The sequence below is a fragment of the Trifolium pratense genome, linkage group LG5 (genome assembly GCF_020283565.1).
Source record: "Trifolium pratense cultivar HEN17-A07 linkage group LG5, ARS_RC_1.1, whole genome shotgun sequence".
Taxonomy (NCBI): domain Eukaryota; kingdom Viridiplantae; phylum Streptophyta; class Magnoliopsida; order Fabales; family Fabaceae; genus Trifolium; species Trifolium pratense.
In genome coordinates, this window is record NC_060063.1 from 22,450,549 (window position 1) to 22,522,637 (window position 72,089).

At 34.1% G+C, this 72,089-nt stretch overlaps 3 protein-coding genes across 7 annotated transcripts; all 3 read left to right on the top strand.

The window, feature by feature from the left end:
• The first annotated feature begins 11,136 nt into the window (after window positions 1-11,136).
• Window positions 11,137-18,505, top strand: LOC123884899 (polypyrimidine tract-binding protein homolog 1-like). 5 transcript variants are annotated; one of them, XM_045934122.1, is made up of 9 exons: window positions 11,137-11,347; window positions 11,480-11,535; window positions 11,864-11,914; window positions 12,555-12,642; window positions 13,412-13,469; window positions 13,546-13,652; window positions 13,728-13,808; window positions 14,207-14,319; window positions 14,528-18,505. In XM_045934122.1, exons 3-9 carry the CDS (start codon window positions 11,876-11,878, stop codon window positions 14,969-14,971), a joined length of 930 nt encoding a protein of 309 aa, XP_045790078.1. In that variant the 5' UTR covers window positions 11,137-11,347; window positions 11,480-11,535; window positions 11,864-11,875; the 3' UTR covers window positions 14,972-18,505. The 5 variants fall into 5 exon arrangements, with proteins under 5 accessions (XP_045790078.1, XP_045790079.1, XP_045790080.1 ...); XM_045934123.1 differs by lacking the exon at window positions 11,480-11,535; XM_045934124.1 differs by lacking the exons at window positions 11,480-11,535; window positions 11,864-11,914 and having other exon boundaries at window positions 13,546-13,650; window positions 13,727-13,808.
• Window positions 18,506-25,225: 6,720 nt separating this feature from the next.
• LOC123884900 lies at window positions 25,226-27,893 on the top strand. Its single transcript, XM_045934128.1, has 4 exons — window positions 25,226-25,700; window positions 26,365-27,074; window positions 27,322-27,431; window positions 27,756-27,893. Exons 2-4 carry the CDS (start codon window positions 26,858-26,860, stop codon window positions 27,786-27,788), a joined length of 360 nt encoding a protein of 119 aa, XP_045790084.1. The 5' UTR covers window positions 25,226-25,700; window positions 26,365-26,857; the 3' UTR covers window positions 27,789-27,893.
• Window positions 27,894-54,145: 26,252 nt separating this feature from the next.
• Window positions 54,146-62,230, top strand: LOC123886256. The gene is made up of 5 exons (XM_045935588.1): window positions 54,146-54,190; window positions 55,733-55,958; window positions 57,158-57,294; window positions 61,737-61,842; window positions 61,977-62,230. The coding sequence occupies exons 1-5, from the start codon at window positions 54,146-54,148 to the stop codon at window positions 62,057-62,059; spliced, it is 597 nt and encodes a 198-aa protein (XP_045791544.1). The 3' UTR covers window positions 62,060-62,230.
• Window positions 62,231-72,089: the final 9,859 nt, after the last annotated feature.

A 72,089-nucleotide genomic window follows, 5' to 3' on the forward strand; every position in this document is an offset into this window, starting at 1 on the left:
AGATATGTCAATTTAAAATGGTTTTTCCCCAATGACGCTTGTTCTCCATTATACTCTGTTGGGTCATCATGAGGGGGCAGCCGGGGGATCATCCACATTGGGTTTAAGAACAACTCTACAAGTAAGTTGGACACCACACTATAACCCAAAACCTTAAGGTGTTAGGTTTATGGGTCATCTCACTTATAAAGTGTTCAACCTCCACTTTTCTAAGCAATGTGGGACTTAACCACTCACACTTGCCACAACATACTCTATAATAATTTTGTAAATTAATATACAAATTTAATGAAATGATATTTTTTTTGGTATTAATCTTCTGATTCTTAGAAGAATGAGATTTTAGTAATCCAGAGTTTGATTGTAAAGTAAGTAAAACTGACCAAGAATTATTTCCACCATTGATCGAAATCGAATTCTCTAGAACGATTCATCGTAGAGAGAGCACATTAACCCCACTTAAGCCCAATTATTTGGTGTAAATGATATTTCTTGTCGCATACATGTTGAAATTCAGGTGAGTGATTTAATTTCTGATGTTTAAAAATAGCTTAAACAAATGATATATAAGAAACACGACCCATTTATTCAATATCTTAAAATTGAAATATGATGTTAAAGTCTCTCTCGGGTGATAATTTTGTGTAATTATTTTCATATATATATATATATATATATATATATATATATATATATATATATAAATGTCCCCACAAACATAAAATAAAAACAATGATATTATACTAAGCCACTAGTTTTTCGATTGAATCATAAAATTATATGCAAGTGCTCTGAATGATGCCACAGGCGGCTGCATGGTGCAAGTGACTTGAAGAAGTGATCATGTGGGAATTAGAAAAACAAATGAACAAAAAAAATCAATGTATAAACAAATTAGAGGATGTCTTTGTGGACTTATGGCATAACTTTGAAAATGATAATGACTAGCAATAAAAAATGGAGGGAGAAATGAAAGTGATAGGAATTAGGATTAAATATATATTTTTATTAAATATTTCAATAAGATAATACTTATAGGTCATGTATAAGAAATATACTCCATCTAGTCCTATATATACAAAAAACTTTACTTTTTAGATTCATTAAAAAACTAATGTATCTAAAGTAGATTATTGTCTAGATACATCAATTCTATAATAGATATGTTTTTATATATAGGAAAACTTTTTTTATATATAGAATCAGATAGAGTATAGATTAATAGATATGTTCTATCAGTGCATCCAATGCACCTAAGTAGTAACCATAGCCATTTTTTAGATTACAACCGATCATATATGACCCTTACACGCACACACTCACAGAAATATTGTTATGCCACGAAGTTATTGGTGAACCAATTTAATTTAATTATTTTTTTTAAGGCATAGAGATGTTGAAATTGAATATTTATTAAATAATGAGTGATGTATATTTATGCGATCCATTCAGAAACATAAATAGATTGTTATTGGAGTTTATTTGAAATCTCATATTGCTTAGATTCCCGGACTATTGAGTGTATAAATATGTGAGGGAAACCTCACCCTATGAAAGTTAGTTTTTGGGGTTGAGATCCAATCATATTTAACATAGATAACTCTATTGTGCATGCCTTTTAGTATCTCACTTTTCCGGTTATGTATACACTGGCGGAACTAGGGTGGGGCTGGGGTGGGCCGCGGCCACCCCCAGAAAAATAGGAAATTACTAATATACCCTTGATTTTATTATAAAATAAACAATTATACTAGATATATATTTAGTTACGCGTCCAATGCAAAATGTAAGTGCTAGCCTAGTGGCTTGTAGCATGCCATGACATACTTAGGTTGTGAGTTCAAATCCTGCAAAGCATGTTTTTTAACATTTTGTTCTTTTTTTCTTCTCTTTTCTTCGGTTTGTTCGATTTTCTTTTCCTTTTTCTTTTAAAAAAACAATTTTAATATCCATATGCATATATCAATACAAAAAGAAGAATAATCTATATAATTTTTTTCCAAGCTTCCAAAAATTATATAGATATATCAATATAAAAAAAGCACAATTTCTATATAAAAGAAGTACAATTTCTATCTTTTTTTCAAAAAATATTTATTTAGAGTTACACAATTAAATTTTTTAATGACCAAATTTGTGCTTATTACGACTTAATTTTTTGTATGAAATATAAATTTTTGCTTAGAGTTTAATGGGGACTAATGGGATGATTTGGTAGAATAAACGGGTACTATTAATGTAAAATAATTTTATATTATCAGTGCAAATTTTATTTTTTCTTTAATTTATACATTATAAATTTTTTCTCGGCCCACCCCAACTTTTTTTGCCAGTTCCGCCACGGTATGTATATTTGATTTTACAACAAAGAGAGTCAAAAATAATTTCAGTCATATAAAGTTCCCTTTTAAACTTGCAAACAAAACGTGAGAGTAAAAAGTAAATATTGTTATGCCATGAAGTTGTTGTGTAAATACGTGAGTTTTAGTGAAATTTGATACTCGTCTAAGACAACAACAAAACTTGGAGAAGGGATAAAGAAGATTAAATATAAAACGTTTTCTAAGATAAAGATGAGTCCATGGGATTAGGAAGACTTTGGTGATTATAGTGATGATATCGAGTTATTAATTAAGCGGAGTAAGTCACTCTATATATATATATATATATATATATATATATATATATATATATATATATATATATATATATATATTTATGGAGTTTGAAAATCATTACTTGGCAACTATCCATGTTACCATCAGTGGCAAATATTGTCACGTTGACTGACCCCCGAACCAGATTAAACTGGTGGTGTAAAACAAAAAAAAAAAAAATAGTGTCATGTGGAAGTTTTTTTTTCTTTATAAATGAATGAATTCCTCAGTATACATTGTATTTGGATATAAAGTATAAACCGATCACGATTACACATTGTTGTCGCTGATAGGTTTTTTTATTGGGGGCTTTGGGTCTAAATTAGCAAGGTGCACCTTTTGAGTTGGACAAAAATACCCTTTCTTTTTTTTAAAAAAAAAAAAAAAACATATTGGCGCTGATCCAGTGTCGCGCGCCTACCGCAGGACCACCGTTACAGACCGTTGATTTCCATCAGACGGCCAAGAGATGATCTCATCATGGCTGTCGGATCAATCAGACATTCCAGATCATCCATCTCCATGATAAGCCAGCGCGTGCACCACACTAGATCTGCGCCTGGAGAGAGAAAATTTCATTTTAAAAAGCAGGACACGTGTCAAATGCTGGGTGGTTGGCGTGTTTTTTTTTTCATTTAATACTTTAAACTCAATTATTTCGTTGTAAATTAATTTTTTATTTTTTTATTTTTATACCAAAATTCATAATTTTTTTTTGTCTACAAATAGAGACTTGGTTCGTTTGATTTGGACACAAAAAAAAAACTCAATTTTTCACTACCTTTAATTATCTTTATATAATACTGTGAAACCATTTAGCTGGTAGAATGGTTTCACAGTATAACTCTCTGAAACCATTTTACTGGTAGAATGGTTTCAGTGAGTAATTTCTTAATTGTTTGCTTCTGAAACCATTCTGAAACCATTTAGCTGGTACAATGGTTTCAAAGCGTTGTACTTTGAAACCATTTCACTGATAGAATGGTTTCAGGGGAGTTGATTTTTAATTGTTTGCTTCTGAAACCATTTTACTGCTAGAATGGTTTCACAGTATAACTCTCTGAAACCATTCTTCTAGCTAAATGGTTTCAGAAGCAAACAATAGTTTTTAATTACCGTTTTATCTCATTTAATTAACGAAAAATAGTTTCAGGTCTCAAAAAATTTCATAAAATATACCAAAAGTTCCAGAATATTATCTAATATTTTATTAGAAACAAATAAAAAAACAATTGGTTTCAGAGTACAAATCTATGAAATTATTATTATTATTTGTTAAATAGTTTTAAATAATCAGCGGAATTTGTGAAAATAATTTCATGACTTGAACTAGGGAGAGTGAGGTACACAAGAGGGTTCTAAATAATTCATAGTACTTTACATAAAATTTTGGAAATTTTTTATGGAATTATAATATTTTTAATTACCTTTTTACTCATTTAATTAACTAAAAATAGTTTCGGGTCTCCAAAAATTTCATACAATATACCAAAATTTCCAGAATATTATCTACTATTTTATTATGAAAAAATAAAAAAAAAATAGAGCCTCCCTGAGGCCGCACGCGCCCCCACGCTCCGCCGGTGAGAGTGGGCGTGGGCGACGCGCACTGTTCATCGTCCCTCCCACCCGTTTTACGCAGAAACGGGTCGTGCGACCCGGTTTTTTACCCGGTTCGATCTCCCTCAATACTCAACGAAACTCGACGTTCCTTATATGGATTTTGATCGTTTTTCAATTTTACAAAGGTTTCCGGTATTAGTTTTTGAAATCGGTGTTCGATTCGCACGTAAAATGAGGTCGAAATTTGGAAGAAATTTAAAAAATGTAATAGTTGTTGTTGTTGCATGGGGGGCGCGAGAAGACATGGGGGCGCGCTATTTTATGATGCAAATTACATACATGCCCCAGTTGCTCTATTGTTTAAAAAAAAAAAATGGGTATTTTTGTCCAACTCAAAAGGTGCACCTTGCTAACTTAGACCTAACTAGGGTCTAAGTTAGAAAACCCCTTTTTTATTTATTTACAATGAGCTGAAGATCGATCCCAGAACCTTTAACATACTATTCAAACTCCAATTTAAATAGACTGACCCAAAATAAATCCTCTCAACTTTTTTTTTTCCTCAATTTTTATATCTCAACCATCAATCAATTTTTTTCGATTTCTTTTAAATTTAAATATTATTTTATATTTATAATTCAATAGTCTATTATCCACGATATTTTCTCAATTTTCTTTTTCACTTGAAAGAATCATTTCTCAGACTGACCATATCAACAAACATATCACCTTTCGTACCCCAACACAAAAAGTTGTCTATTATATTTTAGGCCTGAGCATCGGTCGGTTTCGGTCGGGTTCGGGCCGAAAATCACTAAATCGATAAAAACCGCAACAATTTAATTTGGACCCAATTCCGACCGTCTATATCTTCGATTTGTTCGGGTTCGGGTCATACGGGTGACGGGTTGAACGGGTCGGTTATTACGGGTTATATCGAAACTTTGTTTACATCTAAAACTCATCCATTCTCCAAAAATTCCTAATTTTCGAATAGTTTAATACCTCATACAGAATGCAACAAAAGATAGACGAAGTAAATTAAAAAAAAAAAGAGGATTAGATGTAGTTACTTTCTTTCAATATGTAGATCTAAAGACAATAAAATATCAAGTAGAAGAGACGTAGAAATTAAAATAGATCTAGAATATATATATATTAGAATATTTTTCCCACATTCTTCATCACCATATTATTAATTATAAGCTTTGTAAAATATAACATTTTTATCTTATATCAAAGATGGATAAAAATAACAAAGAGTATATGAGATTGAGAGGGAGAGAAGGAAAAAAATTAATTTGCATCTAATGATTGAGAGGGAGAGATAGAATTTTAGAGACCCGCACCCGCCCGTATGCAACCGTTCATGCCCGGTTTTTCGCAATTTGTTGACCTGAGACCCGACCCGCACCCGACCGAATGCTTCAATATGTTGTCGGTTATATCGATTTCGAGTCGGGTCTCGGGTTCATGCTCACCCCTAGTGTCACATGTCGATACCAAATATGTGAATTTGTAATGACATTTTTTTGACTTTGATTTTGTCCCAAAATAAATGATCTATACAACTTCCAAAGTCATTTTTTTTCCAATCTTACCCTTTATGTAGCCCCTGTTTATGTGTGGCATACTCAACCAATTTAATCATTACTACTAGTAATGAAAAAGGTAAGGATAATTTAGTAATTGTACAACTTCCTCTCCTTTATTTATGCATTTTTCTTAAAGTGTGTGAAATGATCAAATAAGTCATTTTTCTCTATTGGCAAGCCAAAGCTACTAGTTGTATTATTCAAAGTTGAGTTCATTAAATCAAGAAATTTTGAGTTTAAGTGATTAACGGATTCATTCTAAGAAGAATTGTTTGGGAGAATTTGGGTTCAATTTCTGGTGATAACAATTTTTGACCAGACATTACTTACTTCGTAGTCGAACTCTGGATTAACGAGACTTGTTCCCTTAAAAACTAGAGGTTAATAAACAAAATTGAGTTGATTAAATTGTCAAATTGATGTTTTTATTTCTTTTTTTTTATTGATGTTTTTATTTCTAATACTAACTAAATCGAGATGACTTAATTAATCTCATACACCAACTTATATCGATCAAATTCAACTTAGGGTCTGTTTGGCCTGACTTTTTTCCTCTTCCTTATACAAACAATATATGCAATTTTTATATATTATTATAAGTTTGTCAAGGTAATTTATGATAAAATAGCTTATAAAATTATAATTTTTACTAGTATGAACTAATAAAATAAATTCATAAAACTTAATTTATACTAATGCATAAGCTATTTGCATAATCTTAAAAAAAAAAAAAAAAATAGGCAAAAGGGACCCTTAGTAGTATATATTTACTAGTAGCATACGATCCAAAAAATAGTTTCCGTTGGGACTTGGTTTTAATTTTAAGAGAAGAGAAGAGAGAGAAACTCAATAGTGAGACACGCGATCTTGATCAATTAACTTGAAATCTTGCTGCTGCAAAACTTCCCACAATTCCTCTTTGATGTTTTGCACACATGGTTGCTTGCTCATTGATGATCTTTAAGATTCTTTAGTGGATGCATGAGAGTACTCATCATTGAGAATGATTAAAACTTTTATTCCTTGTGCATAAGCTTCTTTGAAAAACTTATGGACCATCATTCTCAAACGTTGTCATCTTGAGAAGCTTTAGTAAGATGATACTTTGAGTAGGTTTTGAAGATCCTCAATGAATGCATCATTTCCATTGATGTTAATTGTAGTAGTAAATCCTCAAGGCTTATAACTCAAAAACTCATTGTAAGCCTTGTCACATAATATCAATATATTCTTGAGTAGCTTGTGATGTAGGTTTTTCCATCCTGATTCTTCAACTATGATCCTCAAATTCTTCCTTGATTATTCAATACTTGTTGTGAACCTTGTAGTGATGAGGAAGACAATTAAACATGAAGCTCACTTCCTTGCTTGATTCTTCGATGAATCTTTTTATGATTCAAAACAACAGTCTTTAAAAATCTTCTTGATGCGTGTGATCTACTGTTGTAATTATATGATGATACTCCAATTTCTTTCATTGTTTGAGTATATAAATGCACTTGTTGATGTGAGTGGCCTCTAGCTCATCCATTTGCTAATATCTATCTTTCAACAAAAACTCAAGTGCAAACATCAGTAGATCACCATTCATAAAACTTAACATTTATTCCATAAGGTTTGTTGTCATTAAAACACTAAAATGGATTTTGCCTCAACACAAATTTAATACCCATTCCTGACATCTGATCAAGGAGCCCCTGAAATTCACTCAAGTGATCTGAAATAGAAGTCCCCTCCTTATACTTCAAACTTATGAAGCTATTCAACAAGAACAATTTATTATTCCCTGATTTAGAGGCATACAAGGACTCTAACTTCTCCCACAAAGTTTTTGCATGTGTCTCATTAGCAATATGATTATAAATATTATCTTCAACATATTGCCGAATAAAACCACATACCTGTAGATGTTCAAACTCCCATTCTTCATCAGACATAGAATTCGGCTTTGCGGAACTAAATACCGGTAAGTGCAATTTCTTCACAAATAACAAGTCTTTCATCTTGCCCTTCCACAAATGGTAATTAGAACCATTCAACAATACCATCTTTATATTTGTATTTGACTCCATCTTTCAAACAAGTAAAATTGCCCTTAACCAAGAGCTCTGGTACCACTCTGATGGTGAATTAGCACAATAATAATAATAACGAGCAATACGCAGCGGAAATAAAATTCCCCAAACTTGTAAGAACCTTGAGGATCAACAACAAATAATATGGCAGACAATAAAGCAAAATAAAGACACCGGAATTTTAACGTGGAAAACCCTCGATGTGAGAGTAAAAAACCACGGGTCGTCCAGACCAATAATTTGAGGAACCAATAATAAAACGAGAACTTAAATTTGAGAAAAAGAATTCGTAGTAGTATTGAAATTTTCCCCTGTCTTATATTATAAATAAATAAAAAAATTCATACTTATTAAGAAAAGTAAAATAGAATAATTTAAAAATGAATTTTTGTGTTTTACTTGAAATAAGTTTCATGGGAAAAAGAGTTTACAAACACGTTTATACCCGTGATTTGAGTCCTTTTATTCAAAGAATTTTGTACACATGGCATGTCCAAAAAGTTTCTCTTCTCATATGGCTTTGACAATTAATTCACATAATTCACATGAGAAACCAAAAATTCAAATTCTACATAGACAATTGATAATTTATAGCTGTACCATTAATACTAATAATATGCAAAATTAGACGTTATTAAAAAACATTCTATAATGAAATAGGCGATGCAACATTCTATTAATAGTTGTACAAAAAATTCACATCGTTAAGGAATATTCTTTATATTGCAAACATTAATTTTATTATATTTATTGTACCGTAAAAATATCCAAAGCGATGTTTTATATTGGATTTAATCATTTATTATATTTTATTTGCAGATGTATAGAAAGACTATGAAAGGAATGAATTAAAACCAAGTTGGTTGCGATAGAACTTGACGGGATTAATGATATTCTTTTCTTAGAGTGGATTAAATTTATTTGATTAGTTTAAGATTATTTTCTGTATTAATTTTTTATTTATTTAGAGAAGACCAATAATTTGTACCAAAAAAGAAAAAGAAAAGAGAAGACCAATAATAAAGAGGAGGAAGAGAATTGTTCAAAAAAAAGGGAGGAAAATAGTACAATTATTTTGAGACATTTATACGGGATTTTAAGACATTCTCATATTTTTTATTAATTTTCCTATTTTTTTTATCTATTTTATTTGTTATATTTTTTATCGTGGTTATATACTTTTATTTTAAGACATTTATACGAGATTTTATACTTTTACTCATATATTAATACATAGACCTATTTTTTTTTTTTGTATTTTTATGTGGCCTGTGTTCTTTTTATTTTATTATTTATATATGATCTATTTTCTTATTTATGCGAGAATTTTGCACATGTATTATTTGGGGATATATATGCACATGGCGGTCGAACTATTAATTATCAGAGAATTCTCCCCCTAAGAACAAGATGGTAAATACCAAAAAGTATATATTTTTGATAAACGAATACCAAAAAAATATATTATTATAGGAACCGTATGTTTGTTCATATATTAATACAGAGACATATTTTTTATTTATAATATATACTAGGTTCTATATTTATTTTATTCGGAGGATATTGATGTGAAATTTTTTTTGAAGAAGTATTGATGTGAAAATTAACTAATATAAGATATATTATGATAATTTCTTTGGGGTATTTTTGTTTCATATTTATTTTACTATCGAATTTAACTTTTTTTTTGTTTGTTTGGTTTTTTTTAAAAAAAAGTTTACACACGAGTCTATATTTTTACATTGAGATTTACACGGGATTTATATTTATATTAATATATTAATACGATATCCTATGTTTTATTTTTTTACTAATACCGGATCTTTTTTTTTTAATGTTTATAAATTTCCATTCTTTTTATTTGAAAATTTTAATATTAAAATGTTATTTTTGTAGTCTCATTTTACCCGTGCTTGGCACGGGTCCGGATACTAGTAATATATAATGTCAAGTTTCCTTCATCCAAATTCTATCATTGAGCAGCTTGATTTGCATTCCAACGATACATAATCTCAATATCGCGATATGTGGAAACTAATAATAATTTAGGAACATACAATAATTAAATGTAATATATACACGAGTGACCCATTAGCTCAGTTGGTTAGAGCGTCGTGCTAATAACGCGAAGGTCGCAGCATGGGCCAATGATTATTATTTTTGATTAAAAAAAAACACGTGTGTCACATGTCGATACCAAATACGTGAATTTGTAATGACATTTTTTTTACTTTGATTTTTTTTCCCAATTTTACCCTTTATGTGAGCCTCTGTATATGTGTGGCATACTCAACCAATTGAATCATTACTACTAGTAATGAAAAAGGTAAGACAATTTAGTAATTGTACAATTTCCTCTCCTTTATTTATGTATTTTAAATAAGTGTGTGAAATGATTAAATAAGTCATTTTTCTCTATTGGCAAGCCAAAGCCACTAGTTGTATTATTCAAAGTTGAGTTCATTAAATCAAGAAATTTTGAGTTTAAGTGATTAACGGATTCATTCTAAGAAGAATTGTTTGGGAGAATTCGAGTTCAATTTCTGGTGATAACAATTTTTGACCAGATATTACTTACTTCGTAATCGAACTCTGGATTAACGAGACTTGTTCCCTTAAAAACTAGAGGTTAATAAACAAAATTTAGTTGATTAAATTGTCAAATTGATGTTTTTATTTCTTTTTTTTTATTGAAGTTTTTATTTTTTTTATTGATGTTTTTATTTCTAATACTAACTAAATTGAGATGACTTAATTAATCTCAGACACCAACTTATATCGATCAAATTCAACTTAAGGTCCGTTTGACCTGACTTTTTTCCTCTTATTTAGAGCTTATACAAACAATATATGCAATTTTTATATATTATTATAAGTTTTTCAAAGTAATTTATGATAAAATAGCTTATAAAATTATAATTTTGACTTGTATGAACAAATAAAATAAATTCATAAAACTTAATTTACAATGCATAAACTATTTGCATAAACTTAAGAAAAAAAAATTAGGCAAAAGGGACCCTTAGTAGTATATATTTAGAGGTGTGTTATTCAATCACAAATTTTGAGACACAAAATTAACACAACTCTCTTTTCACTCACAAGCACGCAAAATGAGATATACAAAAAATATTTAAAAAATCAAAAAAATATATTTATTGTATTTTTATCAAATAAATGTGTATACATAACATTTTCCATATATTTACTAGTAGCATTCGATCCAAAAAATAGTTTCCGTTGGGACTTGGTTTTAATTTTAAGAGTAGAGAAGAGAGAGAAACTCAATAGTTTCCAATTCACCGCCTCTCTCAAGCTCCTCTCCCCACCGTCACACTCAGCTCCTCTCCACCGTGACGGACAGGATTCAATGAATCAACTTGCCACCGTCACGAATCACGAAAGAAATCGCTCAATCTCTCACCGCTTGTGAAGAAATCAGACGAATTTAATTTTGGTGAAGTCATTATCCCTTTTCCCCTTTTCTTTTTCTATCAATTCTTGGTAATTTGAAAAATCAATTATCAATTCTTCGAACATGGATGTTTACCCTATTTTTTTGCTGTGTATTTTCTTGTTCAAATGTTAGGTTTTTGGCAACAGCTTTGGGTGTTTGTAGTTCCAAAAGTTCATCTTGTTTCTTGGGTACGTACGAGCACAAATTTGTTTGGTTTGTTTGTAGTTTCAAAAAACCAAAAATTAAGAGAAAATAAGATGGCCATGTTATAATAATCTAGCAAAATTAAATCTTGTTGATGATATCTTGAAATCTAAAGATGATTGAAGTTGAAGCTTAAGAATAGATTGGGTGTTTTTTCTGTTTTTTGAATAACCTGTTTACATAGATGATGGTTAACTCTTTGTAAATCTCTTGTTTCTTGAAACATTTCTAATAAACAAATGTGTATTTAATAATTGTTTGTTTCAACACCTTCTTGAAGCTTTTACTTATCAGTATTTTATGTTCCTGTAGACAAGGTCAAGGATGATTGATTTGGTATCAAAAGGTTTGGCTACATTAGAGGTATGGTAGTTGTAGTGTTGTATTTGCATACAATTTTGTAACTAGTTTTTTTGTTGTTGTTGTTGTTGTGATTAACTGCATACCAGTTAGACGAACTTTGATTGGATTGTTTCGGCGGTGGACTTGATTTTATTGACTTGTGTGTTTCACTTAAACACTCTGGCTCTCTTTTTATGTATGCGGGTCATGAGTGTGGAGCTTATTCAAAAAACAGTTTTGGAAATTTGTATGCTCACAAGAGATTATGTCTTTTTTCATGTTCCCTCTTTCTATTTACCTTGCAATTAATGTTTTCTCTCCTTTGTTATGATTGATGGTCATCAGCAAATGGCAAATAGCATGAAATTATCAGAATGATTTTTATTTCCGACCACCTGCAGGGCTGATGATTAAAGTGTGTAAATGATTAGCTTATGAATAATATGGTAGCTTTTCAATACATGGTTTATGATCATTTTGACAGAAGTCATTCTCCCCTTCCCAGTTCCCAACACACTTTCCAGTTCATGTGGCTGTTAATTGAATTCACTGTATAACTATAAATTGATATACTGTAGTATTCTATTACTACCTTGATTTAATTTATCATTAGTTGTGTTCAAGCTGAAGAAATGAACTTTACTATTTTCTTCTCTTTCAGAGAAACCATAGAAAGCATATGTGCATATCAATGGAATTAGTAGCTGCTGTTCTTGGAGACCATGGACAGCGTCCTCATGAAGACTATGGTAAATTCATGTTATTTTAAATAGTATAGTGTTTTTAGATTCATTTGTTATCTACAAAAGGATGACTTTTACCATGTCAATAAAATTAGCCCAAATTTTATGTATAAAATAGACTTAAATTTGTTTTTGGAATTGTGTGATGTAGTATTATTTCCTATCATATATTCATTGCCATTTCTTGCTCTGAGCAGTAGTGGTTAGTTGTTACCTAGAATATGACTCATTGTAAAAAAAATTCTTCATTTGATGCAGTTTTGGCGAACTCAAACAAATTGTTTGTGAACCATAATTGTATGAAACTATGAATAAGCTTGTATTGTGAACTGGCATCACTTCTATCATTATATTTTGAAAATTACATTACATAAAGTTAACAGGGTTGTCTATTCACCCGTGTCAACAATTTTGGTTCAATTGCTGTATCCTCTAGCAAGATCTTCTTATATGTTTAATGGGCAAGGGCAATGTGGTGCCATAAGTTCCCACGATGGTAGAGTACAGGGAAGGGTTAGACTCAGTTAGGATCTATCATAGAAAGTCATATCTTGCATTTGCAATAGTTTTATTCCACAATTTGAACCTTCAACTGCTTCATAGTCAAGTCACATTGTAACAAATCTATTTGTTGTGCCAAATGGCCAACGATCCCTTTGCTATATATGTTTAATATAGTCTTTTCTTTAATGTGTATGGCTATATTTATATTTTTCTCTTTTAGATGTTAGCTTGTCAATGGTTAATAATACTGAATTTTTCCATGATTTTTTAGGGACTATACAAATCCTATGTTTCCTGTCAATCATAGTGCTATTGAGGGGGCAGCACAGGTATTTTATTGTTGTATTCTTTAATAACTTTTTGATTTTTCTATTTTAGTATGTGTTAACAATTTGTAATCCTCAGCCTGTTATTGGTCCCGATGGAAAGAGGAGAGAACCGGAGAGCAATGTACTTTTGGCTTCCATTGAAAATATGCAGTATGCTGTTACTGTTGACGTCATCAACACGGTGAGAATTTATATATTTCAGTAAAACTTCCTAATTAGTGTTTGAATTATACCCTAATGTTGGTCTATCTTTACAGGTTTTTTCTGCATTTGGTACTGTCCAGAAAATTGCCATGTTCGAAAATAATGGTCAAACTCAGGCACTAATTCAGTACCCAGGTACCAATCCTTTTTGTCTGTTAGTTCTTGAGTTTGTGCACTACGTTCCATTTTTATATACAATTTCTAGTATATATATGCATACTTTCTTTCCTCTATTTTCTTATCCTTCGATTTGGTGGTTCCTTGTGTGCTTAATGCCGAGAATTAGTATTCGCAAAATAGTGTTTAGATTGAATGATTGATAACCAATGGTCTATTTTTCGGTTGTTTTGACCATTTCATATCAGTTCTATTCCATATTTTGTCCTTTTTGTTGATTATTTCATTAACCAAATGCTTTCCTTCTGCTTTAGTGTTGAACATGGATGTTTTTTTTTGTTGCTAATGGATGGATAGAAATAATTATGGTACTTCTCTATGATTTTGAGATTTTTTTTTGTTTTTTGTTTTTGCAGATGTTACGACGGCAGCAGCTGCTAGAGAAGCTTTAGAGGGGCATTGCATATATGATGGTGGCTATTGTAAGCTTCATCTATCATACTCTCGTCATACTGATCTCAATGTAAAGGTATAAAAATGTGTTTTTGGGTTAATGTTAATGAGGGAAAAAAATTTAAGAGATATTCTTAGAAGCAATGTGGGCACTTTCTTGATGGGAAACAGATTTGATACTTAGATGTATGCTTCTTGACACTTGATTTACCTTTTATGGTAATTTGTTTATGACAATTGAATGAAACTGAGTCTAATTTTACTGTATTATGTTTTGGTTTCAGGCTTTCAGTGACAAAAGTAGAGACTATACAGTACCACAAGTTCCTGTAACAGCTTGGCAAAATCCTCAGGCTGCACCTATGTACCCAACCAGTTCCCCTGGTTTTCAGACTCAAGTTCCTGGAGGACAAGGGCCATCATGGGATCTAACTCAGCATGCAGTTAGACCGGGTTATGTACCTGTTCCCGGTGCTTATCCTGTTCAAAATGGTGCATATCCTACTATGCCCGCCTACGCGTCCGCAGCTATACCTACCGCTTCCTGGCCTCTTGCTCAAAGATCCCATCCCGGGGTTCCACCCAATGTAAATTTACAGCCTAGTGGTGGTTCAACTTCCGGTCCTGGTTCCTCGCCTCACATGCAAACCAGCTTTGGTGCTCAAGGATTGGTTCGGCATGGGGTGCAGCCAAATGCAAGACCTGGTGGTGATTCTGATAGGACTTGATCTCGATTACGATTAAACATTGATCAATAAAATAAAACAGTAGAATATAGTAGTGAATAGAAATTCTTATTGCTGGAAATAACTAGAGTTCATGTGGGATCTAGCTCACAATACAAACAGAAGACTAAAATGTAAGGAAATAAGCTGTAAATGATAAAGGAGGCACTTCGAGAGGCCTTAGCTCTCCTAGGGTTAAATTCACCACTTCAAATCATGCATAAAAAACAATGGCAGGGAAACACTCTCCTATTTAATCAATCAGATCTAGATTTACTTTCTCTTCCCTCGCTGAATAAGGAAACATTCCTATAAGGGAATGATTAGCTGTATCCTTCTGCCCACGTTTCCTTTTATAAAATCTGTCATAACTATCAATACCCCCCCTTCAAAATTCTCCTTGACCTCAAGGAGGAATCTGGGAAACTCTTTTCTCATCTTGTCAGCTAGTTCCCAAGAGTTCTCAACACCTAGAAGTCCTTTCCGCGTGACTAACACTTCAACCTCCCCACTTGCATTCCTTCTGGTATCTAATGCTTCTTCAGGTTCTGGTTTTAGCTGCCACTCTTCATTCAAACTAGTTGGTAAAGGTTGAAAATGATTATGTTTGCCATAGACCCAATTAAGCAAACCATAGATTGAATAAGATTTTCTCCAACAACATTCACAATCAACTTTAGCCTTAAACACATTGAATTTCCCGTGGTCCCATGGTATTATCCTCACTGATGAATTTAATATCATAGTTGCAAACATCAAAGCTTTAGAGATAAAATAGCCCCTTTCCATCTCAAGAAATTGAATAAGTGGAATAACAACAACCTTGACATCATACTGTTGCAATACCATCTTCACAACCACCCAAATTGATTTCCTCGCAATTGGAATGTCTGCATTGGCATCATATTCACGCTGCTCTGTCACCATCTCACCTGTGTTACTTTCATTTGCAACCGCGGTCATCATTTTCAGCCTCAACTTTTTGACATCTGATGGCCCATTATACTTGTCAGTAATCAGTATATCCAGTGGCGCCTCTTCTACAAAATCAAGAAGCATGATAAAATCATAGACTGCATCCTTTATTGAGAAAATGGTTAAATGAAAAACAAATGCTGCTGGTGCTATGCCATTTTCTCTGTTCTTGCTGTCCATAGTTGGATTTAAGAGCTTTTTCACCAACATTGGTTGACCCCCAATTTTATCCATGTCTTTAAGACTTGAATTGAACTCAAGCATGTTATCACAGATAAAATATTCATAATCATGTCTACGTTCTGTTATATCAACTAGAACCACATCTAACCCATTATGAAAGGCCTGTTGACATGCTTTCTTTGCCACACCAACAAGATCTTTGGCGTGACCTTTCTTTAATACATATGTTTGAAATATAATTGCAAGTGCCCATAATTGTTTAATAGCTCCCGACTGAATTGCATCACAAGTAGATAGTATAACTTTGTTATTGTGTTGTTTGAGCCAACAATCAATCCTAATTAGATTAGAATTCCCCACTCCCATAGATACAACGACAGGTCTGCTTAGCTCCTTGGTAACATTGATAACCTTCAATGTGCCAACATAATGATTTGGAATGAAAATATGAACACCTATTTTTTTGCTTGCATGCCATGCATACTCAGATGTAAATGCCCACTTGGCTATTGCATTTGTCAACATCTGTAGCACCTCTAATGCCTTGACATCTTTATATTGCCACTGGGAAATGACATATGTAGACATCCTTAACACATCTAACACTTTGACATCTCTAATCACTATTAGTAGTGAACCAAGACCACAAGGAAGGTAAAGTAACCTTTCTTCTGTCCCTTGAATTGGGATATGTGAATTTCCCTTTTTCTGAACCCACAGGTTGTTAGTTTTGAATTGGGCCAACTCTATTATTTTTGCTCCTGCCCAATTGGTGAATATCTCAAAAAGCAAAACATCATTAACATGGGTCTGGTTCATTAGATTAAAAGATGTACCAAATTCACAGATTCCCCATTTTGCCCCCAGTTTTTCTAAAATTCCTCCCAATATAGAAATTACCTTTTTTGCCCTTTGTCTTTCCAGATTTTTCTCAACTGAAGTGAGATTGATCTGCTCGGTCGATCTAGAGGTCATCTTCGCCGGTGTTGCCTGTGGTGGTGGACTTATCTCTGCTCCTGAATCGGTGGTCGGTGACTGCGATGATGGTGGTAGCTTGGCCAACGGCCCATTCCCCTGAACATAATTTTCCGGATCGGGAGGTTTAGGTAGTGGAACTCGTTGTGGAAGGACCATCACTGATTGGTTGGAATTCGACGGGTCTGGCTCTAGTAACTGTGTGTGCGCTACCGGTGCTTCAATGATTTGGAAGTTTCTGGACACCGGAGGTTTGGGCGGCGCAACTTGCCATACTAGTGTCGTCGTAGATCGAACGACGTTCAGCGGTGGTGTTCGAGACTGCAAAGCTGGTGTAGGTGCACAATCGTTCTCCTCCGTCGTACATAGCACCCTCATCTTCTCTGTCACAACCTTCACCGCAGTTTCACAAACCTTCAATTCTGTTTCTGGTTGAAACTCTAATTTGTTGAGATGAATTCCTTCTTCAACGTCACAGAAACTCTGATCATTACCACCGTCAGTTTGCTGTGGTTGAGATTGTGAGTCCCACGACCACGTGCTATTATCGGTCCATTCCTCTTCTTCGTCATAGTGGTGAACTCTTTCCCGTGGTCGCCCCCGACGACGGTTACAACGATCCCGTTGTTTTAGGATGAGCTCGCGAATCTGCTCCACCGTGACTGGTGGCGGTCGTGATTGTTGTTCCAAAACCAACTGACGAAGCTGCTCAACTGCAACTTCAGCTTTGCTCATCCTTTGTTCTAACGCATCAACACGTTTCTCTATTCGGTGATTGGATTTTGGATTGTAACCAAGGCTCTGATACCAATTGATAGGACTCGATCTCGATTACGATTAAACATTGATCAATAAAATAAAACAGTAGAATATAGTAGTGAATAGAAATTCTTATTGCTGGAAATAGCTAGAGTTCATGTGGGATCTAGCTCACAATACAAACAGAAGACTAAAATGTAAGGAAATAAGCTGTAAATGATAAAGGAAGCACTTCGAGATGCCTTAGCTCTCCTAGGGTAAAATTCACCACTTCAAATCATGCATAAAAAACAATGGCAGGGAAACACTCTCCTATTTAATCAATCAGATCTAGATTTAGTTTCTCTTCCCTAGCTGAATAAGGAAACATTCCTATAAGGGAATGATTAGCTGTATCCTTCTGCCCACGTTTCCTTTTATAAAATCTGTCATAACTATCAGATTCACCTTCAGGTCAGCATTATTATGGTTAGAAAATTATAGTTTTACTTTTAAGCGTCAATTCAATCAAAAAGCAGAACAACTTCAATGATGGAAGAGTGATAATATTACTAAGCTGCTGTTTAGTTGGAAAGTACATCATCATGACATCATCGATATTTATTAGTAATTTTAATAATGAAATTTAATTTGCAAGCTTTGGAATTGCATATACTTATAATCTCTTTCTCTCCTTCGTTACTCATTACTGGCTACAACAGTTACTGAATTGGGCAATGGAAAGCCAAAGTTCTATTCTACTCGTGATAATCTCTTTTTGCATAAAATGGCGATTACCAACAAATCACGTGTGGTTGTTCTCAACAAGGTGAACACTTAGTATTTAAATAGGCGTTCTTTATTATTCAACTTCTATAAATGACTCACGTATGATATCATTTCTTTTACAACTGCTATCTTCAAATAATTTGATATACTGAAATTAATTAGTGTTACATTAGATTTAGAAACACTAAATACCTATTGTTTTATGAAATGTGTAATTATTATGAGATTAAAATCTGATGGATTGGTATTCTATTTATTAAGTTCTTAGAGATTTCTGGTCTGTGAGATTAGTTGTTTTTTTTTATATATAGTAATATATAATATAATAGTATAACTTTTTGATTGGGAACCTTTATGTAAATGTAGAAAATCAGCCTCTTCCTTCTTTGCTGCCTATGATGCCAAATGAGAGGATGGTACTGAAACTTCTGTATGCAGGGCTCTCGATGAAATTGCGGACGTATCTATACCAGGTATGAATGTTAAGTTAGCACTATTTATTTAACTTGACATTGTGTCTCATGCTCCATATATATATGAAGAAATGGTATTTGATAGAATTTTTTTTTATTTTTTTAAATGAAAATAGAAAACCTACTTTGTTTTAAATTCTATGAAATGGACTGACCTGATGGAAAAAATAGAATGACCCTGATTGAAAAAATAGAATGTCCGTGATGGAAAATATATGGTATTTGAACCTATATGGTTCGATAAATAGGAAGATGATGATACCGTGACCCTTAATGGAATGAAAAAAGAAAGCCTACTTTGTTTTAAATTCTATAAAATAGAAAGACCGGATGGAAAAAATAGGATGTCCCTGATGGAAAATATATGGTATTTGAACCTATACGGTTCGATAAATGGGAAGATGATGATACTGTGACCCTTAATGGAATGAAAATTGAAAGCCTACTTTGTTGTAAATTCTATAACATAGAATCACCCGATGGAAAAAATAGAATGCCCCTGATGGAAACTATATGGTATTAGAACCTATACGGTTCGATAAACGGTAGGATGATGGTACTGTGACCCTTAATCGAATAAAAATAGAAAGACTACTTTGTTTTAAATTCTATATAATAGAATGACACGATTGATAAAGAAGAATGACCCTGATGGAAAAAATAGAATGTAGCTGATGGAATATATATGGTATTTGAACCTATACGGTTCGATCAATGGGATGATGATGGTACTGTGACTCTTAATCGAATGAAAATAGAAAGCCTGCTTACTTTGTTTTAAATTCTATGAAATAGAATGACCCGTTGGAAAAATAGCATAACCCTGATGGAAAAAATAAAATGTCATGGATGAAAAATATATGGTATATGAACCTATACGGTTTGATAAATGGGAGGATGATGTTGCTGTGACCCTTAATCGTATGAAAATAGAAAGCCTACTTTGTTATAAATTCTATGAAATAGAATGACTGATGGAAAAAATAGAATGTCCCTGATGGAAAAAATAGAATGACCCTGATGGAATAAATAGAATGTACCTGATGGAAAATATATGGTATTTAAACCTATACGGTTCGATAAATAGGATGATGGTATTGTGACTCTTATTCGAATGAAAATAGAAAGTTTGCTGCCTACTTTGTTATAAATTCTATGAAATAGAATGACCGATGGAAAAAATAGAATGTCCCTGATGGAAAAAATAGAATGACCCTGATGGAACAAATAGAATGTACCTGATGGAAAATATATGGTATTTAAACCTATACGGTTCGATAAATAGGATGATGGTATTGTGACTCTTATTCGAATGAAAATAGAAAGTTTGCTGCCTACTTTGTTATAAATTCTATGAAATAGAATGACCGATGGAAAAAATAGAATGTCCCTGATGGAAAAAATAGAATGACCCTGATGGAACAAATAGAATGTACCTGATGGAAAATATATGGTATTTGAACCTATACGGTTCGATAAATAGGATGATGGTATTGTGACTCTTATTCGAATGAAAATAGAAAGTCTGCTGCCTACTTTGTTTTAAATTCTATGAAATAGAATGACCCGATGGAAAAATAGCATGACACTGATGGAAAAAATATAATGTCGCCGATGTAAAATATATGGTATGTGAACCTATATGGTTCGATAAATTGGAGGATGATGTTGCTGTGACCCTTAATCGAATGAAAATAGAAAGCCTACTTTGTTATAAATTCTATGATATAGAACGACCCGATGGAAAAAATAGAATAACCCTTATAGAAAAAATAGAATGTCCCTGATGGAAAATATATGGTATTTGAACCTATACGGTTCGATAAATGGGAGGATTATGATAATGTGACCCTTAATGGAATGAAAATAGAAAGCCTACTTTGTTTTAAATTCTATACAATAGAATGACCCGATGTTAAAAATAGAATGTCCCTGATGGAAAATATATGGTATTTGAACCTATACGATTCGATAAATGGGAGGATGATGATACTGTGACCCTTAATCGAATGAAAATAGAAAGACTATTTTGTTTTAAATTCTATATAATAGAATGACCCTGATGGAAAAAATAGAATGACTCTGATGGAAAAAATAGAATGTACCTGATGGAAAATATATGGTATTTGAACCTATACGGTTCGATAAATGGTAGGATGATGGTATTGTGACTCTTAATCGAATGAAAATAGAAAGACTACTTTGTTTTAAATCCTATAAATTAGAATGACCCGATGGAAAAAATAAAATGACCCTGATGGAAAATATATGATTGTACTGTGACACTTGATCGAATGAAAATAGAAAGCCTACTTTGTTTTAAATTGTATGAAATAGAATGACCCAACGGAATAAATAGAATGACCCTGATGGAAATTTAGAATGTCTCTGATGGAAAATATATGGTATTAGAACCTATATGGTTCGATAAACGATAGGATGATGGTACTGTGACCCTTAATCGAATAAAAATAGAAAGACTACTTTGTTTTAAATTCTATATAATAGAATGACCCGATTGAAAAAGAAGAATGACCCTGATGGAAAAAATAGAATGTAGCTGATGGAATATATATAATATTTGAACCTATACGGTTCGATCAATGGGATGATGATGGTACTGTGACTCTTAATCGAATGAAAATAGAAAGCCTGCTGCTTACTTTGTTTTAAATTCTATGAAATAGAATGACCCGTTGGAAAAATAGCATAACCCTGATGGAAAAAATAAAATGTCATGGATAGAAAATATATGGTATATGAACCTATAAGGTTCGATAAATTGGAGGATGATATTGCTGTGACCCTTAATCGTATGAAAATAGAAAGCCTACTTTGTTATAAATTCTATGAAATAGAATGACCAATGGAAAAAATAGAATGTCCCTGATGAAAAAAATAGAATGTACCTGATGGAAAATATATGTTATTTGAACCTATATTGTTCGATAAATAGGATGATGATATTGTGACTCTTATTCGAATGAAAATAGAAAGCCTGTTGCCTACATTGTTTTAAATTCTATGAAATAGAATGACCCGATGGAAAAATAGCATGACACTGATGGAAAAAATAAAATGTCGCTGATGTAAAATATATGGTATGTGAACCTATACGGTTCGATAAATGGGAGGATGATGTTGCTGTGACCCTTAATCGAATGAAAATAGAAAGCCTACTTTGTTATAAATTCTATGATATAGAACCACCCGATGGAAAAAATAGAATAACCCTTATAGAAAAAATAGAATGTCCCTGATGGAAAATATATGGTATTTGAACCTATACGGTTCGATAAATGGTAGGATGATGGTACTGTGACCCTTAATCGAATGAAAATAGAAAGACTACTTTGTTTTAAATTCTATAAATTAGAATGACCCGATGGAAAAAATAAAATGACGATGGAAAATATATGATTGTACTGTGACACTTGATCGAATGAAAATAGAAAGCCTACTTTGTATTTGAACCTATACGGTTCGATAAATGGGATGATGGTACTGTGACTCTTATTCGAATAAAAATAGAAAGCATGCTGCCTACTTTGTTTTAAATTCTATGAAATAGAATGACCCTATGGAAAAATAGCATGACCCTGATGGAAAAAATAAAATGTCGCTGATGTAAAATATATGGTATGTGAACCTATACGGTTCGATTAATGGGAGAATGATGTTGTTGTGACCCTTAATCGAATGTAAATAGAAAGCCTACTTTGTTGTAAATTCTATCAAATAGAATGACCCGATGTAAAAAATAGAATAACCCTTATGGAAAAAATAGGATGTCTCTAATGGAAAATATATGGTATTTGAACCTATACGGTTCGATAAATGGTAGGATGATGGTACTGTGACTCTTAATCGAATGAAAATAGAAAGACTACTTTGTTTTAAATCCTATAAATTAGAATGACCCGATGGAAAAAATAAAATGACCCTGATGGAAAATATATGATTGTACTGTGACACTTGATCGAATGAAAATAGAGAGCCTACTTTGTTTTAAATTGTATGAAATAGAATGACCCGATGGAATAAATAGAATGACCCTGATGGAAAAAATATAATGTCCCTGATGGAAAATATATGGTATTTGAACCTATACGGTTCGATAAATGGTACGATGATGGTACTGTGACCCTTAATCGAATGAAAACATAAAGACTACTTTGTTTTAAATTCTATATAATAGAATGACCGGATGGAAAAAATAGGATGTCCCTGATAGAAAATATATGGTATTTGAACCTATACGGTTCGATAAATGGGAGGATGATGATACTGTGACCCTTAATGGAATGAAAATTGAAAGCCTACTTTGTTGTAAATTCTATAACATTGAATCACGCGATGGAAAAAATAGAATGCCCCTGATGGAAAATATATGGTATTAGAACCTATATGGTTCGATAAACGGTAGGATGATGGTACTGTGACCCTTAATCGAATAAAAATAGAAAGACTACATTGTTTTAAATTCTATATAATAGAATGACCCTATTGAAAAATAAGAATGACCCTGATGGAAAAAATAGAATGTAGTTGATCGAATATATATGGTATATGGACCTATACGGTTCGATCAATGGGATGATGATGGTACTGTGACTCTTAATCGAATGAAAATAGAAAGCCTGTTGCTTACTTTGTTTTAAATTCTATGAAATAGAATGACCCGTTGGAAAAATATCATAACCCTGATGGAAAATATAAAATGTTATGGATGGAAAATATACGGTCTATGAACCTATACAGTTCGATAAATGGGAGGATGGTGTTGTTGTGACCCTTAATCGTATGAAAATAGAAAGCCTACTTTGTTATAAATTCTATGAAATAGAATGACCGATGGAAAAAGTAGAATGTCCCTGATGGAAAAAATAGTATGACCCTGATGGAAAAAACTGAATGTATCTGATGGAAAATATATGGTATTTGAACATATACAGTTCGATAAATAGGATGATGGTATTGAGACTCTTATTCGAATGAAAATAGAAAGCCTGCTGCCTTCTTTGTTTTAAATTCTATGAAATAGAATGACCCGATGGAAAAATAGCATGACACTGATGGAAAAAATAAAATGTCGCTGATGTAAAATATATGGTATGTGAACCTATACGGTTCGATAAATGGGAGGATGATGTTGCTGTGACCCTTAATCGAATGAAAATAGAAAGCCTACTTTGTTATAAACCCGATGGAAAAAATAGGATGTCCCTGATGGAAAATATATGGTATTTGAACCTATACGGTTCGATAAAAGGTAGGATGATGGTACTGTGACTCTTAATCGAATGAAAATAGAAAGACTACTTTGTTTTAAATCCTATAAATTAGAATGACCCGATGGAAAAAATAAAATGACCCTGATGGAAAATATATGATTGTACTGTGACACTTGATCGAATGAAAATAGAAAGCCTACTTTGTTTTAAATTGTATGAAATAGAATGACCCGATGGAATAAATAGAATGACCCTGATGGAATAAATAGAATGTCCCTGATGAAAAAATATGGTATTTAAAATTGAACCTATACGGTTCGATAAATGGTACGATGATGGTACTGTGACCCTTAATCGAATGAAACTGTGACCCTTAATCGAATGAAAACATAAAGACTACTTTGTTTTAAATTCCTTATAATAGAATGACCCGATGGAAAAAATAGAATGATCCTGATGGAAAAAATAGAATGTACCTGATAGAAAATATGTGGTATTTGAACCTATACGGTTCGATAAATGGGATGATGATGGTACTGTGACTCTTATCGAATGCAAATTGAAAGCCTGCTGCCTTCTTTGTTTTAAATTCAATGAAATAGAATGACCTGACCCGATGGAAAAATAGCTTGACCCTGATGGAAAAAATAAAATGTGGCCGATGGAAAATATTTGGTATGTGAACCTATATGGTTCGATAAATGGGAGAATGATGTTGCTGTGACCCTTAATCGAAAAGAAAGCCTACTTTGTTATAAATTCTATGAAATAGAATGACCCGATGAAAAAAATAGAAAAAACCTTATGGAAAAAAATAGAATGTCCTTGTTGGGAAATATATGGTATTTGAACCTATACGGTTCGATACATCAAGAGGAACGGAAAACAAAATTACAAGGAATACTTCTCTCGATTAAAGTACAAAACAGAAAATAACAGAAATTTTTATGGTAATAAGAAGATAAAACACCTAATTATATCCCAAATCTAGTGTTACACAACAACTTATAAGTACTTGCATAGTTCAAAGTTTGGCGGCTATGTTGGAATTTTTATTATATTACCTTCAATTTACTGTAGCATTGTGATTTTAACATAGGAAATTTAGTTAATATTGTTCATTGTACTTCAACATATGTGTATCTAATAATTGTTTTACATTTTCTCTTAACCAATACTTTCTATTTATTGTTCTCAGTTTGACACTACAGACTGTGTACTTAATCTTCCTTTACCAGAGTGTTGGGTGGTAAGGCAATTTTGTTTCAACACCTTCTTGAAGCTTTTACTTATCAGTATTTTATGTTCCTGTAGACAAGGTCAAGGATGATTGAGTTGGTATCAAAAGGTTTGGCTACATTAGAGGTATGGTAGTTGTATTTGCATACAATTTTGTAAATAGTTTTTTGTTGTTGTTGCGATTAACTGCATATTAGTTAGACGAACTTTGATTGGATTGTTTCGGTGGTGGACTTGATTTTATTGACTTGTGTGTTTCACTTAAACACTCTGGCTCTCTTTTTATGTATGCGGGTTATGAGTGTGGAGCTTATTCAAAAAACAGTTTTGGAAATTTGTATGCTCACAAGAGATTATGTCTTTTTTTATGTTCCCTCTTTCTATTTACCTTGCAATTAATGTTTTCTCTCCTTTGTTATGATTGATGGTCATCAGCAAATGGCAAATAGCATGAAATTATCAGAATGATTTTTTTCTAGGAATATGATTACTGCAGTGATCCATTTCTGAATGCATTTACTTCATTATTCCACTTTATGTAACCTCTTTTTTTTGTTGATTATGCCTGTTTTTATTTCCGACCACCTGCAGGGCTGATGATTAAAGTGTGTAAATGATTAGCTTATGAATAATATTTTATGATCATTTTGACAGAAGTCATTCTCCCCTTCCCAGTTCCTTCTGCTTTAGTGTTGAACGTGGATGTTTTTTTTGTTGCTAATGGATGGATAGAAATAATTATGGTACTTCTCTATGATTTTGAGATTTTTTTTGTTTTTTGTTTTTGCAGATGTTACGACGGCAGCCGCTGCTAGAGAAGCTTTAGAGGGGCATTGCATATATGATGGTGGCTATTGTAAGCTTCATCTATCATACTCTCGTCATACTGATCTCAATGTAAAGGTATAAAAATGTGTTTTTGGGTAAATGTTAATGAGGGAAAAAAATTTAAGAGATATTCTTAGAAGCAATGTGGGCACTTTCTTGATCGGAAACAGATTTGATACATAGATGTATGCTTCTTGACACTTGATTTACCTTTTATGGTAATTTGTTTATGACAATTGAATGAAACTGAGTCTAATTTTACTGTAATATGTTTTGGTAAGTTGCAGTACCACAAGTTCCTGTAACATCTTGGCAAAATCCTCAGTTCCCCTGGTTTTCAGACTCAAGTTCCTGGAGGACAAGGGCCATCATGGGATCTAACTTAGCATGCACTTATACCGGGTTATGTACCTGTTCCCGGTGCTTATCCTGTTCAAAATGGTGCATATCCTACTATGCCCGCCTACGCGTCCGCAGCTATGCCTACCGCTTCCTCGCCTCTTGCTCAAAGCAGCCATCCCGGGGTTCCACACAATGTAAATTTACAGCCTAGTGGTGGTTCAACTTCCGGTCCTGGTTCCTCGCCTCACATGCAAACCAACTTTGGTGCTCAAGGATTGGTTCGGCCTGGGGTGCAGCCAAATGCGAGACCTGGTGGTGATTCACCTTCAGGTCAGCATTATTATGGTTAGAAAGTTATAGTTTTACTTTTAAGCGTCAATTCAATCAAAAAGCAGAACAGCTTCAATGATGGAAGAGTGATAATATTACTAAGTTGGTGTTTAGTTGGAGAGTACATCATCATGACATCATCGATATTTATTAGTAATTTTAATAATGAAATTTAATTTGCAAGCTTTGGAATTGCATATACTTATAATCTCTTTCTCTCTTCTTCTTTACTCATTACTGGCTACAGCAGTTACTGAATTGGGCAATGGAAAGCCAAAGTTCTATTCTACTCGTGATAATCTCTTTTTGCATAAAATGGCGATTACCAACAAATCACGTGTGGTTGTTCTCAACAAGGTGAAAACTTAGTATTTAAATAGGCGTTCTTTATTATTCAACTTCTATAAATGACTCACATATGATATCATTTCTTTTACAACTGCTATCTTCAAATAATTTGATATACTGAAATTAATTAGTGTTACATTAGATTTAGAAACACTAAATACCTATTGTTTTATGAAATGTGTAATTATTATGTGATTAAAATCTGATGGATTGGTATTCTATTTATTAAGTTCTTAGAGATTTCTGGTCTTTGAGATCAGCTTTTTTTTTGTTATATAGTAATATATAATATAATAGTAAAACTTTTTGATTGAGAACTTTATGTAAATGTAGAAAATCAGCCTCTTCCTTCTTTGCTACCTATGATGCCTAATGCGAGGATGGTACTGCAACTTCTGTATGCAGGGCTCTCGATGAAATAGCGGACGTATCTATACCAGGTATGAATGTTAAGTTAGCACTATTTATTTAACTTTACATTGTTTCTCATGCTCCATATATATATATATATATATATATATATATATATATATATATATATATATATATATATATATATATATATGAAGAAATGTTATTTGATGGAAAATATATGGTATTTGAACCTATACGGTTCGATAAATGGGAGGATGATGATACTGCGATCCTTATTGGAATGAAAATAGAAAGCCTACTTTGTTTTAAATTCTATAAAATAAAATGACCCGATGGAAAAATTAGAATGTCCCTGATGGAAAATATATGGTATTAGAACCTATACAGTTCAATAAATGGGAGGATGATGATACTGTGACACTTAATGGAATGAAAAAAGAAAGCCTATTTTGTTTTAAATTCTATAAAATAGAATGACCCGATGAAAAAAATAGAATGTCCCTGATGGAAAATATATAGTATTTGAACCTATACGGTTCGATAAATGAGAGGATGATGATACTGTGACCCTTAATGGAATGAAAATAGAAAGCCTACTTTGTTTTAAATTCTATAAAATAGAATGACCCGATGGAAAAAATAGAATGTCCAAATATATGGTATTAGAACCTATACAGTTCGATAAATGTGAGGATGATGATACTGTGACCCTTAATGGAATGAAAATAGAAAGCCTACTTTGTTTTAAATTCTATGAAATAGACTGACCTGATGGAAAAAATAGAATGACCCTGATGGAAAAAAATAGAATGTCCCTGTTGGAAAATATATGGTATTTGAACCTATACGGTTCGATAAATGGGAAATGATGATACGGTGACCCTTAATGGAATGAAAATAGAAAGCCTACTTTGTTTTAAACTCTATAAAATAGAATGACCCGATGAAAATAATAGAATGTCCCTGATGAAAAATATATAAACACTCACACAATTGTAACACCAACATAGAAGTATGCACTCACACAATTACTCAACAAAAGAATGGATCAATTAATCCAATTCACACCACTCATAGTTTCTGAATAAACAACATAAATGATTTCACAAAACAAACTCAACAAAGTCGTTAGGCAAACACGACTGACACACAATACTCACTTGGTCTGACTGCACAGACCTGCTCTGATCGACACATAACCTACACAGTCCGAAGACACGGGGCTCTGATACCAATTGTAACACCCAAACCCATTATTTATATAATTCTACCTTTAGTAAAAAAAATCTTTTTTCAAAATGCGCAACGGAAAATCACAATTTAATTTATACAATATCGGTTCGAGTATTACATTCTTCAACCAAAATAATACTGATGTAGTTAATTAGTAAAAATGCTTGTTTATACAAATCGTTAAATCAAATAATGTATTAATTGATTATACAAAACAACCTAGACAATAGACTTTATATACAATATAAAACCCTTTTTCCCGTGTCACAATCAGAGCGGAGCTTCACCGATGACTCGACATCGATATACACAAAACATGTGACTTGACATCGATATTCATTATTCTCATTTAACTATAAGCTACAAGAAGTTATAATCAAATATCAATCATGTTGGGTTTTTGTATATTGGCTACATTTTGCAAAAACATATTTTAGCCAAGTGTTGAGACAAATGTGCTGACCCCAAGTGTTGTGACAAATGTTGGGACACTTTGGAACAACACCTGACTCTGTTCTGCGCGCGCCAGCTAGATGTTATTATTTTCTACTCAATCTTTTGAAGATCTGTTTGAAGAATTATTTCGTGGTTTCTTATACAACAAGGTGTAACACCCTAACCCATACTACCCTTAAAAACGTAATTTTAAAAACTTTTCAACAAGTGTAAAGGCAGAGTGCCACGCGGTAATTAAAACACAAGCATACACACAGAGCATCATGAAATTTAACATGAAAAGCAACAGCGGATTCCAATCAAACCAAGCATGCATATATATACATATATATATACATAAGCCATATTCATCCCTAAGGATGTCACTTATACAAGCACTAGCATAACAAAAAGGTAACACCGATATACGATGAAATCCAAGCGTAAACCCCGACTCGATGTTACATTACCAGAGCATTCACTATTTACAAACTCTAGTCAAAAGCTAGTACTAAGAGGAGTAATCTATGCTAAGTCTCCTCACCAAAAAGTACTTCAACACCACGCTAGAACAGCAGTCTAAACGTCGGCACGATCCTCAGCCTGAATATCTGAACCCCCAAAGGTCCAGCAATTAACACAAAGCAGAGAGTTAGAAAACATAATCGCATATCATACGAGTATAAGAAAGGTCTCACACTTTCGAACTACACCATACATATTCTAACTCACACCAAAACGTCGTATTAAACAGTTATCAATTAATAAAGTTTAACACAGTTCAACCAGATAATGTCACATACCATTTATCAAATATATGCGCATTTACCCTAATGTATCTAATGCCAATCATTCTATGTCATGCCATCCCTAGACACGACTAATGCATGTGGTACCAATTGCCTTTTACCCCTCATGGATAAGTTAAACAGTTTTACATCTTGCCGGATTGTTCGGAACTTACCAAACCTTCATATCCCTCATGGATAAGTTAAACAGTTTTATATCCTGCTGGATAGCAGCTCTAGATCTTATGGATTCATCTAATCCGATCCTCGGCTTCCTTATGGACTCAAAAATCCATTTAAATCTATTGGAACCCAAGTTTCCAATTTCAACATATATATATATACATGAATGCATGTATGTTTGCACATATCATCAATATGATATTTCTAGCTCGAAGCTACTCATTATGAATGCGGAAACACAATTCCAACATCTAACACATTAGGATAACACAATATCCTATCATTCCCATCATAATTATTCACATGATAATTATCTGCATACTCATTTTATACACACAAGGTTTCATCTACACTTATGTCATAAAACATACCTCATTCTCTTATCATTGCAAATTAATGATAAACCATAACGTTGCTCACTTTAAACTACAACTTATTGCATACACGTTTATCAATCATATAACGATTAACAATAAGCATTAACAGTATCAACATGTATCAACAATCATGTAAGGATACTCTTAAACCATGTTACAAGTGCCTAAAATACACTTACAACCCATAACAAAAGTTGCAGGTTCAGTACTGTTCGCTGAGCGAATCCAAAGCGAACAGGTAGCGAACTCATTCGCTAAGCGAATCTCAATTCGCTGTAGCGAACTACATCAGAGGATTACAGGTACATGGCGAACAGGTAGCGAACTTGTAGCGAGCTTATTCGCTGTAGCGAACTCCTGTTCGCTAAGCGAACTACACCAGAAAGAAAATCTGTTCTTGAGTTGTCTAAGGCGGTTTAACACTAAATCAACTCAAAAATTCATCCAAACATGTTATAAATTCATATAAACAGCCATTCCAAACATATATGGTATCAAGGAACATTAATCATCCCTTCCAAACATCCAAATACCTCTAACAATCAAAATCATGGCAATTACTTGAGTTTTAAGTAACTTTCTCAAACTTTCCAAAAATGATCCAAACACATACATATTTATCATGGAATCAAACTAGTGATTTAACACATACAAAGTGATGATGAAAAACATCATACTCACATACAAAAGCTTAATCAAAGTCTAAAAGAAATTGAGTGGGAGAGTTCGGGAATGGAGACATAGACAATCTCCCCCCTCCTTGTCACTCAAGAATCATGAATTCTAATCTCTTACCTTAAGCAAAGATGATGATCCAAGCCTTCTCTTGCTCAAGCTTTCTCTTAGCCAAAACCCTAGCTCTTGCTCTATCTTCTACTCACTCAAACTCAAAGAAAATGAATTGTGAAACTATTCATAAGTTGGACTTGCTACTTATACTACTTCTCATGTGTCATGAACCAAGCCCAATTGACTTAGGCCCATGCCTCTCACGCCCATAAGCCCAAAACAATGGTTCTCGCGTCTAATAACTTACGTTCGGCTAAATAATTATTCGTCGCTCACTAAAATAATAAAAGCCAATTAATAAATAAAATACATTTAATAAAATATACGAATACGAAAAACGGGTCGTTACAATCCTACCCCCCTTAAAAGAATTTCGCCCTCGAAATTACCTAGAAACAGATCGGGATAAGAATCTCTCATCTTGCTTTCCAACTCCCACGTCGCATTCTCACCAGCCGGTCCTCCCCACACGACTTTCACGGATGCAATCTCTTTGTTTCTCAACCTCTTCACTTCTCTCCCTTCAATCCTTAAGGGTACGGTCTCAATGGTCAAGTCATCCCTCACTTGAACATCGTCCGATTCAATCACGTGTGTCGGATCAGACACATACTTGCGCAACTGTGATACATGAAAAACATCGTGCAAATTCGCCAATGATGGCGGTAATGCAATCCTATACGCAACTTTCCCAACTCGCTTCAAAATCTCAAATGGTCCAATAAACCTCGATGTTAACTTCCTTGACTTCAACGCACGTCCTACTCCAGTAGTCGATTTAACTCGTAGGAATACATGATCCCCTTCTTGGAATTCAATGTCCTTCCTCCTCTTATCATGATAACTCTTCCGTCGACTCTGAGACGCTTTCATCTTCTCACGAATCATCCGAATCTTCTCTGTTGTTTCTTGTACAATCTCAGGTCCAAGAATTGCACCTTCTCCAGTTTCATACCAACACAGAGGTGTCCTACACCTTCTCCCATACAAAGCCTCAAACGGTGCCATTCCGATACTAGAATGGTAACTGTTGTTGTACGTAAACTCTACCAACGGCAAACAAGAATCCCAATTCACGTTTTGCTCCAAAACGCAAGCTCTCAACAAATCCTCTAAGGATTGTATCGTTCTCTCCGACTGACCATCTGTCTGAGGATGATACGCTGAACTCAACCTCAACTTCGTTCCTAAAGCTTCTTGCAAGCTTTCCCAAAATCTGGAAGTAAATCTCGGATCTCTATCCGAAATAATACTTGTTGGAATACCATGTAGCCTCACAATCTGCTCCACATAAATCTCGGCCAACTTAGGCACCAAGGTACCTTTCCTAATAGCAATGAAGTGAGCACACTTCGTCAGACGATCTACCACTACCCAAATCACCTCGTTACCTTTTTTGGTCTTCGGTAAACCTCCCACAAAATCCATTGCAATGCTATCCCATTTCCATTCGGGTATAAACATTGGTTGTAACAAACCAAACGGCTTCTGATGCTCAATCTTCGATTTCTGACAAGTTAAGCATGAATAAACAAATTCAGAAATTTGCCTCTTCATTCCCGGCCACCAAAATAACTTCCTCAAATCCTGATACATCTTGGTTACTCCAGGATGTATACTCAAACCACTCCTGTGACCTTCTTCTATGATCATTTTCTTCAATTCGGGTACATCCGGTACACAAACTCTTCCGTGAAATCTCATGACTCCACTTTCGTCAATCTTGATATTGGTCTCCTTACCTTCATTGATGAGTACCATCTTCTCCATCAATTTCTTATCCGATTTCTGACGTTCTTTAATATCTTTAAGAAAAGGATTCGTCAACTTTAACATTCCTAGCTTCACACTTGTAGAAGTAACCTCGCACACAAGACTCAAGTCTCGGAATTCTTCAATCAACTCTAACTCTTTCACCATCAATGATGACATATGCAAAGTTTTCCTACTTAATGCATCGGCCACCACATTGGCTTTTCCGGGGTGATAACTCAATTCAAAATCGTAGTCCTTTAAGAATTCGAGCCATCTTCGTTGCCTCATATTCAACTCCTTCTGGTCGAATAAGTACTTCAGACTCTTGTGATCACTAAACACTTCAAACCTCGATCCATACAAGTAGTGTCTCCACACTTTCAAAGCAAACACCACTGCGGCTAACTCCAAATCATGCGTTGGATAGTTCCTCTCGTGAACCTTCAGTTGTCTTGAAACATATGCTACCACGTTACCCCCTTGCATAAGCACTCCACCAAGTCCTAACTTCGAAGCATCGCAATACACGACGAACGACTCTTTGGCATCGGGTAAAATCAACACAGGTGCAGTAGTCAATCTTCTCTTGAGCTCTTGGAAGCTCTCCTCACAATTACCATCCCAAACAAACGCTTGATCTTTCCTTGTCAACTTGGTTAACGGTAAAGCCAACTTCGAAAAACCTTCGATGAATCTTCTATAGTAACCGGCTAAACCAAGAAAACTTCTAATCTCTGAAACAGATTCCGGCGTTCCCCACTGTGACACAGCGTCAACCTTCGCAGGATCTACCGCGATTCCTCCACTTGAAATTATATGCCCTAGGAAACTCACCTCTTTCATCCAAAATTCACACTTCGACAACTTGGCATACAACTTCTTCTCCTTCAAGACTTGCAAAACAATTCTCAAGTGCTCCTCGTGCTCTTCCTCGGATTTTGAGTAAATCAAAATGTCGTCGATGAACACCACCACGAATCTATCCAAAAATGAATGGAAAATTCGGTTCATATACTCCATGAAAACTCCAGGTGCATTGGTCACACCAAACGGCATAACTGAATACTCGTAGTGCCCATACCTCGTCCTAAATGCAGTCTTAGGTATGTCTTCCGTCTTCACTCTAATCTGATGGTATCCAGATCTCAAATCTATCTTACTAAACACACAAGCTCCAACTAGTTGATCCATCAAATCGTCTATCCTCGGAAGTGGATATTTATTCTTGATCGTCACTTTGTTCAACTGACGATAGTCTATACATAATCTCATGCTTCCATCTTTCTTCTTCACAAGCAATACTGGCGCTCCCCATGGCGAAACACTCGGTCGAACAAACCTCTTCTCAAGCAGCTCTTCAAGTTGCTTCTTCAACTCATTCAACTCTGACGCTGACATTCGATACGGCGCCATCGATATCGGACTAGTTCCAGGTACTAGGTCGATAGAAAACTCTACCTCTCGCTTTGGAGGCACGTCAGATATATCATCCGGAAACACATCTGGGAATTCACAAACGATCGGTAACTCTCCTATCTTAACTCCTCCTTCGAGTTTCAATGATGCAAACATCATGAACATCTCGGCATGTTCTTTCAACGCTTCCGATACTTCCTTCCCGCTCATCAAATGCAAGTTCTCCTCCGGCTTCGGAAAAACAACGGCCTTCTCACGACAGTTGATATGAATCCGATTAAAGATTAACCAATTCATACCAAAAATCACATCCATACCACTAAGTGGAATACACACTAAATCCATACCAAAATGCTTACCAAAAATGGTTACGGGGCAGTTACGACATACTTGTCGGGTAATCACTGAACCATTAGCAGGAGTTTCTATTTCCATTCTACCCATCATATCCGTTAAAGGAATACTAAGACGCTTCGCACAATCCAAAGAAATAAAAGAATGCGTCGCTCCCGTATCTATAATCGCAATTAAAGGAGTGTTATAGATGAAACACGTACCTCTAATGAGATTGTCCTCAAGGCTAGCATCCTCTCCACTCAAAGCAAACACCTTGCCCATCACCTTCTTGGGCTTCTTGCAGATTATACTCTTGTGGCCCTCCTCACCACAGTTGAAACAAAACACTCTTGTCCTACACACTTCAGTTTTGTGGCCTAACTTCCCACAATTCAAACACTTGTCCATTTTCTTCAGGCAATCATACGACATATGACCCCTCTCTCCACATTTGTAACAATTCCCATTCACCGGCCTCTTACCACCACTTGTATTACCCCTACCGCGGTTATCATAAGGTTTTCCGCGCTCTTGTCCTTTCCCTTTTCGGTCATTCGCAGCCTTGTAGTAGTTCACCTTGGCTCTACCATCCTCATCGCAAATCCTACTCTTGTTCACAAGGGTCGCAAAATCCCTTATCTGCGAAAATCCAATCATATGCTTAATGTCTGGACGTAGACCACTTTCAAACTTCACACACTTGTCGTTCTCCGCTTCCATAGTGTTGTAATGCGGGCTAAACGCACACAAAGTCTCAAACTTGACGGCATAGTCAGCTACCGTCATATTTCCCTGTTTCAACTCCATGAATTCCACCACCTTCTTATTCTTCACATCCACAGGAAAATACTTAACCAAAAATTCTCTTTTAAACATTGCCCATGGTATAGCCATACCACCGGGTCCTAGCCTCAACTTAGCGTTCTTCCACCACACGTTCGCTTCCTCACGCAACACATATGTCCCAAGGGTTGTCTTCCCTTCCTCGGAACAATCCATTGCTTCAAAAATTATCTCAAGTTCCTCCAGCCACTTGTGAGCTCCATCCGGGTTGTAACCTCCGGTAAATGTTGGCGGTTTCTGCTTCATGAACCTTTCCAACCTCATCTCTACCTCTCTTCCAGGTTGATGATCTCTAACCACAATGTTGGTGAGTGCGGCCAAAGCCTCCGCAATCTGAGCATTCGTTCTCGCAGCAGCCATGATTCCTGAACGAATCACAACTAGACGTTAGAAAGTACTAACAGTGTTCCCTACACATGCTCATACGGGGAAAAGAAAAGTCCTAATTGGCTCACATGAACCAACCTGCTCTGATACCACTATTGTAACACCCTAACCCATACTACCCTTAAAAACGTAATTTTAAAAACTTTTCAACAAGTGTAAAGGCAGAGTGCCACGCGGTAATTAAAACACAAGCATACACACAGAGCATCATGAAATTTAACATGAAAAGCAACAGCGGATTCCAATCAAACCAAGCATGCATATATATACATATATATATACATAAGCCATATTCATCCCTAAGGATGTCACTTATACAAGCACTAGCATAACAAAAAGGTAACACCGATATACGATGAAATCCAAGCGTAAACCCCGACTCGATGTTACATTACCAGAGCATTCACTATTTACAAACTCTAGTCAAAAGCTAGTACTAAGAGGAGTAATCTATGCTAAGTCTCCTCACCAAAAAGTACTTCAACACCACGCTAGAACAGCAGTCTAAACGTCGGCACGATCCTCAGCCTGAATATCTGAACCCCCAAAGGTCCAGCAATTAACACAAAGCAGAGAGTTAGAAAACATAATCGCATATCATACGAGTATAAGAAAGGTCTCACACTTTCGAACTACACCATACATATTCTAACTCACACCAAAACGTCGTATTAAACAGTTATCAATTAATAAAGTTTAACACAGTTCAACCAGATAATGTCACATACCATTTATCAAATATATGCGCATTTACCCTAATGTATCTAATGCCAATCATTCTATGTCATGCCATCCCTAGACACGACTAATGCATGTGGTACCAATTGCCTTTTACCCCTCATGGATAAGTTAAACAGTTTTACATCTTGCCGGATTGTTCGGAACTTACCAAACCTTCATATCCCTCATGGATAAGTTAAACAGTTTTATATCCTGCTGGATAGCAGCTCTAGATCTTATGGATTCATCTAATCCGATCCTCGGCTTCCTTATGGACTCAAAAATCCATTTAAATCTATTGGAACCCAAGTTTCCAATTTCAACATATATATATATATACATGAATGCATGTATGTTTGCACATATCATCAATATGATATTTCTAGCTCGAAGCTACTCATTATGAATGCGGAAACACAATTCCAACATCTAACACATTAGGATAACACAATATCCTATCATTCCCATCATAATTATTCACATGATAATTATCTGCATACTCATTTTATACACACAAGGTTTCATCTACACTTATGTCATAAAACATACCTCATTCTCTTATCATTGCAAATTAATGATAAACCATAACGTTGCTCACTTTAAACTACAACTTATTGCATACACGTTTATCAATCATATAACGATTAACAATAAGCATTAACAGTATCAACATGTATCAACAATCATGTAAGGATACTCTTAAACCATGTTACAAGTGCCTAAAATACACTTACAACCCATAACAAAAGTTGCAGGTTCAGTACTGTTCGCTGAGCGAATCCAAAGCGAACAGGTAGCGAACTCATTCGCTAAGCGAATCTCAATTCGCTGTAGCGAACTACATCAGAGGATTACAGGTACATGGCGAACAGGTAGCGAACTTGTAGCGAGCTTATTCGCTGTAGCGAACTCCTGTTCGCTAAGCGAACTACACCAGAAAGAAAATCTGTTCTTGAGTTGTCTAAGGCGGTTTAACACTAAATCAACTCAAAAATTCATCCAAACATGTTATAAATTCATATAAACAGCCATTCCAAACATATATGGTATCAAGGAACATTAATCATCCCTTCCAAACATCCAAATACCTCTAACAATCAAAATCATGGCAATTACTTGAGTTTTAAGTAACTTTCTCAAACTTTCCAAAAATGATCCAAACACATACATATTTATCATGGAATCAAACTAGTGATTTAACACATACAAAGTGATGATGAAAAACATCATACTCACATACAAAAGCTTAATCAAAGTCTAAAAGAAATTGAGTGGGAGAGTTCGGGAATGGAGACATAGACAATCTCCCCCCTCCTTGTCACTCAAGAATCATGAATTCTAATCTCTTACCTTAAGCAAAGATGATGATCCAAGCCTTCTCTTGCTCAAGCTTTCTCTTAGCCAAAACCCTAGCTCTTGCTCTATCTTCTACTCACTCAAACTCAAAGAAAATGAATTGTGAAACTATTCATAAGTTGGACTTGCTACTTATACTACTTCTCATGTGTCATGAACCAAGCCCAATTGACTTAGGCCCATGCCTCTCACGCCCATAAGCCCAAAACAATGGTTCTCGCGTCTAATAACTTACGTTCGGCTAAATAATTATTCGTCGCTCACTAAAATAATAAAAGCCAATTAATAAATAAAATACATTTAATAAAATATACGAATACGAAAAACGGGTCGTTACACAAGGCGCACGTGATCAATGTGTTTCAAAAGGCAGCTGAACCCTAGTTCTATTTTCCAAAGGAATTATATTTTTGGAAAATATATTTTTGTGTTTCAAAAATAGAACTATTATTTTCAAAAATATATCTTGTGAAGATTGCTGCAGAAAATATAAAAGATTTATTTCAAATAAATCTTTGTGCTTCAAGAAGATTAGAAGATTTAATTTTAAAATATATTTACAACAAATATATTTATGGGAGGAATATTTGATGCAAAGAAAGATTTGGTAAAAATATATATTTTGCATCTAGAAGATTTCTTGGAGCTGAAGCATTGTGAAAAGCCCACGAGGCTGTGCTATATAAAGGGTGCTGCTAACCCTTATTATTGACCGAAACTTGAAGCAAAAATAGAATATCAAAGATGTAGTCTTTTAAGGGTTTCGTGTCTTTAAGCCACTCTCTAGGAGAGTTGGTGTAAAGTGAACCACTCGGGTTGTGAGATGGTCACTATGTCCTCACTCAGAAACCTGTAGGTAATGAGTTGAGTATTGTATTTGGAGGAAGCTTTTAAGCAACTCCAAATTGTGAACTTAGTCGTTGGCTAGGTGGTGATGTTATTGAAGTGTGTCTTCATCTTTGTCAAGGAGAGTGTCTCCATTATGTTGTTATTGAAATCCTTACTGGTTGTAAGGTTGAGGGGAGTGAGACGGGGTCTCATATCTAGGAGTTCCTAGGTAGAAGTGTCATTGGGTAGGGATTAAGTGAGGAGTTGTAAACGGGGGAGTTTAGCTCCGAATTAATACTACTGATAGTGAATTTCCTCCTGGATTGGTATCCCCCAGATTAGGCTGTTAGGCTGAACTGGGTTAACAATTATGTGTGTCGTTTATGCTTTTCAGTATATGTTTTTAATGCTCTGTTTTATTGTTCTTACTGCTAAGACAAGTGTTGCGACAAGTGTCGGCACATCGTGGACAACACTTGTCTACTGTGTACCAGAATTTCAAATCATAATCCACAAGAAATTGAAGCCAATTACATTTATAATCATCGGACAATCAACACATAAAACAAGTCTAACACACATAGACAATTATCACAAATGTACACATAGCCTAATGCATTCTAATGCCATAATCTTCATGCTATGTCCCTTAGACATATCTAATGCATGTGGTACCACCGTCTTTATTAGAGTATTTCACCTCTAATATTCGTCTTTATCGGATAAATATAATTCGATATTCGTCTTTATTGGAATATCCAATATACATCAACAATTCATGAATGCATGTATGTAATTCATGAATTCACACTCACACAATTAGCATTTTGCTTGTCATTTATAATGTGGAACACTATCCAACATTTCGTCTTTATTAAGATAACACTATACCTTAATATCATTCTTTATTAGAATAACATAATTCTAATATCCTTCTTTGACATTTTAACAAACATCATCAACACAATCAACAACAATTATATTCCACAAATATAATCAACAATTCATCAACAAATCATTATTCATCAACAAGCAATCAATCATGGTTACAAACACTTAATTGCATGTTAGGATACCTTAAATTCATGTTAAAAGTGCTTAATTGCACTTTAAAACATGAACAAAATATGTTCTGCACAGTATGGGTCGCTTAGCGACGACATAGTGAGGGATGGCGAGCATAGTCAGTGCATGGACAACTTATGGCGAGCGACAACGAGCGAAGGCGAGCTGGTGCTTAGCGACGGCCTAGCAAGGGCCTCAGGACAAGAACAGTCGCCACTTGCTCGCTAATAAGTTAATAAGTGCTTAATTTTCACAAGTGGTTTTATCAATATTTGGCACTTATCATGGGACAGAGGGAATAAGATAGAAAAAAAAATTGTTGGTTTACAACGGAGCGGAAGATTGAACCCAAAATCTCATATATATTACTCAAATCTCTCATCACTAGATCAAATCTAAAGACTTAGGATAGAAAACTATTTATAATAAAATATTTTTTAAAAAAAATATAAAATATAAATGAAATTATTGTACTATTTCATTTAAAATTTATTAAATTAATAAATTTGTTATATTAGAGCTATTGTCCCGTGTATATTTTTAAATAAATAATAATCTTTTTAATGAGATAGCTTAGTAGTGAGAATTCCACCTTGAATAAATGGAGCGTCCAGAGTTCAACTTCAACTCATGCATATAAAATGTTATTCTCAATCAATATAATTAAACTCACAGGGACTAAATAAATTATATTTAATAGGTTTTAATGTGAAATTTTTTATTTAGAAAATATCAAAAAGTTAATAAATTTAACCTATTGATTGATTTGCAATAAGGAAAACGCTAAACATATTTTCCATGTATGATTTATGTAATAAATTATAATTATCAGTGACAAATATTTATTCAATTTTTTATCTATCACCGATAAATATTTTTCCCGTGTTTTTTTATATTTATCACTGATGAGAACTAATTTTCATATTGTTAAAAAAACTATTTTAATGCACGAGCCCATTAATTTTTTTTTATATTATACTAATGTAGAAACAAAATTCAGAAGAAAATATTTAAAAATATGTTATAAAATATTTTAAATATATAACCGAAAGTATTGTGCATGCAGTTTCTCGTAATTTACTGATTATTAATTATGAGAAAAGAGATAGAATGCAAATTTGTTTTAAATTTTATGAAAATAATTAAAAATAAATGTTAAAAATGATAAAAATCGGTTATTTTTTTGTTTATAATTTGGGATAAAAAAAGTTGAGTTTTTACTTATAAATTGGGAAAGATGGAGGATTTATTTGCATAAACTATTTTTGTAAGTTCAAAAATAAACTAATTCAATTAAGATTATTAATTGACCTTTTTTTTACAATATATTATTAACTGACTTTAAAAATATATTTTCCGTCAATAAATTCTATCTAAATACTGAAATTGTTAGGTTGAATGTTATAATATTTTTTAGTAAAAATTTAGTATTTATGTTTAACTATATTTAAAGAAATAATATTTTGTTTTGTGAACATAGCTTAGTGACGGTGGTTCTACAAGTGCACAGAATCGCTACCAAGTAATAAAGTGATAAGTTTATCGTTCTCCACAAGGATTGTGCCAAAATTACTAGTTTCGCTTAGGAATATGGATAGTTGTCTTCGCTTTGTTTGTTTGAAAGGTATCTTTGCGGGTAATAATAAATGACAGGAAATTTTTTTTGAAGAAGCTAAATTAGCCCACCCAAATTGGCGCCAGAGAGAATCGAACCTCAGACCTCAAGAGGAGCACACTCCCAGGTACCAAGCCAATACCAATGCACCAACCCAAGTGGGTTTAAATGACAGGAAATTAAAGACAGAAATTAAATGACAGAAAAATAAATGGTGCGTGTGTGTCCACACATGATGGTTAAGTGTGGTCGGATCCCTCCCTTACTTTTGCTTGGTGGTTATTCCCTTGTTTCCCTCGCCACAAGTTAATATGCATAAGTTCAATCTTATGTATGGTGCATAAGTTAATCACAACCATCCGATCATAGACATTTTGATGAAACATGTTATCATCTCAAAATCCCAAACTAAGTAAGTTTCGAATTAAAAGTCAAACTAAGTAAGTTTCGAATTGATTCATGTTCCAAATCATGTCCTCAAGCTTTTCCAACCGTTTATTTTGCTTATTTCGCTCAAATAAGTGTTTTCAATTTTTTTAGGTTTTAAAGATTGAATCGTTTTTTAAAATCTATACCTCCACTGTGAAATCTAAGCATGAATTCATGATCAGCGTTAAATTTCGAGTAAAATGGTATACCCACTCGTAAATTTCGGTTGAGATTTAGTGTTGTTGTTGTTGTGGTCATGAAGGTTTTTTGAAGCTTTCATGGCTTCCCTTCATGTTCTTCATAAGGAAGAAGAAGGTGGAGGTTGAAGACGATGACGTGGCGACGCGTCATTGGCTCCCTCCAATTTTAAGTCATGACCGTTAGATTATTATAAAATGATCTAAAGGCTCAGATCTATTTTGATTTGTTAAATCCTAGCCATCGGATGGATCAGAAGGCCGACATCTGAGATCTGTATCACGCGCCATGGACTGGCGCCGCACGAATCACTTCTTCCTTTCTACTTTTTTTTTGAAAATGGACTGGGCTTGGGCCTGGACTTCTGTATTTGTTTTCTGCACCCGCCTGAGTTACGTTCTGCACCCCCTCTACTTGCTTAATTTTTATGTTTTTATTTTTAGCTTAATCAAATAAGTGCTTACTTGAACAAGTGCTTTTATAAGCACTTGAGTCAAGGGAAACATGGCAAGAAGCATCTCTTGTTGCTGAAAGTTAAGGATTCAAAAAATCTATTTTACTTTCATAGTCAATATTAATTTTTTTGAAGAAGCTAAATTAGCCCACCCAAATTGGCGTCAGAGAGAATCGAACCTCAGACCTCAAGAGGAGCACACTCCTAGATCCCAAGCCAATATCAATGCACCAACCCAAGTGGGTTGCATAGTCAATATTAATGAATTAACATATTGAAACCATTTAACAAGACTAATAGTTTCAGTGTATGACATTACTCAATATTAATGGGTTAACAAAACTGAAACTGTTTAACAATATTAATGAGTTAACAAAACGGAAACCATTTAAAAGACTAATGGTTTCATTGTATAACTTATTGAAACCATTTAACAAGATTAATGGTTTCAGTGTATAACATTAGTCAATATTAATGGGTTAACAAAACTGAAACCATTTAACAAGACTAATGGTTTCAGTGTATAACTTATTGAAATCATTTAACAAGACTAATGGTTTCAGTGTATAACATTAGTCAATATTAATGAGTTAACAAAACTGAAACCGTTTAACAATATTAATGGGTTAACAAAACGGAAACCATTTAAAAGACTAATGGTTTCAGTGTATAACATATTGAAACCATTTAACAAGACTATTTTTTTTCACCATTTTTGTGAAAGATTGAAATTCATTCAAACACGATAAACCTTTAATTTCTTTCATCCAAAAGCTTCCAAACACTTCCAGAAAATCAAAATATACCAAGAAACACGAAGAAAAACCAATAGAAAAGCATACCCGAAGTTCAAAAATAGTTAGGAGAAAACTTATTTGGTTAGCTCGATTTAAAGGCAAACTAAATAAGTTTTGAATTGATTCATGTTCCAAATCATGTCCTGAAGCTTTTTCAACCGTTTATTTTGCTTATTTTGGTTATATACTGAAACCATTAGTCTTGTTAATTGGTTTCAAGATGTTATACACTGAAACCATTTGTCTAGTTAAATGGTTTCATACTGTTATACACTGAACCCATTAGTCTAGTTAAAAGGTTTCATAGCGTTATACACTGAAATCATTTTTCTAGTTAAATGGTTTCATAGCGTTATACGCTAAAACCATTAGTCTTGTTATTTGGTTTCAAGATATTATACACCGAAACCATTAGTCTAGTTAAATGGTTTCATAGCGTTATACACTGAAATCATTATTTTAGTTAAATGGTTTCATATGGGCATTAGTGCCAAGATGTTATACACTGAAACCATTGTTATTAAGTAAAACATCACATAACCATTTTACAAAACCATGCTACATAAAGCAAAAAATCATATAAAGCAATTAGGGTTAGTTTAGTTGAGAACAATTTGGATAGTATGCATGAGATATTAGATTCGATCATGTTTTTATTGTAAAGAAAAAAATCCATATATATATGTAATTAATGTATGAGATTTTATTTATATTGTGATTATGATTGATAAAATTTAAAATTAAATTGTATGTTTGACAAGTATGCTTTATATATACATGAACGATTCGTTATTATGTTGGGCTTCGAGGGGGTGTATGACGAAAATTAATTAAAAATGGATTTTTATAATATATACTTCAAAAGAACAAAAGTTATTATTTAATTGAAAACGGGGGGCGCGCTAGAAATTTGGGGGGGTGCGCTAGAAGTTTGGAGGAGGGAAAAAAATTGGGGGCGCGCCAGAAATCTAGGGGAGGAAAAAAAATTGGGGGGCTCACAAGAAATCTAGAGAGAAAAAGGAAAAAAAACTGAGGGGTGCGCTAAGCAAATGGGGGGCGCGCAAGTAATGTGGTAGTATATGGGGGGCGCGCGAGTAATGAATTGTCTAATTTTGGGTTTGGGCTGACTTTTGGTGTAGGAAGCAAATATGCTGGGTGTAGGAAGTAAGTTTATGCATGGTGCATAAGTTTTGGCTTATGCACCATAACCACACCCGTTTCCCTCTATCAGGAATTAGACTATTAAAAATAGTTTCAGAAACAATCGTTCCCTATTTCTATTACAAACTGTTCAGAGCCTAGTTAGTGGTTACACTTACTCTATTTAAGTATCATTGCCTCAGGTTCCACTTTTTTGTTAAAAACGTTGGTATAATTACCTTATTGACTCCATGTGTCATAAGCCGTCACGTGTGCCTCTAACTAGTCATAACTCTGCCTCATGTAGAAATTATCGTTCGTTCCAACCCTATATTAAGACCTCAGATACTGAATTTAATTGTCTCATCTTGGTCATAGTACACTGTCCTTCGTTCGGGATTACTAGCTTCGTTTCCTATGCGATTTCCACTAGGTCCTTAGATGTTATTCTAATGTGATCAGTATTAAAATAAATATAAAACCAGACGATAAAAGAGTTTGCAATCAGAAACCAATCGAATATATACCAAAATTGTACAAAATACAAAACCAAACATTCGTAAGGGAGTTCCTCGACTCTACCTAACCTAAGAAAAATAAATTACAAAGATAGAAAAGAAAAAGAACCTTATTGGCCTTGGAGTTCCTTAGCCTCGTTGCATTCTCCTTAGAGTTCTCCTAACTCTAGAGTGAATATTCAAAGTACTGAATACTTTGGAATTTCTTGGAATGAATAATAGTGAAGGAGGAAGGCTCTATTTATGGGTTTTGGGCTTTTCTGCGTGTCCATCGCACTCATCGTGGCCACGATGGCATGTATTTTGGTCTCATCGTGGCCACGATGGATCATATCGTGGTACGATGGAAGATTTCTTTAGGATTTTCTGCGTGCTTTTGAAGTTATCATCGTGGTACGATGGAAAAGATTTGTTGCAGATTTTCTTTAATTTAACCGCCTTCTCATCGCGCCACGCCAGGATTCATCGTGTGTACGATGACTGCACTGCTTTATTACATTTTTGCCCTTTTTTATGCATTTTCCACTTTTCTTGCTTCTGGGCCAAGTAACTTCACTTTTCCAGGTATTTGCTTGCTTTTAGGCTTCAACTGCTATTAAAACTACCTAAATTGATACTAAAAACAACATAAAATTGACTGTCATCACTCAGTTAGTAAGGATATTGCATTATATATAAAATGAGTGTCGCTTATCCATCTTAAGAATATATTTTTTTTGTCTTAAATAAAGTGGTAATCCACTAAAATTTAACTCGCATATAATTGTGAGATCCGGATTCGAACCCGAGTCGTGATGTCCTGTCTAATAATTTCAGAATTTTTGTCGGTTGAACTAGGACTTATGAGACTAAGAATAGAATTTCTAGTTGCTATCCTAATTTACAAAAACAAATTTTTTATGTTTTTTAATAACTCTAAAGATTTTCATCTTCGTAAATTTCTCCATATCTGGGTTTGTTACTCTTCTTCTCTTCTTGGAAAACACAATATTGCATTTTTCACATAGACAAAGAAGAAGCAATTGATAAAGCCACTTTGAACTCCACCTATCTTTGAGCCTTAATGATGTTATTGCCACCTTGAACCCCAACAATATTGACAAACTGGGGAAAATTTAAGATTTTTGTAGTGAAGATAAGACCTTTTGTGAAGATTCTCTAGTGATATGAATGGTAAGATGTGCTTTATTGTGATGATGGAGGTAGTGATCGATAATAGAATGGTGTGAGCATAAACAAGGGAATCGTATTGTGTTTCTTTGGGAAATCGTATTTTTTTCCTTTTTCTTTTTAAAAAATTTTGTTTGAGAATATGGAATTGTTTGGAGAAATAAATGAACATGAGGATGCAGATGAAAAAAGGGAGAGAAGAAAATGAATAAAAATTAAATGAAATAGACTTAGAAAATTTAATGGTTTAATTTTTTATATACTTAATTAGTATCACGGGAGCAGTATTTAGCATTTCTATCTTTATCCTTGAACATTTTTGTTTTGCTTTAACCTCTGTAATTTAAAGATTTCATATTTTTTAACCGTTGACCACATATGTTGTCATATGATTGTACATTTTGATAATGTGACATGCTTACTTGTAGAGCTGTCAAAAAGGGTCGGGTTATTGGGCCGGCCCATTAGTCCTATCCTTTTACACGGGTCGGACTTCATAAAAAGGGGGTCAGGCCTTATCGGACCGGACCTTATCGGGTCAGGTTTTTTTATGGACTGTCATGGGCCGGCCCACAGGCTTTTGGGCCGGCCCCTTAAAGAATTAAAAAAATTATTTAAAAAAAATATATAATCTTTTTATTGTTATATTTTGGTCCTATTTTTATGCATAAATTCATATATAATTTTTTTTTTTTGTTTTATTGTTATTATTTGTGTTTTGTTCCTAATTCCTATCTATAATCTGTTTTATTCCTATTTTTAAGCATATCATCTTTTTATATTTTTTTAAATTTTTTTTGTGCAATTACAACGAATGATATAAAACTTGGAATATGGTTATTTTAAGCCTATCATCTTTTTATTGTATTTATTTTATATTCTTTCTATATTTTTGTTTTTTACTTAAATTACGATGGATGAATGAAAGAGTGTCTGGTTAAGGTGCATAAGCCCAAGCTTATGCACCGTTAGAGCTGGGTATACGGACCAAGGTCCGCGGGCCGACCCGTTTAACACGCAGCCCGCACGGACTTAAGACCAAATTTTTTTGGCCCGTCTACATTTTTGCCCGTGTGGGTTGGACTGTTAAAATCGCGGGTTATGCGGGTTAAATCCGCGGGTTCGTGGGTTAGCCCGTGGCCCGCCTGCTTTTTTTTTTATATAATTAATTACAAAATTTATCAGATATAAATAACTTGGTCCATGTCAAAATTCAAATTTTTTAACAGCAAAAAAAAAAAGACTTAGTCTAAACCCTAATTATAAAAAGCAATAACACACTCCAATTTTAATCAAGTAGACAACAACACAAAACATCAGGTTTCACTATCTTCTACTTTGTCTTAGCTGTATATACATTTGATAGTATTTAAAAGATACATGTCCAAATGGGTAGTTATTTTTCTTGGAGGTATTTTCCGCTATTATATTTGAATAATTTGGTTACCTTGATGTGATTTAGTTAAGTTTAATCTGTTAATCTTTTTATGCTTTTTTGGGTACATGTAGAAAGTTTTTCTCACTAAAATGGACGGTAAAAAAATGACGATAAGAATCAGTTGAATTTGATTTTAGTTGCATTACTTACAAAGAGAAAATAGATAAACTCAATGATATCACAAACTTTATTTATTTTTATTTGTTAGTTATAATTTATATGTTATAACATAAAATTATTAATAATATATTTTTTAAGCTTTCATTATATCAATATTTTACTAATTTAGTTTATTTTTTGAAAAAAATGATTTTTTATTTTTTTTGGTAATAGTCCGCGGGTTAACCGTTTAACCCGCGAGCTTATGCGGACCGGACTCGGACTTAATATTATAACTCGTTTATATTTGCTGACGGGCTTGTTCGCCCCGTTTAATATGCGGGTTTATGCGGGGCGGGTTAAACGGGGTGGGTTAGCCCGCATACCCAGCTCTATGCACCGTGCATAATTGCTATGCGCGCCCCCCATATTGCTACGCGCGCCCCCCAACTGCTACGCCCTCCCCCCAATTGCTACGCGCCCCCCCCATTTTCTAGCCCCCTAATTTCTAGCCCCCCAATTTCTAGCGCACCCCCCCAGGTTTTTTTTTTTTTAGATTTCTAGCGCACCCCTCAGATTTTTTTTATCACGCTTTTAATTTTGATTGATTGAATTTTATTTTATTTTATTGATTAGGGATAAATTTCAGAGTATTATGTATGGTTAATTATTTTAGTAGTTAGTTTTAAACTAAAATCAGGCCAAACCATCATCGCTGTAACCGCTGCAAACTCTTCAATCTTCTTCGCTCTCGCTATCTTCGTTTTCCAATCGGAATCTTACAAATCGATTCTCTTGAATCGAACGAAAACGAGAACGAATTGCAATTTTTGAGATGAATCGGAATCGGAATCGGAATCGGAGTTTTGCAATTTCTGAGATGAATTGGAATCGGAGTTCGTGAGAGAGGGACGAAACCCATCATCGTTGTAACCGCTGCAAGCTCTTCAATCTTCTTCGCTCTCGCTATCTTCGTTTTCCAATCGGAATCTTACAAATTGATTCTCTTGAATCGAACGAAAACGAGAACGAATTGCAATTTCTGAGATGAATCGGAATCGGAGTTTTGCAATTTCTGAGATGAATTGGAATCGGAGTTCGTGAGAGAAGGTGTGAGTTCGTGAGAGAAGGTGAAGAAGATGAACAGTGATCGCGGATGAACAGTGATCACGTTTTCACTGTTTCGCGTAAGAGAAGATGAACAGTGAATTTTCGTTACAATTATTCTGGAAACCATTGTGCTGGTTAAATGGTTTCAGAGAGTTAAAAAGTGAAACCATTTGTATTATAAATTGGTTTTATGTGTTTATTGAAATCAATATTGTGTTTTTATGATTTTAAAAATCCTGGAAACCATTATGCTGATTAAATGGTTTCAGAGAGTTAAAAAGTGAAACCATTTGTATTATAAAATGGTTTTATGTGTTTATTGAAATCAATATTGTGTTTTTATGGTTTTAAAAATCCTGAAAACCATTATGATGATTAAATGGTTTCAGAGAGTTAAAAAGTGAAACCATTTGTATTATAAAATGGTTTTATGTGTTTATTGAAATCAATATTGTGTTTTTATGGTTTTAAAAATCCTGGAAACCATTATGCTGGTTAAATGGTTTCAGAGAGTTAAAAAGTGAAACCATTTGTATTATAAAATGGTTTTATGTGTTTATTGAAATCAATATTGTGTTTTTAATATTGAATTTATTGTATTATTGAAATAATATTCCTTCATTATTATTACTATTACTGAACCAAATTAACATCTCAAGATTCTCTAACCAATAATCACTCAACAATTATAAAAAAAAATAAAAAATTAATCACTCTACTTTATCTCCATTCAGCAAAAGCACAAATATTTTATCACTAAAAAAAACCTCATCACAAAAAGAAAAACCAAGCCACCCAATTCGATTCTAATTCATACGTTCTTCATTGCCGTTCAAATTCGATTCTGAGGGGTGCGCTAGAAATCTAAAAAAAAAAAAAAACCTGGGGGGGTGCGCTAGAAATTGGGGGGCTAGAAAATGGGGGGGGGGGGGGCGCGTAGCAATTGGGGGGAGGGCGTAGCAGTTGGGGGGCGCGCGTAGCAATATGGGCTTTCAGGCCTAGTAGGCTAAAAATAAAAACAAAACGTGTGCATCAGCAGAAAGGGGGTGGGGATAGCGAGCCTTTGGGGGGGCTGGGGGGGCGCGCGCGAGAAATTTCTGGGGGGCGCGCGAGTAATTCTGGGCTTATGCACCATGCATAAACATCCCCTTATGCATATTAACTTTTTCCAATGAAAGATATAAAACTTGGAATTTTTTTGGTAGTAATAATAATAATATGACAACAAACTTATTGGATTAGAATGAGATTATTTGTTTGTTTGTTTGATGAAGATAAAGAGGAAGATATTTTTATTTGGGAGATTATGTGAGAAAATATAGGGATACGAATTATCTTCTTGAAGATTTAGTTGAGAAATATAACATAAATTAAGTAGAATATGTTTTTTTTTTTTTTTTAAAAAATACTATGAAAATTAGTGGGCCGGCCCATCGGGCCATGTAGGCTTTTGCTTATCGGGTCGGGCTAAGCGGATCGGGCCATGAAGTTAACGGGTCGGGCTGGGTCGGCCCCTTTATTTGACCGGGGCCCTCCAGGTCGGACCGGGTCGGCCCCTTTGACAGCTCTACTTACTTGTCATTTATTTATTTTAATATACTTTTATATTTATAACTTTTTAATAAATTTAAAAATAAAGTGTACATGTAGATTTAAAAAAAAATATTAAAAAGTTATAAATATTCGGGGTGATTTAAAATTAAATAAAAAATAAAAAATGATAAATAGGCATGTCACGTCATCAAAATATATAGTCATATGCTAATATACGTGGTTAGAGGTTAAAACTTAAAAACATGGAATCTTAGAATTACAGGAATAAAGCAACAACAAAAATATTGCAGAGTAAAAGAAAACTCGTCCAAATGATCAAGGCAAACCACTTTTAACCCTTTATTTTACATCATTGTACCTTTTTTTTTATGATCATATTCGAGCACATATTAAAGTACATACTTTTTTTGTATTAGTGGTGTAAAAGATTTAAAATTTAAAAATTTGAATGTATAATTTTTAAAATAATTTATTTACATATTTAATTCATTTTATTTTAAAAATTCATATTTATGTTTCATAATTCATATTTAGTCCTGCGTCAAAATAAAAAGAGTCATATTTAGTCGGACTAGTGAGACTAAAAAAATTTATTGTTGAAATTCAAACTTTTTAGCGAATGCTAGTCCAATTGGGTAAATCTATTATTTAAAACATTGAGCGATTTTTGAGATTATAAATTATAGTGTATAATTTTTCTTATTTTTATCATCATTATTGTCCCTTCAAGTTGTGCCTCGATTGTCTGGACATCATGGTTAACATCAGATTGAACCTCAAATTCATCATACTTAACATCATAATTAACTGTCACGGAAGTGTTTTTGTAAACGGAAAATAACTAGAAACGTAACGGTACAACAAGTTAGAAACTTATAAACCTATTTGTTATCTAAAAAATTTAAAATACATAATTGTCACAAATAGGAAACTTAAAGGACCCCTTAATGTATTTAGCCAATAGATGAAAAAGACTAAAACAACGAGAAAAAACATATAAAAGACTAAATCCTTACCTAAAATTAAGTTAATAGATTATAAGTATAATTTTGTCAAATTTTAAAGTTTTTTTTTTTATTTTTTATAGAAGCTAAACAATTATAATATATTTTTCTGTTTTCCCCCAACAAATTAATTTTTAATAAATATAGAATAATTATATATGAATGAACAACAAACGGGCAGCAAGTTGCGCCATTAATCCTTTTTTAATGACAAAATCATTTTTCCCTATAAAAATAAAATATATTGATCTAGGAGATACAAAATTGTTATGCATGACATTTTAAACTCTTTACAAAAGACTTGCAGCCTCCGATACTATGAAGTCAAAAGTGTCAAACACAAATGTTATAAAAACATGTGCTGAAAATATCATTTTAATATTCAAAATTTCTCAATTTTATTTCCATCATGTTAAATATTTGTATGTCCATATAAAGACATGTCAAAGTTATGTTCATCAACGATAAAAAAACAAAATAAAAAGTCTCTGCTCAAACGGTAGCTACCAGAGACATTATTAGAATGGTAGAGATTCGAACCTCGGATTTCACATTTTTTCACATTTAAATGTGTGAGAGTCTAGCCACTAGGCTACTTAACAAAAAAAAATTGGGAGATGAAAACATACTATTTTTTATTTTTAGAGACTAAAACTAAAACGTTATATTTTTAAAGACAAATTTTTTTTTTGGTTTACAATAATAAGCTGGGGATCGAATCCAAAACCTATAACGTACTACCCAAACCCCTTACCACTTGATCAAACCTAGTGACTTTAAGACAAAAAATTTATTTAATTCTATTTTATTTAATCTGCTAACCCTTTAACGATAAATTTAAAAATAAAATAATAGTTCCAAATTTAAAAATGTTACATAAGTTAACAAATTTTTAATAAAATTTTATTATAAAAGTTTAGTTTAACATAGATATGACTATTACTATTAGTGATGAAGAGATAGAGAATTGAGATGAAAGGATCAAAGATCATGTGTTGATGGTGCATGACATTATTGTGTGTTATAGATCAATCTAAAGGTAAATTAGACTTTCTCCATTATGACCATGATGGACCATTTGCTAGGCTGGTCCATGTTAGAATTAGTCAAGATGTGATTGATGTACAGGAATGGATCGTCTCGCGTGGAGACCAAACTGGAGAGATTAATGTGACTTAATCTCAACCCTGTATTTCTTTTTAATGACAATGGATAGAAATAAAACAATTAAAATAAAGTCTGTTTTGGCTATTTCCTTGGGGAATGGATTGTCTCCCATGGAGACAAACCTGGAGAGATTAATGTGACTTAATCTCAACCCTGTATTTCTTTTTAATGACAAATCAATGGATAGAAATAAAACAATTAAAATAAAGGGTAAATATTTGTATTTCTTTTTAATCTCAACCCTGTATTTCTTTTTAATGACTTAATCTCAATTTTAATTTATTATCTATAATATTTGTTGGATTACTTAAATTAATATAGGGGAAATAAATTGACTAACGTCAGTATTTTTGTTGAGTTAACGGCCAAACTTAACAGCAGGGACTAAACTGACTAACGGAATACAAATTCAGGGACTATTTAATAGTATTTCCTCAGTGAGTGACCAAGATGACAGCAAGTTACACATTGAGGGACCAAAATGACTATTTTCCCATTAATATATGGTTGAATATTGTGAATATGTCCAATTTTTCCAACAAACATAAAGATAAATTTAAAATTGGCTCAAGAAATAAAAATTTAAAAAATATACTAATATTCTATAGAATGGAGTAGACGGGATTCAAAGCGTGATACTTTTTTTATAAACTCGATGTTAAGCATATTGTAAGAACTTATTAAAATATGACATAAAGAGTAGCTTATGAAATTGTGATGATTATTTTTCTTATTAATTTACTCAAACACTAATACAACGACTTATATCAATAAATAAATTTATATAAATTTAAAATAAATCAATCCGTGTATTTGCCTTTGCCAAATGCTTATATCATCAAATGTTCAAATCCTTCACATTTTTCATGTTAAAAAATATTAGCGGTACCAATTTTTTGGTAACTATTATTTTTCATGTTCAAATCCTTACTGTCTAGCATAGTTTCTCTTTGAAGCCGAGATCTTATTTAAGAATTTTTTTAATAAAATATTTAATAATCTTTCAAGACAAATTATCACCTAAGATATGATGTGATTGATGTACTGTAGTTTAATGGTGCAGCTCTATAGAAAATGACGTGGGTTCAATTCTTGGTTGTGTCAATACTCAATACTTTTACCATACCTTGGTTATGTTATGGTAATGGAAATAGAATTTGCAGATGTTATCATTTTCCTTTACAGCTTTGTATGTAGCCTGTAGATTTGACTTGACTGTAGATTTGGTTGGACCAGGCTAGTGCTCAGCTCAGGTGGCCTGGGATGGATGGAAGTAATTAGACTATTCAACAATTTCATAGTTATATTTGCAAAAAAGTAAAATGTCTTTAGATTTGACTTTATTAATTTTTATTTTAGGTAAAATAAGTGAATAGTTGATAGCTCTGTTAAAAAAATATTGGATAGTTGATAAACTAATTTATAACGGGTGAGATATAGTTGATAGCTTATAAATTACTCTCTCCGTCCTATATTATAAGAAAAAAAATTACTTTTTCATTTTCCAAATTATAAGTAAAAAAACTAACTTTTATCATTTTCAAGATTTACTTAATAGCAAATTGAATTTAATTTACTCTCTCCCTTCTTTTTCCAATAATCAATAACCAATAAAAATTCTCTTTACATTTTTCCATGAAACTTATTTCAAGGAAAATACAAAAAATCATACTTCAAATTATCATATTTCACTTTTCTTAATAAGTGTGAAATATATATTTTTTTGCTTATATTATGTAACGGAGGGATTATCATTTAGTTTATAGGGAATAAGCTAGCTAATTAAATTTGTATTGTTTGGCAAAATTAGCGGTTGAATTAACTTATAAGGCCACGTTTGGATTAGCTTATGTTTTATGCTATTTTATAAGTTCACACTAGTGAAAATTGTATTTTTATAAGCTATTTTGTCATAAACTATCTTGACAAACTTATAATAATACATAAAAATTGTATAACTATTTGCATAAGCTCAAAAATAAGTTAATTCAAACGGGCCCTAAGTATAAAATAACATAAAAAATATATGTTTAATTAATATTTAATTTTTTTTTCAATTAAGAAGATAGTGGTAAAATTAGAAGAAAAATTGAAATGCTATAAGCTACTTGAAATAAAGTTTGAAAAATAAACTATAAGCTCTTTTTTAAACACGGTTGCAAAAAGAACTTTTAACTTATAGGGTAAAAACTATAAACTATAAGCTAGTTTATTGGCTTTCCCAAACAGGGCATAACTTATTTTTGGTGAGTTTATTAGATATAAGCTTAAAATATGACATTACTAAACATAATCTCGGAAGACATATAAACTAGCTTATAACTTAAAGCTCTGTTTGGTAAAAAAATTTCAAAAATAGTTTATATCTTCCTTTATTAGCGTATAACTTATTTTCAAAACACTTTTTCAAGTAGTTTAAGAATTTATAACTTATCATTTTTTCTTTCAATTTTATGAATAACATCTTATTTGAAAAAAATTAAATATGAATTAAACATATTTTTTTATATCATTTCGTATTTATAAACTAGTTCAATAATTAATTTTATCAAATACTATAAATTCAATCAGCTACCTTATTCGCTATAAACTAAAAACTAGTTTATAAATTTTTCACTATAAACTTGTTGGGGACGCATTGTCATGCGCAGTGGCGAGTATACTGCCTGGCACGTGCCTGGGCTGCCCTTTTTTTTTATTTTTTATTTTTTTAAAATGAAAACAAAAACAGAAAAAGGAAGAGTTAGAATTTGCTCCCTCTCTCTCAAACCGGCCGCCGCTCTCAGTTCCTCTCTCACCCGCCAGCCGCCGCTCTCAGTTCCTCTCTCACCCGCCAGCCGCCGCTCTCAATCCCTCTCTCACTGCTCTCGATCTCTCTCACTCACCTCGCCGTAACGCCGTTCACTCACCTCGCTGTAACGCCGTAACGCCGTTCAATCTTTCGCTCTCAGTTTCAGGTAAGCAAACTAACATACTGCAATTAATTTTTAACAATCTAACCTTCTCAATCTAGAATCTTTGTTTGATGATTTGGTGTTGTTTTGAATTTTAAATTTATTAAGCTGTTTTGATTGTTAAGTGATTATATAAATAAGCTGTTTTGGTTATATAAATAAGTAGTTTTGGTTGGTTCTGCAATAGTGTTTTTGTTCTAAAATAGTGAGAATGAAGGGTTTTTGTTCTAAAAACTATTTGATTTCATGATGCCTCTTGTTGTAAACTAACTTGGTGATTTTCTACTTTGTGATATTATTGTCATCGTAACTGCAACTAAAACTTTGTTTAATTGTGGACATTTGTGTTCACTTTGATGGATCAAAATCACCTTTGTTGATGAAGCACTTTCTTTCTTTTATAAGCTGATGACAAACCTTGTATTCTTGATCAGTTTGATCTTATACACAATATTAATAAGAATAAGATAGTCTTGTGATATTTGTATTCAGTTTGAAATGTAGTCTCGTTGATCAGTTATCAGTTTCTTTCTCACTAAGTTTTGTTATGGATTTCTTTCATTAGGGGAATTTGCCTCCTAGTTTTATGTAGTACACTATTGGTATGTTATATTTCATCCCCTTATTTGACTTATATTTTGCTGGTTTAAATATTATTGTATCCAGAAATTTGGTTGATAAAATTCCCTTCAAAATTTTGCCTAGGCTCTCTAATATTACTGGAATCGCCACTGGTCATGCGTGACGCATGATATGCGTGACGCATACAATTGGTGACGGAGGGAGTACTTAAATTTGTTGAGTTTGAGACCTAAGCAGTTTTTGAACGTGTTGGAAGAATTTGACGATGGGTAACAACTCAAGCCTTTTCATCTTCTTCTCCACCGTTCTTTTCATCGCATTTGTACTACAAAAACAACACCAGCTCTCTTCCTCTCTGGACCAACTCTCTTCCTCTCTTGACCAACTCAACTCAAAAGTTTTACTTTTAGGTAACTTTTTTTATTCTCCTTTTATCATCAATTAAAAACAAACACACATTCATATCCTTGTCACATTATTAATTACTACAACAAGAAAGTTTCTTAAACACTTGAATGTGTTTTGTTTATGTGCTTTATTATTATATTATTATTATTATTATTATTATTATTATTATTATTATTATTAATGCTTTTATTCCTCATTTTATTTTATATTAGAATCTATCATTAAAAAAAGTGACCATCAATTGCGAAGTAAGGAGGAAGATATTGCACTGATAAAGAAGATGATTTTAGAGAAAGAAGAAGTCAAGACTGTGCAACAGAATATCGTGTATAAGATTGACCTTGATCAAGTGAGTTCTTTATTTTTATTTTTAAAAAAAAAGTGAGTCCTTATTGTATTTGTTTTTCTTTTTTTGAATAATTTTCAACAAAGATAATCAGTTCCATTGCTTGTTTTTGAACAATTTTTTTTGAGCTGTTTGTCAACACCACGTTTTAAGCTTATGATTTATATAACTTATGGCTTTATTAAGTGCATACGACCAAAAAAACCCGTTTGGCAAAGTTTTTTTTCATGACTTTTTAGCTTAATTTACTAGCTTAGTTAGAAGCAGCCTTAGTTTATAGGTAAGACCATGTACAATGGTTACTCCAATTCCACACCACTTTTTCACTTCTCAACACTCCACATCATTTTTTCTTTCTTCCACCTAATCATTCAACACACATTCAATTTTTATCCTCGCCAATAGTTTTTTTATTCAACACTCTACCCCATCACTTTCTCTACCCCACCACTTTTTATTTCATATTCTTATTTAAATTTATATTTTTGTTTTTATGATTACATAAAATTACAATTATCGATTAAAATTAAATTAAAATAATAAACACTTAACAATCTTTCTCTCTCTGCGTCCTCCATCCCCTCACTCGCGCCTGTCTGCGCGTGTAGTAAACGCGCCCTTCTGAACCAGCAAAAACGCGCCAAGTGTCCTCGGTGGCAGGCTTCAACTGTGTTGAATTGTTTCAACTCCTCACTCCTCCACATCAACTTTCAACACACCTCTCCAATCATTTTTCAACTCTCAACACTTATTCAACACAACATTTCATCACCATTGTAAATGGTCTAAGGAGTCATGCTAACCAGTGCTCCCAATTTCTCAAATTTCAATTTGAGATCAATTTGAGAAACTAGTTGATAGGACTCGATCTCGATTATGACTGAACATTGATCAATAAAATAAAATAGTAGAATATAGTAGTGAATAAAAATTCTTATTGCTGGAAATAGCTAGAGTTCATGTGGGATCTAGCTCACAATACAAACAGAAGATTAAAATGAAAGGAAATAAGCTATAACTGATAAGGGAGGCACTTCGAGAGGCCTTAGCTCTCCTAGGGTAAAATTCACCACTCAAATCATGCATAAAAAACAATGGCAGGAAAACATTCTCCTATTTAATCAATCAGGTCTAGATTTACTTTCTCTTCCCTCGCTGAATAAGGAAACATTCCTATAAGGGAATGATTAGCTGTATCATTCTGCCCACATTTCCTTTTATAAAATCTGTCATAACTATCAATACCTCCCCCTTCAAAATTCTCCTTGACCTCAAGGAGGAATCTGGGAAACTCTTCTCATCTTGTCAGCTATCTCCCAAGAGTTTTCAAATTCAGGCAATCCTTCCCATTTGACCAAAACTTCCACTTCTCCTTGGTCATTCCTTCGAGTATCTAATGCTTCTTCAGGTTCTGGTTCCAGCTGCAACTCTTCATTCAAACCAGTTGGTAAAGGTTGGAAATGATTCCTTCTTCCATAGACCCAATTAAGCAAACAATAGATTGAAAGAGAATTTCTCCAATAGTATTCACAAGCAACTTTAGCCATAAAAACATTGAATTTTCCTGGATCCCATGGTATTATCCTCACTGATGAATTTAATACCACCATTTTCACAATGGCTAAATGAAACAACCCCTCTAGGTAGCAAACACTGAGATTCCAAGTAAACATTAAGAATGTTGTCAGAAATTTGTCACTTGTAGTGGATTTCATGAACATGGCATGAACAGCTTGCAAGAAATCAAGGAATTTAAGCACAAACTTATCCTTCCAAATTATGATTGAAGCTAGTGACCTTGGTACCTCCTTTGAAACCATGACTTGGGTAGTGTTTGAAAATTTCAATATTGAACTGAATATTATTATTTCCAGAAATTTCTGGAGACAACTCTGATTGCAAAAGTTGACCCCTTCTTGGAATTCAAAGGTAGTGATCAACATGTCCCCTAACCCTCCAATTATCTTTGAGAACTTATAGTTTTCATGCTTTGAGAGCCTTAAAATATAACAAAGAACAAGTGCATATGCAATGCAGAAAGGCCACTGATCTATTCCATATTCACTTCCCAAAATTGGTTGCTTCCCAGGGTCCCACTGTTGAAAACTTGTCGAGTCAGCCTCAAACAATCGAATCTGTAGGACAACTTCACTCACTCTGTCTCTAGGTGACCTGCAGTTGCTCTCTTTCAAAATCACTGAAGCTCGGACATAATCAATCATAGGTCCAGCTAAGAAAATAAAAACCTCCATTGAAGTATCTAAAGGATCAAGGGCATATGCTATAGGCTTTTCCAACAACATAAGAAAACCACTTTCTATATCTTCCATGTAACAATTCATTGTATGAATGAATAAGTGTACTGATATTGTTTCTTCTTTCATATTCCTTCCATTCAAAACGAGAATGATGAACTTCAAAAATTTGGTAGTATTCCTATGATCCACAAATTCTTTAAGACTTCGAATGAATTCAAGCAGGTTATCAAAGAGAAATTGTTCATGGAGCATAACTTCAACCTCCTTTGTGTACCCTCTTACCAGATCATCGTCTACTTGGATAGTTAGCATAACCATGTATTCATACATTCTCTCAGCGTAGTGAGCATTCCCATGTAATTTCCCCCCACCTTGTAGCACCGAATAATCATCATTTGGTGGTAAAAGATGAGTCAAAATTGTCCAACACAAAGCCATACCATTACAAAACCTTTTCTCCTGAACACTAGTGATATGATAACATTGGACTAGGTCCATGAGATCAAGAGTTTGACCCAACTCACCTAAAACGAAGCACTGACCTGTTTCTATCCCCTTCAGATTCATATAATCAACTGTACCCACCCCCTCCTTTTTCATAATCCAATTGTTATCATTAAATTGAACTAAGCTCAATAACTCTATTCCTGCCCACATTGCTAATTCCTTCAAAATCAAACAAAATTTAATTTGGGTCTGACCCATTATGTTAAAAGAGATACCAACCTTGCCAATTGACCCATTTTCCCTTTGATCTTCTTTTCTAATCCAAGTCAAATCAACCGAGTTAAGAGCTAGACCCACCATGTAAGATATCAAAACTACCCTTCTCTCTTTCTTCAACAAGAGAAAACCTTCCACGTTCTCCATTAAAGAAATCTCTACTCCCATGTCCGGTGGTTCTCGCCATGGTGGAACCAACACAAGTCGATATAAGTCTGGCGGTTTCGGTGGTGGTTTGATAACAATCACCTGCTCCTTTCTTTCTTGAATATCTGTGTTTGCAGAGATTCGTTCATGCAAATCGGAGTCCGGCGAAGATCGCTGTGATAGTACTGTCACCAATCGGCCGGTGTCTAGAGGCTTTGATGGAAGTCGTGGCGTTTGACTGCGATGGTGGTTCAACTCTGCGTTTGGCGATTTCAGCGGTTTGAGCGGCAGAACTCGCTGCGGTGGTGCCGTCACAGGTCTAGTGGTATTCTGCCATGTTGGCGGAGGCTGCACCGCTGATCTATGTACACAATCGTTATCTATCATCGTACTTAGCACCCTCATTTTCTCGGTCTCAACCTTAACTGTAGTTTCAGACACCTTCATCACTATTGTTTCCGGCTGAAACTCAGATTTGTTCAGGTGAGTTTCTTCTCTGACGTCGTAGAAATTATGGTTACCACCATCAGTTTGCGGCGGTTTAGGTGAGTCCCACGACCACGCACTATTATCGCTCCATTCCTCCTCTTCGTGATAGTGGTGCACTCTTCCCCGTGGTCGCCCACGAAGACGGTTACGACGAGCCCGTTCCTCTTGAATGAGCTCGCGAAACTGCTCCACCGTGACTGGCGGTCTTGATTGTTGTTCCAACAACATCTGACGAATTTGTTGCAACTTTGTTTCGATGTTTCCCAATTTTTGTTCCATTGAATCAAATCTCGCATCCATCGTTTTCTCTGGTGTGCAGCGCAAACCAAGGCTCTGGATACCAATTGATAGGACTCGATCTCGATTATGACTGAACATTGATCAATAAAATAAAATAGTAGAATATAGTAGTGAATAAAAATTCTTATTGCTGGAAATAGCTAGAGTTCATGTGGGATCTAGCTCACAATACAAACAGAAGATTAAAATGAAAGGAAATATAAGCTATAACTGATAAGGGAGGCACTTCGAGAGGCCTTAGCTCTCCTAGGGTAAAATTCACCACTCAAATCATGCATAAAAAACAATGGCAGGAAAACATTCTCCTATTTAATCAATCAGGTCTAGATTTACTTTCTCTTCCCTCGCTGAATAAGGAAACATTCCTATAAGGGAATGATTAGCTGTATCATTCTGCCCACATTTCCTTTTATAAAATCTGTCATAACTATCACTAGTATGTTTGTTTTGAGTGATATACTGATATGCATTCAAAGTGTAATAATAATGAAGAAAAAAAATTGAGGATTGATTCTTGTTACTCTGCAGGCATTGAGTTTTGGTAGAGGAGCTTTGATAAAGTATAAAAACTCTTTCAAGGATAATGCAATTCAAGGTCTCACGCGCGTACGTAATTGGTTGGGCCACTCTGCAGGTAAGATTTATAATTTTTTTTTTTGGTACATGGTAAGATTTATGATTTAATTCAAGACATAGAATAACAACTTAAAATTAAAAAACTAATTTTATTATAATTTATCATATAGTCGATTTTTTTTTATTTTGTAGAAAATGATAAAAATGAAGATAAGCAGGAAGTCATCATTCAAGAAAATCTAAAGCTTCCTCAAGAAGAAGGAACTTGCCAGTAGCCATTGATTATATGGATTTTGCATATCCATGAATGTTGTTAGGAATTCGTCACCATGAACCTTTATAATTTACTAATGTACCGTAATTGTGAAAATTAGTATGTTGTTGCTTTCGGACTTGTGAAGTGAATCATATCATATTAATTCAAATTCAGACCTTTATTTCTACTATGATTACAATTTTTTAGATTATGCTTTATTTGATGAGGAACGTATAAGGAAAAACATATCAGAAATGAATGTCTAAGACAAGCTTTGAAATTGAGGTTGCGGATGTGGTTATTGTAGTTGTTGCAATGTACATTGCAGCCGTTGTGCCGTGTAATTATTTTAAAATTTACAAACTATATAAATTGACACTACTATGTCACTATACTATTTATCCACTATTCTAGATTCTTAGTTGATTCCAGAAACACTAATTTGAATGTGCTTAAAATACATGATTGAGTGATGGTTAAAACTAATATTTTTCATTAGATTTAACAGAAATTAGTATTTGAAGATAATTTTTTTTTTTATTTTTTGGTGAGAGGATTTGAACGAACATCTTCGGCTGATGCGGCTTTTGATGCCGTTATAATGTGGTTATACGTGTGATTTAAAATCTCACTTCAATTGCGGTGCGATACGGTTGGGAAGTCTACCGCATAAGCAATACTGTGGACGCAATTGCGGATGTGGACCACAATTTAAAATCTTGGTCTAAGGAATAAAAGTTGATATATAGAAAATGAAACCATCCCCGTGAACTTAACTCAGTTGGTACTTGGTAGGGACATCGCACATTATGTACATGAGCCCGGGTTCGAATCAGGGACACTCAACTTATTCACTTTTAAGGTGGATTTTCTAACCACTGGGCTACTCAAAAAAAATGAAAATGAAACCAAAGTGAAGTGATTTTTTGGTCATATGATAGAAGAAAAATACGAAGATAGTAAACTCCAAAAATGGAAACATATCCGTATATATTTGGTTAGATAATATAGACCATTCCAAATGTACGTCCACCCAATATAAACTTGACATATGAAATATTTTAAAGATTTCTTTAAGACTTCCCTATTCGTAGAGCTATAAAAAACGGACGGACCGGCCGAAAATGCTGTCAAAATGGGCGGCCCAGCCCGTTTCGGTCTGGCCAACCGGGCTTCAGGCTTTATCGGGCCGGGCTAACAAGCTTGGAAGAAAAATGGGCTTGGAAAATTATGGCCCGGCCTTATACGGACTTCGGCCTTTCGGGCTAGCCCGCATTTTTTTTTAATTTTTCCAATAAAAAATTGAAATGACAAATATATTTTTTTATTTTGTTTTAAATTTTGTTTAGCAAAAATTTTGGCAATAAAATATACATTTATAGTTTACACTATATTTACTAGGGGACCCTATTTTTAATCATTCGCTACCTACGAGTTTCTCGCGCGTCCTATATTTACTCATCTACTACCTATGAGTTTCTCGCGCGCCCTATTTTTACTGATCCGCTACATACGAATTTCTCGCGCGCCCTATTTTTACTCATCCGCTACCAACGAGTTTCTCGCGCGCCCTATTTTTATTCACCTGCTACCTACGAGTTTCTCGCACGCCCTATTTTTATTCATCCACTACCTACGAGTTTCTCGCGCGCTCTATATTTACTCATCCGCTACCTATGAGTTTCTCGTGCGCCCAATTTTTATTCATCTTCTACCTACGGGTTTCTCGCGCGCCCTATTTTTATTCATCCGCTACATACGAGTTTCTCGCGCGCATTATTTTTACTCATCCGCTACATACGATTTTCTCGCACGCCTATTTTTACCGCTACCTACGAGTTTCTCGCGCGCCTTATTTTTACTCATCTAAAATAAGTTCAAATAATCTAGGGCGGCAAAAGAAACTCTTATAATATAAACTAAGTTCAAATCATCCAAAATAAGTTACTTATATTTATTTTTTTTTAAAAAAATATCATTATTTATTCTGGCTTGCGGGCCTCCCGTGGCCCATTCGGGCTAGCCCATATTTTAATCAGGCTTTAACGGACTGGGCTAAAAAGCCCAAAAATTATTCGGGCTAGGATTTTTATGACACAAGCCCGGATAAAAAACCGGACTTGGCGGCCCGACCCCTTCGAAGTAGCCCATTTTGGTAGCTCTAGCTATTTGCATTGAAATAGTATTTTGGAAATATACCCAAACAAACTATATATCCCCATTACTTTAATATAAGAACCAAGAAAGGAAGAAAGCATAAGCTATTGACTAACAACATCTCTACCCAAGACCAGTGTAATAAATGTTTCGAATATATTAAAGAAAATATGATAAAATTAATATATTATTAATTTAAATAAAAATAAATTTTGAGTTTTAGATAATTCATACTATTTTCTCTCATTTTTATTAGTTAAGTATGACTATGTATAGTCATGCATTTTAATAACAAATAACACAATAACTATATTCTTATAAATATATCTTGTAAAGAAATAATATGTCTCTCATTTTTTTCATGTATATTAAATGACACTTTGAATCATGCATATCATGCGAGATTGAATATTATATATGATTTAAATACTTGGTGATTGTAAATTTTAACCCCTATCATTTTATTTGGTTTTTACGAAACTTCTATTATATTATGTATCTTTTTTTACAATATTTATGTGATTTTACTGATTTGAAATAGAAGTTTATGTGATTGTACTTATTAATACTTTGAATAAGATATTGTATTTATTAATAATATGATAAAATTGAACTTTTGAATTGACTAAAAAAAATTAAGTTTTTTAATCGTTAAGTGAAAACATACAATTTTAAGTGATTTTACTGATTTTATAGTGTTAAATCGTGTAATCTCGTGTTGACTTCTTCGGTTTTACTCAAAATAATTCTAGTTTAAATTTAACACGTACGTCATATTAAAATAAATAAAAATAAATAATGCGAGACAACCATTGGAAAAACGTTTTGAGTACATACAGGGCCTAGAAAAATAAATAAAAATAAATTTAACGGCAAAACTAAAACAAAAGAAGAAAAGCAAAATCAAAGCGAAACGGAAAATTACCAATGATGCGAACACCGTCCCTGCAATTTGTCTCCGACTGAGATTGTGCCAACCAAGGTTACCAAGGTTTGCGAAGACGAAATTCAACACCGCATCGAAGAAGAAAGCGAGACCGCGCGCCAAGACGCTGATCACCGTTAGCAGCATTACCCACATCAATTTCCTCCTCAACCTCCTCGCGTTTGATAAGAGGAATGGTAGCTGAGTCATTGTTTTCGGTTCGATTATCCTCATCAATTTCCAGAATCTCATCGCGATTGATAGGAGTAGTGACTGTAGCGTAAGTTTCCATCACCGAAGGGTTTTCGGTGGCAGATGAATCTTCAAAATTTTCTGTAGGGTTTTCGGTAGGTAGTGTAGTTTGTGGAATCTTGATGTAAACCTTAGGTAGTTTTCGAGGACATGTAGCAAAATCTGTAACACGCTTAATTTACCCTTTTATTTTATTTTCGAAAAAAGTTAATTTCATTTATTTAATAAGGAAGTCACACCTTCTCAACGTAACTATTGTTAAGAAAGTGGTTAATTCATCTTGAAATTTGGTTGTTTAGGTGTTGTTAGAGTTAGTTACAACCAACTTGTTAGTTAAAGTTTGTTAGTAACTAACTAGGTAGTTAGGGAATTAGATTAGGCCTAAGGGATGAGCTTGCTTGTTACACAAGCTACCCTATATAAAGTGCAACTAGTGCATTATATTGTAATCAATTTTTTGTGGCCCATTAAGGAAGAATAAAATCTCTATTTCCCTAAGTCTTTCATGTTCAGTTGTTAATCAATTTCATCAAGAAACTTGTTCATCTTGTATATAGCAGTTTCTGCAAAACTGCTAGTTTGCCCAAGGTCAAGCCTGCGTGCCTGCTGAGCTTGCCTGCAATCCATCCTCTGAAGTGCATCAGAGTCAGAGGCAACACAACCTCTGAACCTTGCATCCTCTGAACCAACCAAACTCTTGCTTCTGCTGTGCCAACAATTGGCATCAAGAGCCTGGTTTAATCACAAGACAAGAGTGAATTGTGAAGGAATCAAGTGGAGAAACACAAAGTGAAGCTGTGTAGATTGATTTCTTGAAAATTCAAGATGAACACCCAAGGTTTTGGTACAAACATTCTGATTCTTGATGGAAAGAATTGGGATAGATGGAGTGCAGTGATGAAGTCCTTATTTGGAGTACAAGAGTGTCTTGAGGTAGTAGTGAATGAATACGATGAGTTGGGAGCAAATCCAACTAATGATCAGAGAAATACATACAAAGAAAACAAGAAAAAAGACTGCAAGGCTTTGTTCTATATCCAGCAGAATTGTGATGCACAACATTTTGAAAAGATTTCAAAATCAACTAAGTCCAAAGAAGCTTGGGATATACTCGAGGGTTACCATGATGGTGGAACCAAGGTCAAGAAGGTGAAATTGCAGGCCTTTAGGAGGCAATATGAGTCTATGGTGATGGAAGAGGATCAAAAGGTAAGTGATTTCTTCTCAAAACTTCTTGCACTTGTACATCAAATGCAAAATTGTGGAGAGACTGTCACTGATGAAATGGTAGTAGAGAAAGTGCTTAGATCCTTAACTCCAAACTTTGATAATGTGGTAATAGCTATAGAGTATGTGAAAGATACATCTACTATGAAAATTGAGGAATTACAAAGTGCTTTGGAAGCACATGAGATTAAAGTTCTCAGCAGAGGTTCAGAAAAGAAAGAACAACAAGCCTTGCAAGCTCAAACCAACAAGAAAGAAGATAATGGCAAGAACTACAAAAAGAAAGGCAAAGACAAACCAAAGTGGCTTAAAGATCAGAGTTCAAAAACTGATGACAAAGCTGAATCCTCTAAAGGAGGAGGTTTTGTCAAAGGTAAAAACAAAAAGAAGAACTTTGATAAAAGCAAGGTGAAATGCTACAATTGTGAGAAGCTTGGCCATTTTGCAGATGAGTGTTGGTACAAGAAAGATCAACAAGAGGCTAATGTTGCAGAAGAAAGTGATGTAAAGTCAGTCTTGATGATGGCTACTATAGGGGATGAATGTGAGAAGAATGAAGAATGGTTTCTTGATTCAGGATGTTCAAATCATATGACACCACATAGAGAATGGTTAACCAATTTTGATGCAAGCAAAAGGTCTAGTATAAAACTAGCAGATGGGAGAAAACTTGCTGCTGAAGGTATTGGTAACATAGTGATCAAAAGTAAGAATGGAGGTAAAGTGATCATCTCTGAAGTGTTATATGTCCCTGGTATGAATTGCAATCTGCTCAGTTTAGGTCAATTGGTGCAAAGAGGGTTCTCTGTGAGCATGGAGGACAATGCACTGAAGCTGTTTGACAAAATGAAGAACTTGGTTCTGATGTGCAGCTTGTCAAACAACAGAACCTATAGGTGTAAAATCTCAAGTGTAGATATGATGTGCATGTCTACCACAATGATTGATGAGGTTGAAGCACTTTGGCACAAAAGGTATGGACACTTAAACTATAGAAGCCTCAGTGATTTAAATTCTAAGGAATTGGTGTATGGCCTGCCTAAGTTTAAGACTAAGAAGTCTATATGTGAGATATGTGTGAAGAGTAAGCACAATAGAAAACCTTTTGTAGCTGAAATGCCTAAAAGAGCTAGTGCTGTATTGCAAGTTATTCATAGTGACATTTGTGGTCCATTTGAAGTTGCTTCATTAGGGGGAAGCAAGTATTTCATTACATTTGTTGATGAATATAGCAGAATGATCTGGTTATACACTTTGAAGCTAAAGAGTGAAGCTTTAGAAGTGTTTAAGACGTTTAAAGTCTTGATTGAAAAAGAAAGTGAGAAATCAATTAAGATTCTGAGAACAGATGGTGGTGGAGAGTATACCTCAAAAGAGTTTGAGAACTTCTGTACTAATCAAGGCATTACACATGAAGTTACTGCTCCATACACACCACAACACAATGGACTAGTTGAAAGAAGAAACAGAACATTGTGAGATATGGCAAGAAGCATGATTAAGCAGAAGAATTTGCCACACAAGTTCTGGGGTGAAGCAGTACTTACTGCAGCCTACATTCTGAACAAATGTCCTACTAAGAAACTGAAAGTTGTGCCAGAGGAAGCTTGGTGTGGGAGGAAGCCAAGTGTGAAACACCTCAAGGTTTTTGGCTCATTATGCTATAAGCATGTACCAGATGCTAGAAGAACCAAACTTGAGGATAAAAGTGAAATAATGATACTCATAGGATATCATCCACCTGGTGCCTACAAGCTATACAATCCAATTACTCAGAAGGTTCACATTAGCAGAGATGTAATTGTGAATGAAGAAGAGAAATGGAAATGGGAGAAGGAACCAGTGTACAATAGTGAATTGCAGTCAACCTTCATCTATTCAAGTTCAAGTGATGAATCTGATGGAGGTGATGAAGGTGAACCTGCTGCTGAAACTATTCAGAATCAAGGTACAGATATTGATGGTAATATGAATTTATCAAGTGATGATGATGACAGAATTCATATGATTGCAAGGACTCAAAGAACCAAACGTGTACCAGCTAGATTGAATGATTGTGAAGTTACTCAAGACAATGCAGTGAATGATGAGGGTGATCTCATTCACTTTGCATTACTAGCTGATTCTGAACCATTGAACTACAGAGATGCTTTGAAAAGTAATGTGTGGAAGAAGGCAATGGAAGAAGAGCTGAGGTCAATTGAGAAAAACCAGACCTGGAAGCTAGTTGACTTGCCAGACAAGAAAAAGAAGATTGATGTGAAATGAGTGTTCAAAGTGAAATTGAACCCTGATGGCACAATTTCAAAGCACAAAGCAAGGTTAGTTGCTAGAGGATTCTTACAGAAACATGGAATTGACTACAATGAAGTGTTTGCATCAGTTGCTAGAATAGAGACTGTGAGGTTGGTTGTAGCATTGGCCTGTAAGAACAAATGGAGCCTGTACCATCTGGATGTGAAATCAGCATTTCTGAATGGTCCACTTGATGAGGAAGTGTATGTGTCACAGCCTCCAGGTTTTGAAATAAAAGGAAAAGAATCAATGGTGTATAAGCTGTATAAGGCACTATATGGCTTGAAACAGGCTCCTAGAGCATGGAACAAAAGGATTGATGACTTTCTGATTCATATAGGGTTTAAAAAGTGTGCTGCTGAGTTTGGTGTATATGTACATTGCCCTAAAGATGAAGATATTGTCATAATCTGCTTATATGTTGATGATTTGCTCATAACTGGAAGTAGAATTGCAGAAATTGCAAAAGTGAAAGATAAGCTCAAAAGTGAATTTGAAATGTCTGATCTTGGTGAACTTTCATTCTTTCTAGGAATGGAATTTATGAGAAGAGGAGATGGTATAGTAATGCACCAGCAGAAGTATATTGGTGAATTGCTTGATAAATTTGAAATGGAAAGCTGCAATCCATTGTCAAATCCATCAGAGACAAATACAAAAATTGATGAGTGCTCAGATGAAGAGAAGGTTGATCCAACTGTGTTCAGACAAATAGTTGGCTCATTGAGGTATGTGTGCAATAGTAGGCCTGATATATGCTATGCTGTGAGTGTTATCAGCAGATTTATGCATGATCCAAGGAAGTCACACATGATAGCTGCTAAGAGAATCCTCAGATATCTCAAAGGTACTTTGGAAATTGGCTTGCTATTCCCTATTGGTACAAATAGTGCAGGGAGTACTTTGATAGGATATTCTGATAGTGATTGGTGTGGAGACATAACTGGTAGGAGGAGCACATCAGGGTATGTTTTCAAGTTCAATAATGCTGCAATCTCTTGGTGTACAAAGAAACAAGCTGTGACTGCTCTCTCATCTTGTGAAGCTGAGTATATAGCAGGCACCTTTGCAGCATGTCAAGCAATTTGGTTGAATTCAGTGATGATAGAAATCAAGTGTGAACCAGTGAAGCCTCTAATTCTAAGGATTGATAACAAGTCTGCTATAAGTCTTGCTAAAAATCCAATTTCACATGGCAGGAGCAAGCACATTGCTACCAGATTTCATTTCATTAGGGAACAAGTGACAAATGGAATGATTGAAGTGCAGTATTGTCCAACTGAAGTACAGCTTGCAGATGGCTTTACAAAGGCTGTGAAGCTTGACAGGTTTGAGTTTTTAAGGAGGAGCTTGGGACTGGTTGTTTGCTATTCAAGCATGAATTAAGGAGGAGTGTTAAGAAAGTGGTTAATTCATCTTGAAATTTGTTTGTTTAGGTGTTGTTAGAGTTAGTTACAACCAACTTGTTAGTTAAAGTTTGTTAGTAACTAACTAGGTAGTTAGGGAATTAGATTAGGCCTAAGGGATGAGCTTGCTTGTTACACAAGCTACCCTATATAAAGTGCAACTAGTGCATTATATTGTAATCAATTTTTTGTGGCCCATTAAGGAAGAATAAAATCTCTATTTCCCTAAGTCTTTCATGTTCAGTTGTTAATCAATTTCATCAAGAAACTTGTTCATCTTGTATATAGCAGTTTCTGCAAAACTGCTAGTTTGCCCAAGGTCAAGCCTGCGTGCCTGCTGAGCTTGCCTGCAATCCATCCTCTGAAGCGCATCAGAGTCAGAGGCAACACAACCTCTGAACCTTGCATCCTCTGAACCAACCAAACTCTTGCTTCTGCTGTGCCAAAATTTAGTATTCGTTATTTAATTATTTTATTACGCGAGGGCGTGATTTATAATTTATAATTAAATTATTAAGCGGCGAATAATCATTTAGCGAGAACGTAAGTTAATGAGCGAGAAGTTATGTTGATTGGGCCTTGGGGCGTGTAAGTGGTTATTGGGCTTAGCCAATTGGGCTTTGATCCATGAGAATAGAGAGAGCTATAAGTAGCATGTCAAACCATGAATAGTCTCATAAGTTACAATTCTTGAGAAAGAGCAAGAGAAGTGCTAGGGAAAGAGCAAGAGGAAGAGCTCGTGGGAGAGAAAGAGAAGAGCAAGCTTGTGGATTTGTCGAGCTAAGGTACGAGAGTTAGATTACATATTCGTGAGTGATTCGAAAGAGGGGAGGATGTCGATTCCTCCATTCCCAAACTCTTTCCACTCTATTTTCTTGTGGGTTTTGTGGGTGACTTTCTTAATGGAAAATGGATTCTTTTGATCCTAACATGTGTAGTGAACTCATGGTAGATGAGGTAAACAACTTTGGGGAGTTGAAAGTGGGTATATGTAGATGTTTGATCAATGATTTGCATGTTTTGTTAAACTTGCTTAAAATGCAAGAAATTGATATGAATTTGTAAGTGTGATGTATGTGGGTGTTTGTGAGTGTTAATTAATGTTCATAGGTACCATATATGCTTGAATTAGCTGTTTATAAGAATTTATAACATGTCTAGATGGATTTTTGAGTGAATTCAATGTTAAACCGCCTTAGAGAAACTCAAGAACAGATATTTTTCTGGTATAGTTCGCTAAGCGACCAGGAGTTCGCTGTAGCGAACATGTTCGCCAAAGCTCGCCATGAGCAGGTGACTTCCTGGTGAGGTTCGCCATGTCTCGCTAAGCCCTCGCTTAGCGAAGGCCTCTGTGACAACAATTTTTGTTGATGTTTGTAAGTGTAATTAGGCACTTGTAACATGGTTTAAGGGTATCCTTACATGATTGTTGATACATGTTGATACTGTTAATACTTATTGTTAATCGTTATATGATCGATAAACGTGTGTGCAATAAGTTGTAGCTTAAAGTGAGCAATGTGATGTTTTAGCATTAATTTGCAATGTTAAGGAAATGATGTGTGTTTTATGACATAAGTGTAAATGAAACTTTATGTGTATAAAAATGGTTATGCAGATAATTATCATGTGAATAATTATGATTGGAGTGATAGGATATTGTGTTATCCTAGTGTGTTAGATGTTGGAATTGTGTTTCCGCATCAGTGAATGAATAGCTTCGAGCTAGATAGCGTCATGTATTTGATGTGTTTAAAAGTAATCATGCATTCATGAATAATTGTGTT

Bases quoted from the DNA above. Each gene is read 5' to 3' on its own strand.
- LOC123884899 (XM_045934122.1), top strand. From the start codon at position 11,876: ATGATTGATTTGGTATCAAAAGGTTTGGCTACATTAGAG. The intron at 11,915-12,554 runs GTATGGTAGTTG...CTTCTCTTTCAG, and splicing joins AAGGTTTGGCTACATTAGAG to AGAAACCATAGAAAGCATAT. The intron at 14,320-14,527 runs GTATAAAAATGT...TTTTGGTTTCAG, and splicing joins ATACTGATCTCAATGTAAAG to GCTTTCAGTGACAAAAGTAG.
- LOC123884900 (XM_045934128.1), top strand. From the start codon at position 26,858: ATGCCCGCCTACGCGTCCGCAGCTATGCCTACCGCTTCCTCGCCTCTT. The intron at 27,075-27,321 runs GTCAGCATTATT...TACTGGCTACAG, and splicing joins TGGTGGTGATTCACCTTCAG to CAGTTACTGAATTGGGCAAT. The intron at 27,432-27,755 runs GTGAAAACTTAG...ATGTAAATGTAG, and splicing joins GTGTGGTTGTTCTCAACAAG to AAAATCAGCCTCTTCCTTCT.
- LOC123886256 (XM_045935588.1), top strand. From the start codon at position 54,146: ATGGAAATAGAATTTGCAGATGTTATCATTTTCCTTTACAGCTTT. The intron at 54,191-55,732 runs GTATGTAGCCTG...AAACAAAAACAG, and splicing joins TCATTTTCCTTTACAGCTTT to AAAAAGGAAGAGTTAGAATT. The intron at 61,843-61,976 runs GTAAGATTTATA...TTTATTTTGTAG, and splicing joins TTGGTTGGGCCACTCTGCAG to AAAATGATAAAAATGAAGAT.